The sequence below is a fragment of the Lactuca saligna genome, chromosome 9, assembly GCF_052625555.1.
Source record: "Lactuca saligna cultivar CGN05327 chromosome 9, ASM5262555v1, whole genome shotgun sequence".
In the NCBI taxonomy this organism is placed as follows: domain Eukaryota; kingdom Viridiplantae; phylum Streptophyta; class Magnoliopsida; order Asterales; family Asteraceae; genus Lactuca; species Lactuca saligna.
The window spans coordinates 86237204-86309292 of NC_136425.1; positions in this window are offsets into that span (position 1 = coordinate 86237204).

The following is a 72089-nucleotide window of genomic DNA, read 5'->3' on the forward strand; positions in this document are numbered from 1 at the left end:
CAATTTAGAGGCAATAAGTGTCGAAAACAACTTTTTGACAAAAGATTATTTAGAATAAATAATCTTAACCAAGTTGTATAATATGTCACAAGGTTTCCGTACATATAAAGAACGCCAAAATCCGAGTTATAACGAAGAAGTTATGACCCGTTGAAGTTTCGCGATGGAACCGGCACGATACCGGGAAGCGTAGATAGTGAATTTACGATAGAGCAAGATTTAGCCTTAGCAATCTAAACGAAAGTCGTAGAATATGTTAAACTAAGAACATCGATAAAAAGACCGCCCAAATCTGACTTCGTATGAGGAAGTTATGATTTTTCGAAGTTTCGGATTAGCAGTGTACAAGCCGAAATTCGAATATTAGATCGAGCGGATTTTAGCCAACACGACCTGAACGAGAATCGAAGATCTCGTTAAGAGTAGCATAACGAGAAAAAGATGGGTGAAAACGCACGTCGGATGAAGAAGTTATGAGGATTTAACGGACCAATCCTGTCCCGGCCTATTAATAATACAAAATTTAAAATCGAGTCAAAATTAGCCGACGAAGTCTAAACGAAATTTGTAGAGTACGTTCCCACCTTCGGGTGGATATAAAGAACGTCAAAAACGGAGCTCATATCCAAAAGTTATGATTTTTAGAAGTCGGAAAGTAAAATTGCGATGTCTGTTGCTAAATCAATGATGTGGCTGCATCTGGGTCGTTGCTTGTTGACCAAGGCTTTGCTTTGGATCGTGACACATTGCCCTCGTAGTACACCCCGCGTCCGAAGATGTTACGCCCCGCGTAGCTCCAATCTGATCCATCCGACGGTGCGAGACAGCTGGCTTCGGCTAGCAACTTAATCCGAGGTGTACGCCCAACGTAACCTCGGTACGCCCAGCGTAATCGAGGCTGTTGGTGCCTATAAAAGGGGTCCGAACTCCTCCAAATTCTCACACCAATTTTCTTTCTCTCTCTAAATTACTTTCTCTCTCTAGCCTATTTTAACCCCTAAACCCTAGGAAAAATCCCTTAGCTCCCGAGGGAAGCCCCGAGGCTCCCGGAGTCTTGAGAAAAAGTGTCTTTCGGTTTCGAAACGTTGCTCCAAATAAGTTCCGATTTTTGATAAAATTCGCTGTAAGTGTGCTACGCTTACGCAATTTTTAATATATCTTCCAAATAATTATAGTAATGTTATTAGGTCCTTAAAATAATTATTTGAGCTATTATTATGAGTTATATTGAGTATTATTTAACGCTTATATAATAATAATAATAATAATAATAATAATAATAATAATAATAATAATAGTCAGACTATTAATTTGTCGCGGTTATAGTTAGACTAAACCCTAGTGGTATTGGTACTAGGTTTTATCGAAGGAAAGTTGTTTTGAGAGTATCGAAGCGCTATCCGAGTGCTGAGTCACCACCTTTCAAGTGAGTGCATAGTTACTTTCAGCTTACACATAAATATGAAGTATTTTATATAAATTACGTACTATGTGTGCATATTATCCGAATACTTGTTATATATGCTGGGTGAACGATCTTATACATGTTTTAAATGATTTAAACTGTATATGTATTTTATATCTACAAATATGTTAGGATAAAACATGGGTAGATGAAATAGTTTCTGTGTGACAAAAATAAAATGATGAAGAGGTAATATAGACCATGAGGTAAGGGTGAGAGGTGAACCATGAGGAAGCCTTTCCCAAGAGATGGCCCCGTCATCCAGCAGAGTATGGATGACAACCACAGACTATTCTAGACAGTCCGGTGGACACTAGCAGGCTCGCAACCTGTAGGTGTTTTGAATTGTGTATTCACCAGGTGTACTCTAAAAACCCATCGATTTGTATTGCGAGTAGAGTATCAGAAACGATATCGTCGATAAACGAGATAAAACCCATTGACCTGTATTGCTAGAGGAGTCTCGGAAACGATACTGTCAATAAACGAGATAAACATTGGGAACTATGGATTTAGTGCCCGTTGAGTAAACCTTGGCAACGATGGATTTCGTGCCTATTCCTTAGGATAACCCTTAGGAATAAATAAACGAGGAATAGCTGAATTCTTATAGTAGAATAAAGAAGAAAATGGGGATGGGTAATTGGGTTGATTGCTTAAATATTTAAACATAATAATTTATATTATTGTGGGTTGAAAACCCTATGTACTCACCAGGTTTCCCAACCTGACCCACTCAGTTTATTTACATCACAGGTGTTGATATGACGTCACATTACAATGAGAGATTAAAGAGATGTAGATCACTAGTGTAAATAAATGTAAGTTCCGTTTATACTTATGTTTATGTATTGACGATGACATCCCAAACGTTTTAACATAAATAAAATACGTTTCTTTAAAAATGTTTTGATAACGTATTTATCGTGTTTTTCTGGGAACAAATTCCGTAACATTTTTATGAAAAGAAGTACTCTGATTTTTATAAAGCATAAACAAAACCGGTCTTTTTTGGCCGTGAAAATGAGGATGTCACAGATAGGGGGTAGAAACCCTCTGTCAAATCGGGTATTATGAGGAATCCATGGAAACGATGAGGGGAATGAGGGGTTTTTTCGATGGGAAAGAGAAAGGTATGAAGTGTCGATGAGGGTAGGGCGAGCCACCTGAAAAGATGAAGTTGAGGTGGGTGGTTTCGTTTGGGATAAGAGAGAGAGAGAGAGAGAGAGAGAGAGAGAGAGTGTGTGTGTGAGTGAGTGAGTGAGTGAGTGAATGAGTGAGTGAGTGAGTGAGTGAAAGGGTATGTGATTCTATTTTTTCTTTTTTATAATTATCAAATGTGATGGGATTTTATTATTTATTTTGTTATTATTATTTAAATACTTAAACAAATAAAAAAAACACAAAACTACATTAATATTTATAAAATAAAAATATAACAAATACAAAAAGGAAATTTAAAGGGCAAAACAGTCAATTCAAGTGCTCCATGGACCAAAAATACAAATTTTTCTTAAGTTTAGGACCAAAAATCCAGAAAAACTTTGATTTTGGACCTTCTGTGAAAGTTAAAAACTTTTTGGACCCCATCCAAAGACTTTTGCAAACCACAATGACCAAATTTGTAGTTTTTTCAATAGAATTATAATGATTTGGTGCGATATTCCATATTGAAAGACCTCACGGGTTCAAATTTGATACATGTATGATCAAAACATTGTTATTGTCTTATGATTGATCTTTCATGTGGGCTATGAGATAGATAACATAGAATGTTCAGATGATAATGTTTACCATTTTTTGAATTAACAGATATATTTTTTTATAATACACAATAACTCGAGAAATATATTAAATTTCATAGTCATGAGGGTTTTTTGGTGATTAGAAGTTACGACAACTTGTTAGTATGCGGGAGGTCATGTGTTTGAAACCAACTACTTCCGTGTTTATAACTTTCAAACGAAGTCCATGGAATATTTTAGACCCCATGATCATTGCAATTTTTTTGGTAGATAGATTCCAACACAAATGCTTAATACCTAGTACTGTTATGATGTAATGATAGATTTGGGTATTGATAAGTTTATTTATATTTGTAATAGGGAAATCTTCAGAAAAGTCCCAATATTTACGGAAAAGTTACACTTTAGTCCCAAGATTTTTTTTTTGAACGAAAAAGTCCTGAAAACCGGCAAAAATTTGCAGTTTGACCCTTTTTGACCGGTTGAAACCGGTACCAAACTAATTTGGGACTATTTCGTAAACTAATCCAAAATATTGGGATTTTTCAGTAAACAAAAAATATTAGGACTTTTCTGTAAACAAAAATATTAGGGCTTTTCTATAAACAAAACCTTAATTATTATTATTGTTATTATAATTATTATTATTATTATTATTATTATTATTATTATTATTATCATCATCATCATCATCATCATCATCATCATCATCATCATCATCATCATTATTATTATTATTATTATTATTATTATTATTATTATTATTATTATTATTATTATTATTATTAAAAATATAAATAAGAATACTTTTTTTTGAACTTGTTATTATTAATATTGTTACTAATACATATAAATGTATTTAAATGAAAAAATAATATTAATGACATTGTTTAAGGGTGGAGGTGGAGGAGATGTTGCTGCCTTTAACATTGAAATCATGCATGTTTGCTTGTATATTTTTACTTTTTATATGGCCATTTCACATTTGTTGTTATTGTTTTCAATTAAAAATAATAATACTTAACAATTTAAAAGAAGTTGCATATTTGTAAAATTCTCTATAAATAGTTTAAGTTAGAAGGATTTCTCACTTTGTATATAAAAATGTTTACAGTACAAGGATTATTTTCCAAATCCAACAGATCCACTACAAATATCTACATAGGTAGCCCATATCAAAATTCAAAAATATTAATTACAATATCTTGTTCAATAAAAAGTAATAGGACATGTTTTTTGGATTAATACTTTTGAATTTTGAATAATACTTTTGAATTATTCCTATTACTTTTTGTTAAACAAAATATTGTAATTAATACTTTCGAATTTTAATATAGGTTACTTATGTAGATGTTTGTAGTGGATTTGTTGGATTTGGAAAGTAATTCTTCAACCTTAAACAATTTTATATACAAAATGAGAAACTCTACTACCTTAAACTATTAATATGCAACTTCTTTCAAATTGTTAAATATTAATATTCTGAATTGAAAACAATAATAACAAATATGAAATGACCATATACAAAGTAAAAATATACAAGTAGACATTCACGATTTCAATACTAAAAACATCACCATCTCCTCCACCTCCACCCTTAAACAATGTTATTAATAATATTTTTTTCATTTAATGCATTTATATGTATTAGTAATAATATTAAAAATAACAAGTTCAAAAAATAGTATTCTTATTTATATTTTTAATAATAATAATAATAATAATAATAATAATAATAATAATAATAATAATAATAACAATAATAATAATTAAGGTTTTGTTTATAGAAAAGTCCTAATATTTTTGTTTACAGAAAAGTCCTAATATTTTTTGTTTACTGAAAAATCCCAATATTTTGGATTAGTTTACGAAATAGTCCCAAATTAGTTTGGTACCGGTTTCAACCGGTCAAAAAGGGTCAAACTGCAAATTTTTGCCGGTTTTCAGGACTTTTTCGTTCAAAAAAAAAAATCTTGGGACTAAAGTGTAACTTTTCCGTAAATATTGGGACTTTTCTGAAGATTTCCCATAAAATAATCTAGAAATGTGAACCAAAATGTTAGGTTCACTAAACTTATATGCACATCCTATGAATACAAATCTGGTTAACTTGAAAAGTTTAAATGTTTCAATCGTAAATGAAACATTACGAAAAACTGCTTTATAAGACATTATTAAACACATGTTTCAACTTTTTTTTGAATCGGAAAATATAGAATTATATAAAAATAGAGCCCCAACAAGTTGCTAAGGAAAAGTACATCAAAGAAGGAAATCATAACAAAAACTGAAGAAATAAAAAAACACGATTACAACCCGATAAAAGGGTTTAGACACCAATCTGACCACCGAATCGAATCACATTTTCCTTTATATTTGACCCAAATGAATACAGTCGATATAATGATATCCATCAATTTCCTCGGTTGCAGCCTTTTGTTATTGAACACTATCATTTCGTAACTTCCAAATATTCCACATAATTCCATAGAAAATTCCCAGCAATTTCCTTTTTTCTTTGGACAATTCCCTCAATTTGATGCATAATCGAGTGTATCATAAACTCTGGAAAAGTTTGCTGGCTGAATGTTGCACCATTTTAAAATCCATTTCATTATCGTTTTTGCATAAGAGCATTGAATGAGCATATGATCTGATGTTTCTTATACCTCTCCACAATGATAACACATTATGGTGGATACATTGACACCTCGTTTCAATAAAGCGATAGATATCGGAATGCGCTCATATTTTGCTCGCCATATAAAAGTCGACGCCTTGATTGATTAGAGAATTTAATGCTTGTAAACATTTCAAGGACTTGAAAATTATATTTCAATTCTTTATCTTTTCTCTCCATGTTTATATTAGACTTATGTCTATATGATGTGCATTATTAAATTATACAATTAAAACATTATTGAGTGAATGATAATATATGTAGGAATTTAATGTAACACAAATAAATAACTTTTTTAGGGGAACTCCTAACGAGGGTTCCAAGCAAGCTTTTGCATACTCATTAATCATCCGTTATAAACATAAGACTATATCTCGCATCCTAAAGTCATTAAAGATGAACATCTATGATGACATGGACAAATAACTTATGTTATTATCAATATAAACATGTGGATTTGAGAGTTTTTGAAGATTTCCACTTATTGTTTTTTTGTAAAATGTGTTTTATATTAAAACCTTGTTTAGCCTATATTCGTATTTAAAAAGACAATATCGTTTTTTTTTCTTATTACATATTAGTTAATGATTGATCGATAATAATAAATTTTTAATTAATGTAAAAGCATAGATGTTTTTAAATCATAATCTATAATGAAAAATGCATTCCATAAATCTAAATCGTGTATAACTATTCAAATATTTAGAAGTTAGGTTAGTAATATCCGTAGTCGATGGACTTTGATTAATCGATGTTGTAAACAAATTAATGTTTTTTCTATTATCCGAGTATAAATTATTTAATTTTATCCTCTGTTTAGACTTATCATGTAATATGATAACAATAGAATGATATTCAGGAAAAAACAATGAACGTAAAATGATACAAAATAAGATAACGATTGAAATAGTATATTATAAGTACATGTTAGGTAAGGGCAACATGTTTCAAAATCTACTATAATAAATGAATGTTTTTTTGCCACATATTCTCTTCTCATTCATTTGAACACATGATATTTTTCTAGAATTTTTAAATTCTTTATTTTCCACTTGTCATTTTATTGTATTTTTCATTTTATTAAATTAAAATTCCACATTTAATGTGTAAGGTAATATATATATATATATATATATATATATATATATATATATATATATATATATATATATATATAAGTATTCATTAGAAAAAGTTTATATATGTAATGTATTCAATACATTAAAATCTCATTAATTTTAATAATTCAAATTTTTTTTAATTTTTCTTATAAATTCAAACTTTTCAAATTATTAAAATTTTATATTTATTTTTTTTAATTAAACCCATGTAATACATGGGTCTCACACCTAGTAAAATAAAATAAAATAAGGTATATTCCTATAAACAACTTGTTACACAAAAGCACATGTACGCCATATAATGTTTATTATTTTTTTCTATACATAAATAAAAGTTTCCACAAAGTAGAATGAAAGGATATGTTTTTTATTTATTGTAAAATCCATATTCGAAATTGTAAAAAAAAAATTAAAAAGATATTTTATAACTAAGAGTGCTATAAATGACAGTTTTCACAAAATAGAATATTACAAAAGAAATTTTAATTTTTTTTTGCTTTCAATGCTCGAAATCCTCAAAAATATGTTATTTACAAAGTAGGATGTTATAAATGATAATTTCTAGAAAGTAGAAAAATGGATCTTTTTTCTTTTGAAGTGAAATTGAGTTAAAAAAAAAACGGTTATTTTCAGTTAAAACCAATTCGATTATGTTATAATAGAAAAAACTGGGTAAAAACCCGTTCGCAATTTTTTTAAAACCTATATCAAACAATCGATTCGAAATTTTTTATTGTTTAAAAAAATGGATTTTCTAATATGTGTCCTAAGGGCACATATAAGAAGTATTAATTATTAAAAATATTATCATAATTAAATTCAAAATATATTTATTATGGAGATTATTAATGAATTTCATATTTAATTATGGTAATATTCGTTATACTTAATGTATTTTACATTTTATTATGGTAATATTTGTCTTTAATTAATACTCTTTTATATATATATATATATATATATATATATATATATATATATATATATATATATATATATATATATATATATATATATATATATATATATGCTTTTAGGACACATATTAGAAAATTCCTTAAAAAAATTGTTTTGTTTGTGCACATCTAGCTCTTTATACCAGACGATACTCTTTATAATTCCCATAAGGGGAACTCATTATGTAGCCATTTGGCAAAAATAATTTTAAAATAAACAAATATTTCACAATTTGAAAATCATAACCAATATAAAAGAAAAGGTGGATTTTGAGTGAAATATAAATCTTAATGATGAGATAAGTTGCCAAAAAACCAAACATGGTGCGTTTATGTATTTAAATATCTATAACTTCAGTTTTAATTATTTAATAGGATGTTTTGATAAATTAAATTATAACTTATTAGCTTATTTGCCGTAAGAATAAGCAATAAACAAGTTGGAGATGCTTATTAAAATCAATTTATGTAGCTTATCCTTACCACAATAAGCTCATATTTAAAGATTCTTATTCAGATACTTAAATTTAGCTTATTGTGTTGAGAATAAGTAATAAGCAATAAACACCCTCTTTTTTCCTTATCCAAACACTCCTAAGAAAGGAAAAAGGAAACGAACTTATTAATTACCTTGCCCTATTCTTTTTTGTTTTTTATAAAATTCTTACAAAAAAACCAATCTCATAAACACTAACAAAATATCCATATGTAACACCAATATACATAAAAATAGTATGCCTTGATAAACAAATCAATAAAAGTACATTGCTATTTTTTACTTTGTGAATTATAACATCCAACTTTCCTTATCTGTGTATCTTTTTCTTTTTCCTATTCCTTATCTCATTCCATATCCATGTCACTATATTGCATACTCTGTAAACATAATCTAACGATCCAAAAGTATTAATTAGCTAAAATTGGGTAAAAAAAACTCTACATATAATGGCCAAATATAGAAAAATTCAAGGTGTTATAGTAAGTGGATATATATTTTTAAATTAAAGTCAGTACAATGTGTTCTCCCTAATGAACACAAATAAAAATGTATTAATAAGCTCACGACCAACATCTTTAGTAATCCTTAGTAAACTTTTAATGATATACACGTCTATAATTTAAATTAAGAATAAATTGAAACCTTTTGGTAATTTTTTTATCCTATATAAGCATAATTTTGATCAATCCCTCCCATAACATCAGATGTAATTGTCTACGATATTTAGAATAACAATCATTGGGGTATTATCACCAAGAAACCCAACCTGTGGATTTAAATAACAAACCAAATAGACTTGAACGAAATATAGTAAAAGATAAAAAAAATGGAGAAAAACTTTATTAATAAGTGATATATTTTTGAAGAACATTGTCGTAATATGAATAAATGAAAGAGCGATGCTATAATATACAAACCAATGAGAGTACATTATTATTTTTTGTAGTTAACTATTATACAAAAATTAAAACTTTATCAAAATTCTAACCTCAATCGATGCTAACAAACCTAATCGAGTAGCCAATAATCCAATATGATGCCAAAAACTACAACATATCCTTAAAACCCTCCTGTAAAGACAAAAACATGTTGTTACTAATTTAGAGGGCACCAATATTCCACCCCTTTTAACCAACTATATAAAAACGTATTGGTATAACATGATCTACATGTCATATCAATAAGATAATTCAACAAAACTATGAAAACAAATGAAACAATTTTTGAAAGTTAACAAAACAAGAACATTTAATGAGGAATTACCATCCAATAATATCTTCTTCTAGATTAAACCTTATGGTGAGATGATAATATATTGTGATGATAATCTATATCTCAAGCAACCTGTACAGATAAAAAAAAGTGTCACATGATGCGTTCTAAAAAAAATCATTTAATATGAAACTAATGGAGTTTTTCAATTAAGTGAAATATTGTTAAAAATACTTCTAAAAACTCAACAAAAGCATCTAAAACCTAAGAAAATAAAAAATTTGACTCTACTTTATTTAATGATAGAAACAAAGGAAATGTAGGTTTCTTTGTGACATTTTGTCAAACACCCGGTGCGTACTAAAGTCAAGAAACCTAGGAACATTTTGCATCATTTGTATATGCACTGTATTACCTAAAAAGAACCGAGTAAAGACATTGTAAAACTGTTTTACATAACTTCCAAATCTATGAATTCAAGAACCTACATGCATGAAAAGTGAAAGCATCATATACCTGGTGGGATACACACTATCAATCATCATAATCATTGCTCTGATAAAATATTCCTTGAAATTGATGGTTTCGTCACCGACAAGCACATTATCTATGATAAAAATGACAATATTACAACAGATAAAAATGAGTGAGGTTAGAAGACAATCGTGATAGAGATTAGATATAAGGTTTTAAGAGGGTTATAATTTAAGAGATATAAAATGAATAAGATGAAGAAACAGAATTGATCGAGAGGATGAAAAGGATTAGGGTTTAAGAAGGATAAATGGAGAAAACACAAATGAAAAGAATTACCTGATGATGAAATCAAAAGAAACAAGAGTAAAACATGCAAATACCCATAAAAAATTAGTAACTTTTCACAAATCATACATCTTTTTTGTCTTATTTGAATTCGAAAAAACCTAATTGATATCTACTATGGTGGTTATGGAATTCAAATCCTATAAATATACTGAGATTACCTTCATGACTTCGTGAGATATGATGATCATCACAAAAAGTTCGCTCACATAATCCCTTGGTAACTGCTAAAGATGGAAACATAGGTTCAAAAAATCAAATGGATTTGAAATAATGAAAACCGAAAATATGATTTATAGGACATGATGGCGATTGAAGCAATGAGGTACTAGGCGGGAAATTATGGAGTAAAATGTTGGATGAGTGACACGTGGTAAGAAGGTAGATTAAAAGGGTGAGATATGACACATTAGAGAGGTTTTTATTAAGAAGAGGGATATATGTTTAAACATTATGATAAAAAAAACTTCATTATTTGTATTATGAAGATTCTGTTAATATCATCATATATGCACTTTAATTAAACTTTCTAAGTAAGAACTTAAAACTATTAATTAATTATTTTAAATAGTTTATTAATTAATTTAATATAATTAAAATGAAAATTTTATAATTTGAAATTTGAAATGGAGAATCAATAGATTTACAAGTGACATGATATTAATTAGAAGACCTAACATGATGACATATAGCAAAAAAAACTACTCAGTTATTAGTATATAGAGATAGAGATCATAATTTTTTATAGTTTTTCATATTGAATTTTTGATAATACATGGGTTTTTATTAAATTAAATATAATAACCGATTTAAATTATCTAAATATGTACAGTTTTTTTATTAAAACATTAATCTTAGCTAACGTTCATTTGTACCATTTCACTTTCAGATTTTACGTTCAAACAAATCAAACTTTCAGGGTTTTTTTTTTTTTTTTTTTTGAAAAAAAATAATTATAATAATGGTTTGCTTTTTAATTTATTTTTACATATACACTCATATTTGAATCCCACTTTATGTACAGCATGAACCAAAATTTTCACATTTCATTTTGTTTTACTTAGAGAGGCTGCTATTAATCTAGGCTTCAAAGTTGAAACAAAAACATTATGATACTAATCAAAATGAAAAATATATTAGGAGTAACAAATATTTTGCATCAAATCACCCACATAAAACTAAGGTGTTGTTTGTTTTTTTCTAAAAAACATATTTTGACCCTTTATTGTTGCGTCGCGCAGCACACACGCAACACATAACCATTCACATCTATTTGTTTTTCAGAAGATTTCTGACTTAAAAACTGATGCACGTGTGCTCCGTAGCGCATCACTAGATCTTTTGCTTCAAACATCTTCACACATTAATTTAACTTATTGTAACAGTCTGCAGACGTTAAAAAACAAACATATTTTTTATTATATGTTACAGCCGTTTAGTCCACCTCTTCTGCTATAGAGGATTGTAGAAGTGATCCGCCGACATCAAACATTTCTGCTTCGAAAAAACAAACAACACCTAAATATTCTCTCTTCATAAGCTTTCGTTTACACATTTAAATAAGAGACAATATCATGTATTTATATGTACAAACCATTAATTTAAAAACCTTGAGTTGTAGTAGTTAAATATTAAAATTACTAATAATTATAAGAAATTTGAATTTTTTTTTTTTTTTTTGAAATTTAAAATGTTATTGGACTTTCGAATGTTTTGAAGGAAAAGTATCTCTATAATATATAAATATAGAATAGACTAGGCGACATCAACTTGTTGCACATGATTCAATAACAATATGGGAAAAATATTTTTATGTAATATAACTATTTCATTGTCATTAAAATTGAAATTATATATCTTATATATGATTATTTTAAATAAATGATACGATAATTACATATTTAAATCAATCATCATAATTGCCTCTACCTGCTAATTATGTATGACAATAAAAAAAATATTTTAGATTTATATAATTTTTTTAAACTATTATTATAGTTAATCAGTTTATATAGACATATTTTAGGATCATATTATCTCAATGGTTAATTATTTAAAAAAAAACAACTAGTTTGAAAAAAATGTTATTATAAAAATATATTTTTTGGTCATGTTTTTTTGTTACATTGTTACTTTGATGTTTATAATCGCTATCTATCTTGTTGAATTAAATAATAAAAAACGATATCTAACAATTTTTTTTGTTTGTAACTTGTATCTTAGACATTAATAATTAATGTTTTAAAACTTAAAGGGTATTAATAATTAAATAATTAAATATTGAAAATACTAAATTAATTTTGTTGAATTTTGTAAATGAAAACAAAATCAACTCTTACCACCATGTATCACTTTTCTCTTGAAGATCTACAAGAGACACTAACATTCATTGGTTATAAAGTCAACGAATGGCTTCGTATCTTGAAAATTGTTCTCGATAATGATAAGAAATTATACATTCTTAGAGGTTTCATTCCTTAACAATATACACTAACCAGTAAATATGAACATGATGGTTATTGGAAGCATTAGTTTGATGTTGATGATGTATCTAACATCATACAGGGAACATTGATCCCTTGAATCTGTAATCCCTATCTTCAACCAAAGACTTTCAAAGGTTGACAAGTATAGTTGTAGCCCTAAATAGGTTCATCTCTAAGGCATCTGAAGGATGCAAACTTTTTATGATGTCTTGAGAAAGAACAAAAAGTTTGCAAGCACATCCGATCATGAAAAGACATTTCAAGAGCTGAAGAATTTCCTATCTTCGGCCTCCTTGCTAGCTAAACCCAAAGATGGTGGACCTTTGTTCCTATACTTCACCCTATCCAAGAATATAGCAAGCACAGTCTTGGTCAAGGAAAAAGATGGTGCTCAACATCATGTATATTATGTAAGTAAAAGTTTATTGGATGTTGAAACCAGGTGCTCACATCTTGAAAAACTAATCATATCTCTTGTTTATGCTTCAACTAAATTACATCATTATTTTGAAACTCATCCTATTTGTGTAAAAACTTACTATCCAATTAAGAATGTGATGAGGAAACCTGAGATATTTGAAAGAATGGCCAAATGGTACATACAGTTAAGTACATATGCTATAAGATATGAACCAAGATCTACTATAAAATCACAAGCATTGACAGAATTTGTGGCTCATTTCAGTTTGGACCTTTAACATGAAGCCAAAAAAGAATTTAAGTAGATTCAAGGTACATAAGAACCAAAGAAATGGAACCTCTTTACAGATAGAGTTTCTAATTCTAAAGGATTAGGTCTCACATTGGTAATAAAATCGCCACAAGGGGACATTATACCTCACGTAGTAAGTTGTGATTTTCAAGCAACCTACAATGAAGCAGAATATGAAGCACTAATCTTGGGTTTACAAATCACTCAAGATCATGGGATCAAAAACCTTCATGTAGATGCGGATTCATTATTAGTTACTAACCAATTTAATGGAGTCTATGTGGTAAAAAATAAAAGATTGGCTTCCTATTTGAAGATAGTAAAAAAATTTGGCATCCAAGATCCAAGATTTTGACATAAAACATGTACCTAAGGAGGATAACACTAAAAAATTACCAAGTTACAAGATAGTAAAAAGTTGACATCTATGGATATAAAGAACGCTCAAGACTCCGTATGAGAAAATTATGATTTATCTAAATTTCGCATTTAAATTGATACGACAAGATGTGTCATAAAAAGTGAACTGGAAATATGTTGTTTTCAAGCATAAGTGATGTAAACGGAAGTCATAATCATCATCAATAGGAACTCATCGATATAAAGAACGCCAAAATATGACTTCGTATGAGGAAGTTATGATTTTTCAAAATTTCAAGTGTTATGTAGTAAAGTAATGTATGACACAAAAATCGAAATTAAAGTCAGTTGATTATTAGCGAAAACAATGTAAACGATAGTTTAAGATCTTTTAAATACAAATTCATCGATATAAAGACAATCGAGAACGGAACTCGTATGTGAAGTATATAAGCGAAACTTTCTCCCTAAGTTTTGAAACACAAGAAACTTAAATAAAATTTTAGATTTCTAAAATTTAAATAAAATGAGAATTTTTTGGCGGAGTATAAATAAAGGTTATAGTACTCGTCGATACAAAGTTCAGATATAAAGACACTCGAAATGGAATTCGTATGAGGAAGTTATCAATTTTACAACATTATTTATAATATAAACCTCTTCGAACCGAAACACAAAAAATAAAGTGAAAATTAGCCAACAGAGTCTAAATGAAAATTGTACTACGTATTGATAACTACGTGTGGATATGAAGACCATAGATAACGGAGTCCGTATGTGAAAGTTAGATGATTGACACGTGGCATGATCTCATGTCACCCTTTTGTATAAGGCTTTCAACTAGATGCTGACACGTGTCATAAGGAGAGGATGTCAACCAAAGAAAACGGAGTCCTTATAAATAGCCTCTTTTTTTTTTTTATCACATTTCTTTGTTCAATCTTCTGCCTTTCTCTCTCAAAATTTCTCAAGGCCCCGAGGCCTAACCCTAGTGGTTTTTAAGTGTTAGTAGCAAAGCTCTAGTGCTTCAAAGAGCCTCAAGAAATGGAGCTTTTGGTTTCGAAGTTCTACCCGCAAATATGAAAACCAATCACATCCCCGAAATGATCCCTGATGGGTATCCGTTTACAAAACACTATTAGGTGTGCGGGTATCCCAACGGGGAAATGGTGATCCCCGTTTAATATTAAAATTAAGAATAACTTTGATGCAATAAGAATACGAAACCATTAGACTTAGTGATACATGTATAAATTCATATCCATAATAATTTTGATAACATATAAGACCATTAAGAGAGACATACTTGTTGTCATACATAAGTGGTTACTTGTGGCAAAAAAAAAAAAAAAAAAAAAAAATTAAGACACTAGCATTCATAAATCACAATGTCACTATTTCTCTAAGTACTATGAATAAAAAACATGGCAAAACACTAACACTACAAATAAAACAAGAAGCTATCTTAAGAAATTATCTTCAAATTGTTCACAACAAGGAAAATAACTCAAGGATATATATATATATATATATATATATATATATATATATATATATATATATATATATATATATATATATATATATATATATATATATATATATATATATATATATATAACAATTGAGAATTCTCCGTTATTCATTATTACTAGGAGTTAGGTTCGACTCATAATGATAAAAACTTATCATATTGAAGGATAATATGAAAAGTTTAGTAAAAAATAAAGTAATCTAAAGTTAAAATGATTAGTGTATTTGGAAACTACACAACCTAATGATACCAAAATATAAATGTCGAGAAAATCTAACTCTGATTGGAAGAATTATGATTTGTGACGAATAGAAACCAATCACATTAATAACGTTATTGACGTCAAAAATAGCAAAAAATGAATGGTTGAGTTTCGGCTAACACTACAAAAAGAAAATTTGTAGTAAAGCATGAGATAAGAACTTGGGAAGAAAGAAGGGAAAAAATGGAAGTCGTATGAAGGAGATACGATTTTTGTAAAATATCAAAAAATGTAGTTAAAAATGAAAGTTAAAATTAGAAGATGCAACCTAAAGGAAAGTTATAGTTCTAGGAAAGAGTTACACAAACATATAAAGAGGGTAAGAAACAAAGTTCATATGAATTTTTAAAAAGAACTTAAGGGTGCGCATCAATGTGCGCGCCATGCCCGTCACACACATCTGACCCCAAATTTGCAGAGATTTGGAAACATGGATCACCAGAAGGGTGACACGTGACAAGATTTGGATGGTTCACGAAGCACGTTCACGATGCACAGGAGAGTGCCCGACATGAACCATCATTATAAATAGATGTGCTTGTTTCCTGGTTTTCATCTCAAATTAACCTGCAAACTCTCTCTCTCTCTCTCTCTCTCTCTATATATATATATATATATATATATACACACACACACACACACACACACACACACGCACACATATACACACTTCAATACCCTCTCGATGGCAAGAAACACCAGTTGCAACAAGTTCGGGCACTCATTCATACGCTATTAAAGCGATTTCATGACCCCTATTTTACTGTTTTAAAATATTTTCGAGTGTGGGGGAGGAATACATGCTTAACAAATGATTTTGTCAAAATATTTACTTTATACATATTAAGTCATTTTTTATAAGCAAAAATGCCTTATGATAATATAATTGTAAATACTATGTCAAGATTTATGGTATGATCTGTTAGAACAAAGTTCTTTCAGGATCGTATGATTCTAAGCAAAATATAAATATGAACGTAATTAAGAACACAAGTATTGCACTGAATATGTCAAATGATTAATGCAAAATACACCAGAAGAGCTCGATAAAGAACTTCAATCTGTAGAGGTATATATCAGGGTTACAAGAATCAACGTGAACGACTATTCTATACGCATACATGCATGCATATATTTATAACAAAACCCTAACAACTTATCTAGATAAAAGGAAACTATTCTAGATTACTACGGATGGACAAGCCCAATCCGATTACAAATAAAAAATCCCAAGACGCAACACTAAAATACTCAACAATCTCCCCCTTTGCGTCTTTGGAGCAGAAACCCTATTCTCTTTTCACAGCAGTGGGCTTTTTCACCGTTTCAAATATCCTCGGTATAATGGCCAGAATATGTTGTCTAAACGTTATATACCACCGAAGCATATCTGTGAAGTTCTTTTTGTCTACTGGTAAGTTCTGCTTGCATCAATGAATGATGTTGATTATATGCTCCAGATAGTCAGTTGAAAACAGATGCTTGTCAACCAATGCAAACATAAACTTATGCCTTTCACCCTTAGTAAACATGACAATCAAGTTGGTTGAATCAATCTGCCCCAACTTCATTTTATTTACATCACCGGGCTTAGACGTTGGCTTAATTGTCGGTTTCTTATTCATCACTCTTGCTATCTCCTGATCCATAGTGGCAAGCTCATGGACATAGGAGGCCAACATTCTTATAAGATGTTTCAGAATCGGCTCATACTCTCTTTGATTTGAGAGCAGAATGTTGTATAGCAAAATCCAATTATGTGGATTAAGATTGGGAAGATCTGCCAGAGAGATGAAATATGCCGTGTTCGCAGTACCACAGTTGATCTTGAAGTTTACATTCATAAATCTCCCAGCAGGTGATGATTTTAGTACCTTGACTCTTGTAATCTTCTGTGCACTCCAAGTCAAGTACTGCGGTTGATCATTCTTCAAATAAAAATCAACTAACTCCCTGTCAACCTTCTGATTGGGAAAAGGAACCTCAGTAGTGACTTCAAAGCAATGAAAAGTAAATGCTCTTTTTGTAATTGGCATGTCAAACTGCGAGTCCTTTGAATTCTCACATTCAAATGAAGCAATCGGTTCCAACCAATACATGGAAGGAAACTCAATCGTCTGAGTAATGAGCGTATCTCTGTCCCACTTTGGAAACAGAGTCTTCTTGCATTGCAAGACATCCTCTTTTTCTTTACTCTTTCTCTCTTTCTCTTCTGCCTCTTTCGCCACCTTCAGAGTTTCATCAAGCTCTCTGTCTCTCTTCTTTCTTTTGAGAGCATCAGCAATAGTCTCTGCAGTATCAGAGTCACTATCTGCTAGAACTTGCTTGCCAGAAACCGAAGCTACATTAACCTTCAGTTCTGTTTTGAATTTACTCTCTTCTCCTCGACTGGCGAAGTGAAGCCTATGTCTTCAGCAGAATCGGCAGTGGGTATCTCCCCCTTGATTGGACTATCGCTTGTTAATTTCGGTTCAGTTTTTTGATTATCAGATGAAGTATCAGATTTTGGGGCGGACTGGGGATTCTCCCCCTCAACAGAAATTTCAGATGGTTTGAACGTGGTAGAATTCTCCCCCTGGAACGTTGAATCGGAGTTTGAAGTACTAGGTGATGATTTATGAGTAGGTGTTTCGGTTTCCATTGTTTTGGCTGCTTCGTCTATTACTTTCTTCAGATTATCTACCTTGTTGTCTGCTACCGTTGCCTCTGAATGTATTGCCTTCTCTGGTTCATCGAACAACCGAATGTATTCATCAAACAAATTGGATATTGGAATCGAGACCTGTCGAGATGCTGGAAATATGTCTCCAGAAGCATCTTCTGATCTTTGAACCTTCTTCATGTAATTGTCGTAAAAGGTGACATAGTAAGTCTCTTCTATTCTTTTGGAACGTTTGTTCAACACTAGGTATGCTTTTGATGACAGAGAGTAACCTAGAAAGATCCCCTCATTGGCTTTAACATCAAACTTATTTCGGTTTTCTTTAGAATTAAAGATAAAGCACCTGGAACCGAATATGTGGAAAAACTTAACGTTTGGTTTCCGATTGTTTAAGATCTCATAAGGAGTTATTGAGAATTGCTTGTTGAGGAAGGACCGATTCTGAGTATAACAGGCAGCAGAAATGGCATCAGCCCAAAAGTATAGAGGTAGAGAGGCATAACTGAGCATGGTTCTAGCTGCTTCACACAACGATCAGTTTCATCTTCCAACAATTCCGTTTTGCTGTGGTGTATAGGGAGCCGAAAAGTTGTGTGTAATCCCCTTATCAGCCAGAAAGTCTTCAAAATCCCTGTTTTTGAATTCCAGCCCATTGTCACTTCTGATGTTTCTCACTGTCTTCTTTAATTGAACTTCCACTTGCTTGATGAACATCTTCAGCTTCGGAGTTGCATCTGATTTCTGTTTAAGAAAGAAAACGCATGTGAAATGTGAAAAATCATCTACAATTACTAGCATGTACTTACTTCCACCGATACTCTCTATTGCAGATGGTCCACACAAATCTATATGTAACAGTTCAAGTGCTTCCACCATCTTGGTATTAATGCTTGTTGGGTGGCTTTTTCTGCTCTGCTTTCCCATTTCGCATGCTGCACATAAATGCTCCTTTTCGAACTTGAGAAGAGGAAGACCTCTAACGTGATCACCAATCACTAATTTGTTGATGTCTTTGAAGTTCAGGTGAGATAGTCGTCGATGCCAAAGCCAACTTTCATCAGTGTTTGCCTTTGATAGCAGACAGATAGCTAGTGTCCCTCGAATAGGATTAAGATTTAGAGGATACATTTCTCCATTTCATGCAGATTTTAGCAGAACTTTCTTGGTTTGCTTTTCTATTATCTCAGATCCTGTATCATCAAATGATACCTTCAATCCTGTGCCCACAACTAATTGTGAGACACTTATGAGGTTGTGCTGCAATCCCTCTACATAAGCCACATTTCTGATAGAGAAGTCTCCATTAGTTATCATCTCATATCCTTTGATTGTTCCATAGGAGTTGTTTCCAAATTTCACAGAACCACCATCTTTCAGAGACCGAAACTCCCTTAATTCCTCCTTTCTTCCTGTTACGTGACGCGAGCAGCCACTGTCTATATACCATGCGTCGTCAAACTGCTCGTCACTGATTACCTGAAAATTCAAGCGGATTTAGGAACCCAAAGTTTCTTGGGTCCTGGTGAGTTTTTCACAGAGAAAGGAATACCAATAGAAGCATCAACAAAATAAGTTCGTTTGAAGAGAGTTGTTTGATCTTTTCTTTTGATGGTAAACACCTTGATTTTTGTTTTATCTTTCTTTAAATCTTAATGTATCTTTATTAGATGGTTTAGTGTTTTTGGTCTAATTCTTAGGTTTAGGGGAGGATCTTTTATGTTCATCTTGAAACCTGGAGGATCCATATCTAGAATTGAGACCGAATTTGGTGTTAGGACTGAATTTGGTGTTAGGACTGAATCTGGTGTTAGTACCGAACTTGGGTCGAGGACCAAAACTTGGTTGAGAACCGAAACTTGGTTGAGGATCGAAACTTGGTTGAGGACCGAAACTTGGTTGATGACTGAAGATGGGTTTAGAACCGAGACTTGTCTTTCGGTTTTGGGATTTGTAATAATAGGAATTAGGACTGAAATCTTCCTTTGACTTTTCCTTTCCTTTATCCATGGATTCTTTCTTAGGAGGCTCATAGTTAGGATTTTGAGAATTCCAATGCCTTTTCCGTTCATTCAGATTCGAGGCATATCGCTGATTTCTGAGTCTTTTCTGTTCAACTAGCTCTTTCTGAGATTTGTGAACATTGAAGCTGGGCTTTGATGTCTCCTTCTTAGTCTTGTCTTCCATTCTGGTTTCGGTGCGATCCTTCGATTGAACTTTCGGTGCTTCCTGTCTCTTGAGTGGTCCTTTCGGTTCTTTTCTTTCAATTGGAACATCAGGTTGCTTTGATGGTTCTTCAGAAACATCTTTCGTTTCGCTTGTGCTGGAAATATCGAAACTGGAAGGTTTATTGATGGGTTCTGGTATGTATTGTCCTTTGACTCTCCATGTGGTTTTCTCAGACAGACCCACAGTCTCATCTACATTGTCAACGGGAGTAGACCAGAAATAGTCTTCGCATCCTTCAACATTATCCTCTTCAACTATTGTCCTAAATTCAGCTGTTTGTCTTTGAGTGACTCCAGTCACATCATAAACTTGTTTTGGTACAGTCTGTACCTTCTGATAGACCAAGGCCTTTTCTTTGAGTTTCGGATTCTGTTCCTTTGGCAGACGAGCAAACTCAACTGAGTTTTCTGAAATAAGAGGTTTTTCGCTCTTGTCTTCATTTTTCACAAACTCAGAACAATCAACAACATCCTCTACTGAGATTTCACTCATCTCACTCTCTGTTTCAAATTCAGAAGAATTATCTATTATTATTTTATTATCCTTGACAATTTTGCCATTGGATTCATCGAATGTTTGTATAGTTTCGGTTTTAATTTTCAGCCTATCATTTTCATCTATGATATCTTTTAACATACTTTTATGTTCCTTAGAATCGATGAAAGTTTCTATCTTATCTAAACCTAGCCTGTATGACATGGATGTTTCTTCAGAGGATACTTGTGATTCACATTCTGCTATAACATCATCTTCCTTAAATTCAAGAAAGGGAAAATCATTTTATGTATTTTCTTTCCAATTTCACAATTAAGATGTAATTGAGCAATATTAGTATAAAGACGCTTAGCAATTAAACAGAAAACATTTCTTTGTTTTAAAAATTTCAAATTGTCTCTTTGCAAATAAATACTCTCATCCTTAGCCCTAACTAACTCTGCTTCCTTCTGCTCGATCCAAATCCTTCTCTCCTCAATTTTTGAAGACACCCTGCCGAGTTGGTCAGTTAGGTTAGAGTTTTCTAGGTGGGTTTGCATGAGGCTACTACTTAGGTTGTTAAATTTAAAGTTTAGTTTATTTAATTCTTCTAGATATTCAGTTTTGGGAATTTTAAGAGATTCAAGGAGAGAATTTACCTTCTTGATCAATCGATCGCAATCGTTGATCTTCTCACTCACTGGCTTGGCTGCAAAACACTTGTTTTCAGTCATGTTCGGTTCTGTGTCTGCACTTTCGGTTGATGGACTAGTAGTGACGATAAAGCATTTTCCACCAGAACCTTCATTCTTTGCCACCAACGCCTTTCCATGAGTGGGTCTTCTAACCTCTTCGTCTTCAGAGTCTGTTGACCAGACTTCTACGCCACTGAACTCATCTTCCCCTGCATTTTCTTGTACAATAAGAGCATTCATCGAGCTGTTCAAAGCCTTTTTCTTCTTGACTTCTTCAAGTTTTTTCATGTAATATGCTTCATCATCTTCACCCTCTCTCTTCTCAGCCATCTTTCTTAACATGCAATCTTTGGTAAAGTGATTCTTGCCGTAACAGTAGTTGCAGTCATATCCAGAGTCTCCTGCAAGCTTGTTTTCCTTTTTCTCTTCCACCTTTTGAGAAGAGACTTTCAGTTCCTCTTTTGCTTTCTCAGAACTGTAACTTCCTTGCCAATTTCGGTTCTTATTGGTGGGAATTTTTCTTCTTGCGAATTTCATTGGATTTGTTATCATTAGAGCATACTCCTCACTTGTAAGATCACATTCTGACATGTCTGACTCTTCATCTTCTTCAACAGCACTTTTTCCTTTAGAGACAAGAGCCAGCGATCCCATACCAGAGACCACTTCGCCTCCTTAGTTACAACGCTTTCATGTGACTTTAGTATCCCAACTAGTTTCGCCAGTGAGTAGGATTTGAACTGTTCATGTGCCTTCACAGTGGAAACCACAGCCATCCATTCTGGTCTGAGCCCGTTCATGAATGTAACTTTCTGTTCGATCAGCTTCCTTTCAATTCCATGCTTGATCATCTTACTTAAAAGATGATTGAATCGATCAAAGGTCTGAATGAGCTTCTCTTCAGGTTTCTATTCAAAAACTCCAAATTCTGACAGCAACAGAGTTTGAATGGAGTGTTCCAGGTCTTCATCAGTTGAGTAGAGTTCCTTTAACCTATCCCATATTTCCTTAGCAGTTGTGCATGAGCCTACAAGACGAAAGGTGTCAGATTGTAAGGCGAATCTTATCATTCGCATGGCTTTAACATTACACAGAATCTTGTCCTTTTCATCTTGTGGCATCTTCTGAACATCTGTCACCAACTTGTTGTAATCTTTCTGTGTCTTGACAATCGTGTTTGTTTCTGAATGCACAAACGGTCCAAGAACAATAGCTTCCCAGATAAGATAGCCATTAACTTCAGATCCAACCACGTAATCTTCAAAGTGATGAGCCCATACTTCGTAGTCTTGAGTGTAGAGTATGGGAAATCTAGTTGTAGATCCGATGCTGTTTGAGATGTTAATAGGGTTTGTATGCGTATCATCGTGAGACATGGTGAACTGCTAGAATCTTACCTGTAAACTTGAGATTAGGGTTTTATCAAAAGCGGAGTAGTCGTCGTTAAGAAGACGACCACTTTGATAAAAGCGGAAACCCTAAATATTTGAGAATACAGAAGAATAGTGTATTGACGAACACAATCTCCTGCTCTGATACCAATTGTTAGAACAAAGTTCTTTCAGGATCGTATGATTCTAAGCAAAATATAAATATGAACGTAATTAAGAACACAAGTATTGCACTGAATATGTTGAATGATTAATGCAAAATACCCCAGAAGAGCTCGATAAAGAACTTCAATATGTAGAGGTATATATCAGGGTTACAAGAATCAATGTGAACGACTATTCTATATGCATACATGCATGCATATATTTATAACAAAACCCTAACAACTTATCTAGATAAAAGGAAACTATTCTAGATAACTACCGATGGACAACCCCAATCCGATTATAAATCAGAAAGCCCAAGACGCAACACTAAAATACTCAACATGATCTATGTCAACATGATATGATGGCCGATAATCTAAGAGTTGGTATTACCGAGATATTATAATGGCCAAAGCCCTAGGAAACTTTAAGTACCTAGGAGTTATGCTAGACAAGATTTATGATATGCACTGTACTTAGTTGTTATGATGCCCAAATATCCAGTTAAAATAACCATAGTTAAAGTATATATATATATATATATATATATATATATATATATATATATATATATATATATATATATATATATATATCATATGATGATATATACCCGGAAGAGGTATATACAAAGATAGTATGATGTGTGTGTGTCTATATATATATATATATATATATATATATATATATATATATATATATGTGGGTAATTATGATAAAGATAAAAGATAAAAACCTATGGTTAATACATTAGTGAGTTTGTTATTCATCCAAAAGCCTTGATTAAATTCGGCATATCCCCAATACCTATAATTGTCAATCTTAAGAGATCTAGAAAGTTACCTATACATCTATACAGGCCCATGAAAACCCCACCTACGATTGCTAGCTATAATCCCAACAAAATACCTTCCATATAAGTTACTATTTGACGTTCGATGAAGCGTTGTGATTAGGGGTACATTTACGATCGTAGCGTTGATTATAAGGGCTCATTTTAATATAGTAAAATTTTCCTTAGATATTAGATTACATTAGGTACACCTAGTATGCTAATTAAAATACGTTAGGATCGTTAAAATCCTGAAAAGATAGTAAATTAAGATTAACAAAAGACAATCCTAATCAAAATACGTTAGGATCGTTAAAATCCTTAAAAGATAGTAAATTAGGGTTAACAAAAGACAATACTAACTATATTACGTTAGGATTGTTAGAACCCCTAAAATGATAGTCATTTAAGATCAATAAAAGATACATTAAAAGATAAAAGACTAGATAACTAATTAAGAAATGTTTTCACTAAAGAAAAGTATTTTGAAAAAGGAATTAAAAATTTCCAAAATATAAAAACTCGTGCACTCACCAACGTTATGTTGACTTTCAAAATGCCTATATTCTCAGGTAAATCGGATTGACACTCTTTATGCTGTCACACTTCTCGGTGTTTCCGCCAAAGGCCGGGTAGAGGGTGTGACAGAGATGGTATTAGAGCATAGGTTTACCTATAGCGAATTAGTATTTCCTTAAGAAAAGCGACTTAGTATTTCTTTAAGAATTACAAATATAGCTTAGGTTAAATACTCCGATTGGGTTTGCCCTCAAACCTATAACTAAAAATTTTATACCATAAAATTTCTTTCTAATAAATTATGAATTGGATAGGTGACTAGGCTGGAATTGTTGTGTTGGGTTGCTAGATTTCAAAACAGTTATATGCCAAAATGGTCCTGCCCACCGAATTTCCGATCTGGTCGATCCATACATGGTCTCGAAGTATAAAATAAATAATGAACCAATAATCACCATTAAACACAAACACATAAAGATAAATATCCAGAAAATTCAATATGAAAAAGTTGAGTCACTCCTAAGCATTGCCCAATTAACTATATTTAGTCTTGTGTAACGTCCCAAAAATACACCCCAGAAATTTTTGTTTTAATATTACTAAAAACCATAACATCAAATATTATATAATAAAACCATGAATCATATGCCACAAAATGCCATAGTAAATGTATCAATTCAAAAGTGAAGTCAATATCATATCAAAATATCTGAATAAAACTCTGTGTGCCATGCCATCAACTCGAGCTCTTCCCATTGCTAGCAGAAGTACCTGAAACCAAAACTGAAACTGTAAGCACAAAGCTTAGTGAGCTCCCCCAAACTACCACATACCATACAATAACACATAAAGCACATATTGGGCCTTACCCACTGCATCGGACCGAAATCCGGAAACTTCATCGGACCGAAGTCCGAAAACTGCATCGGACTGAAGTCCGGAACTAACCAAGACCTTGCCCTCTGCATTAGATCGTAGTCCGGAAACTAAATTAGACCGAAGTCCGGAACTAACCAGGGCCTTGCCCTCTGCGTTGGACCGAAGTCCAGAAACTGACTGAACATAGCATAACATAATCATAACTACTAGCATAAACCATATACGACATACTATATCGGACCGAAATTCGGAACACATAACACAAAGACATGCTTGAATCACAAAGACCTTAAGCACAGTGAACTACTGCATCCGACCGAACTCCAGAATTACTGCTGAATAAACGGGCCGACATTGTGGCCGTAGACCCGTTCCTACTGGAAGGAAGACTCACCTCGTAACGCTGGCTACTAAGATGCTAAATCTGAAACTGGCTGACTGCTGATCCGGAACTCTCCGGCTACAAATCCCAAAAACACTAGATCAGGTATTGATAACTGCCCTCAAGGTAAAATGACTATTTTACCCGTAGTCAAAGTCAACTTCCTGGTCAAAGTCAACTTTTAGTTGACCGGACTCGCCGAGTCCCCCCATTACTAGATCTGAGCTCTAACTCATCGAGTCCATTCCCACTCACTGATTCACCCTAAAATCTCAAACGAGTAAAAAATCGGGGACTCACAACTTGACTCATCGATTCTGAAGAACAACTCACCGAGTCCCAAGCATGCTATTACTATACAGTTTTGCTCGATTCCAGTGCATCCAATTCATAGATCTGGGTTCCCAGGATTGGTTTCACATGTAAAGTTTCTAACTTTACGTGCATGTATGCTCATAAGAAGCTCAAATACCCAATAATGAGCTAAAAGAGGAGATCTAGGTTTGGAATGGGGATTTAGCTCAATAACGGTGGCAACCTTGAGCTTATGGAGTTCTGAAATGCTTAGATCTGAAGCCCATTCATCTTAACTACTCTTAAATCGACATCAATGTCTAGAAAATGGCTCAAGAACAACATTAACAAGCTTTTAAGGAGATCTACATGATAAAAAGGAAAGATTCGAGCTTTATACCTCCATAGGAACTGGAATGGCACAAGAAACTCGGATCTTCTTTGCTCTTCTTGAAAACCTCTCTTCTCACTTCTTCCTCTAACTCCAAAATGCACCAAAATCCTTCACAAGGTGAGAAATACTCCAAGAATGCTTAAAGGAAAGCTAGGATTTAGTAAGGGACATTCTGAGGGTGATGGAGGTTGATTTTGGGCGCATAGAGTTGTTTAAATATGATGCAAAACCTTGAAATTAGGGTTTCATCCAGACTGGAAAACTCGCCGAGTCCAAGAATATGAACTCATCGAGTCGCCCACTTAAAACCCGTGCAAATCCCGTCTCTACTCGACAAGTCGGGCTACTAACTCGTCGAGTACCCCTTAAGAAATGAAAATTACTTTATTTAAATCACATACCAGAAATGGGGCGTTACAACTCTCCCCCACTTATCTTAGACTTCGTCCTCGAAGTCTACTACTGTTGAATCTGAAAATAACTTTGGATAATGCTCCATCATCTCCTCCTCGGTCTCCTACGTCCACTTTGAACCCTTTCGGTATTGCCACTACCCTTTCACTAACTGAACCACCTTGTTCCTCAAGGTCTTCGTATTCCAATCTAAGATCGCAATTGGTCTCACGATATAATTCAGGCTGTTATCAACCTGAATATCCTCCAAGGGTACAACTGGTGACTCATCCACCAAACACTTCCTCAACTGGGAAACATGGAAAGTGTTGTGGATTTGGCTAAGCTCTGCTGGGAGATCCAATAGGTAAGGAACCCAACCCACCCGGGCTAAAACCCAAAAAGGACCAATAAACCTGGGGCCCAGCTTGCCCCGCCTCCGGAACCATGATAACACCCTTCCAGGGTGATACCTTTAGGAGGACCATATCGCCCACCTGAAACTCCAAGTTCGAACGCCTCCTATCGACATACTATTTTGTCGAATCTGTGTAGTCTATAGTCTGCTACGGACCTGCTGGATCAACTTTGTGTTCTTGAGTACCACCTCAGTGCTACCGATGACCCGCCGACTGACCTTGCCCCAACAAATCGGGGTCTTACACTTCCTCCCGTAGAGGATCTCGAAATGAGGGCGGTCAATACTAGGGTGATAACTTTTGTTATACGAAAATTACGCTAATGGAAGATACGTATCCCAACTGTCACCGAAATCTAGGACACATACCCGAAGCATGTCTGCGAGTGTCTGAATTATCCTCTTGCTCTGCCCATCCTTCTGGGGTGGAAAATGGTACTGAAGTGAAGACGAGTCTCCATCTCGCCATGAAACCGCTTCCAAAACCTGGAAGTGAACCGGATGTCTCGATCTGATACTACTGATACATGCAATCCATGCAGTGCCACTACCCTACGTACATAAATATCAGCTAGCTTCTCAGCCGATATACTCTCCTGGATCAGTATGAAATGAGCATTCTTGGTCAGCCGATCCACTATGACCCAAATCGAGTCAACTCCACGTGGGGTCGTAGGAAGCTTAGTCATGAAATCCATAGTGATATCCTCCCATTTCCACTCGGGAATGTCTAATGGTTGCATCTTGCCGTGGGCTCTCTGGTGCTCTGTCTTGACCTTCCTGCAGGTCAGACATCTCTCCACATACCAAGCTACGTCCCGTTTCATGCAGGGCCACCAATAATTAGGTCGAAAATCTTTATACATCTTCGTTGCCCCTGGGTTGATGGAGAAATGATACTTATGAGCCTCGTCCATCAACACCTGCCATACTCCGCCCCAGTACGGTACCCATACTCTCCCATGAAGGTTCAATAATCCTTAATTGTCATAGTCAAAGGAAGCTACTTGGCCCACAATCCTCTCACACTTTTGCCTCTCTTCCTTCAGGCCCTCAACCTGTGCATCTCTAATCTGCTCCAACAAGGGAGTAATCACTGTCATCCTTAAACAAATATCCCTGATCGGGGCTGCTACCGCCTTGCGGCTCATGGTGTCAGTCACTACGTTGGCCTTACCTGGATGATAAAGGATCTCACAATCATAATCCTTTACCATGTCTAACCATCTGCGCTGCCTTATGTTCAAATTCGGCTGATCCGTGAGGTACCTCAGACTCTTGTGATCTATGTAAATGGTACAATGGACCCCATAGAGGAAATGTCTCCAAATCTTGAGGGAAAACACCACTATCCCCAACTCTAAATCGTGCGTTGGATAGTTAGCCTCGTGAGGCTTAAACTGTATAGAGGGATAAGCTATCACATGCCCTTGCTGCATTAACATTGCTCCCATCCCTGTGATTGAAGCATCACAATAGACTACAAAGTCATCCACTTCCTCTGGCAGGGTAAGAATCGATGCCTCACACAATCGCTGTCTGAGGGTCATAAATGCTGCCTGCTGCTTAGGCCCCCCACCAAAACACTACCTACTTCATAGTCAGTCGGGTGCGCGGAACTGCTAACTTAGAGAAATCCTGGATGAATCTCCCGTAGTATCCTGCCAAACCTAGGAAGCTCCGAATCTCAGATGGAGACCTCGGGACCTCCCACTGCATCACAACCTCTAACTTGGCTGGATCTACTAGTATACCCTTCTGGTTGACGAAGTGCCCAAGGAACTACACTTCGCGCAACCAGAACTCAGACTTGGAGAACTTCGCGAAATGTCTCTCCCTCCTCAAAGTCTCTAGCACCTCCCTCAGGTGCTCCTCGTGCTGCTCCTGAGTCTTGGAATAGACCAAGATGTCGTCGATAAACACTATCACATACCAATCCAACATCGGCCTGCATACGCGGTTCATGAGATCTATGAACACGGTTGGAGCATTGGTGAGCCCAAACGGCATCACCACAAATTCATAATGACCATAGCAGGTCCTAAAATCAATCTTCTGCACATCTTCACCTCTGACCCACATCTGATGATACCCGGAGCGCAAATCAATCTTTGAGAACCAAGAAGCTCCCTGAAGCTGATCAAATAAGTCATCTATCCTCAGAAGTGGGTAACAATTCTTCACCGTCACCTTATTCAACTCCCGGTAATCTATGCACATACGGTGCGACCCATCCTTCTTCCTCACAAACAGGAATGAGGCTCTCCAAGGTGAACTACTCAGCCTAATAAAACCCTTGTCTAGCAGCTCCTACAGCTGCGTAGACAACTCCTTCATCTCTGGAGGAGCCAACCGATATGGTGCCTTGTCTATCGGAGCTGCACCAGGAACTAGATCAATCCTGAACTCTACCTGTTTATCTGGAGGGTATCCCACGAAAATCCTCCGGGAATACGTCCAGGTAGTCTCGCACTACCACTACATCATCGACTGTCTCCTTGCCCTTCTCCCGGGCATCTAATACATAGGCGACGAACCCCACACAACCTTGCTGAAAGTAGCGCCTCGCTCTCACTGCTGAACAAAGAATCGGTCCACGTTGTGGCCTCTCACCCTGAATCACTAATTCTCCCCTACTAGGAGTGTGAACCCTCCCTAATTGCAGTTCACAATCAATCACTGCCCCATTAGGACTCAGTCAATCCATGCCTACTAAAACTTTGTTCCCTCGCAGAAGAATAGGAACCAGGTCTACCGAAAATTGCTCATCCAATAACCGAAGCGAACACCCCTTATGCACTCTCGCGACCCTAACGGTCCTGTCATCATCTATCTCAACCTCAAGTGGACAATCCAGCTCCCCCGGAGCTCTGCTAAACCTCTTGCTAAGTGCAACTGAAACAAATGATCGGGTAGCCCCTGAATCAAACAAGACTATAGCTGAAATGTCGTTCACTAAGAACGACCCTATATAAAACATATAACTTGAAGAAACAATTCATAACAAATAAAGAGATGAAAGGAAGATACATAACCATCACCACATCAGGAGTCGATCATGCCTCCTCTGTTTTCATCTAAAAAGCTCTACTCTTCGCCAGTGGCGCCTCGCTCCGGCCCTGACGGCCGTCTGTAATCCTCAGTGTTGCAGGGGAAGGTGCTACCACCTTCCCTGCTGTTGTCAAAATCGGAAACTGGGACTTTTTATGTCCCCTCTAATTGAAATGGAAGCATATCAAATCAGATGTTGTGGTGGTGCTAGTAGCTATACAATCTCTACTCATATGCCCGGTCCGACCGTACTTGTAGCAACCGGCACTACCTGCCTTGCACGACCCATCGTGCAATCTCCCACACTTGCCACACTGACTGCGGCTCTGTTTTCCTCTGGATCTATGATCAGATACCTTGGGCTTTTCGCCCGAACTCCCTGTGCCAGATGCCGCCTCTGGCTTCTTCTTCTTCTCCATCTCTAAATCAATTTCTCTCTCACGAGCCCTAACAATCATGTCATCTAGTTTTTTACAGCTGGATTGGCTCACAAACTGGCGGATATCACTCCGCAACATCTCATGGTAACGGGCCTTCTTCATTTCCTCATCAGCTGCGTACTGAGGAACAAGAAGAGCCCTCTCCCTAAACATGGCGGTAATCTCCGCCACTGTCTCTATAGTCTGGGTGAGATCCTGAAACTCGCTGGCGAACTGTTGCACCTCAATAACCAGTGCAAACTTGGCTCTTAACCTGGTAGTAAAATTAGCCCAAGTCATCGCATCAAGTGTTGCATCATCCCCGATGACATGCCCGATGTCCACCCAACAATCGCTTACCCTGTCCTTCAGAAGACAGGATGCTAGTCTAATGTTGTCCCCATTGGGACATCTGCTAGTGCGGAATGCATTGACGACATCTGCCAACCATCTAGTAGTTGCAATGGGGTCTCGTGCTCCATGGTAGTCAGGAGCACCACAAGCTCTGAACTCCCTGAAAGTGAGTGTGCGCGACCCCATCATGGTCGCCACCTCAGCAAGGAATGTGCTCAACCTCACATCCATCAGCTCCATAATACCCTCCTTGATCGAACCAAAGATCACAGGGGTCTGCTCAAGTATGATACGAGTGATCTTTGAAGAGAAAAAACTCCCTCGTCTGCTCGTCCAAATGCTCGGTCCTCGAGCCTGATCCCGATCCCTCACCGACACCTGAACTGCCGCCTGCTGGTCTAGGGCGTAAAACCACCATTCTGAAAACACATCATATCAAACGTCAGAAGCACTGATATATCTCAAGGGATCACTAGTACTACTGGTTTCCTGGTCTCTCCTCGGCGTTCCTTGATTCAAGTACGGATCCTCTTCTTTAAGTAGTACGGGCCCATAATACCTTCCACATTTATACGTACTTTCCTCAAGAACTGCCTTGACTCCACCAAGTCACTACTACTACTACTGATCTCTGCTACTCTCATCCTAGGTTTACCCTAGGGAAATCTCCGACCCAAACCAGTCCTCAGTTGTCGAAGGCCTCCTTGTAATGCCAATTAGCTATCACTTGAATACCGTCACATGTGACAAGGCTCAGATAATCCTTCGAGTAAAAGACTTGTCCCCACAACGGTTATACTCAGATAAGAGCTGCACAATGGGTCCAAATCCAACACTATGAGATTATTCAACCATGATCACATGTGACGTGACGTATTCACCTAATGGCTAACTCTCATCACCCAGAGTCCTACAAAGCACAAAGCAAGTAGCATTCGGACACAGGAACTACTCAAGTAAATCTATTCTAATAACGAGAAACTGTACTAGCATTCAATCGTAAGCTCATACTATCAGGCATAACCTAAACAGGCTATCCTACTACTGTCTACTCAAAACTAGCATGCAATTATTATAAAGCTGAAACACACATAGCAGGCACATAAGGCATCATTCCTAGATTCTTAGTCCTATTCTAGCATGTTGTTCTACTGAAACTCAAATTGATAATGATAACATAAACTTGTATGTGTAATTTGGGAGTACTTACTTGAGCTCGGCTGATCGCATGCACCACACCCTTTTGTCTTTTTAAGAAAAACTTTCTAAGTTCCTTTACAAAAATTCTTTTTGAAAATGTTTCTCTTTTGAATATCTTTTGACCATTTCCTTAGTTTGAGTTCATACACACTCAAAAGCATGCCCGAATCTCTCAAACCAAGGCTCTAATACGGACTTGTAACGTCCCAAAAATACAACCAAAATTTTTTTTGTTTTAATATTACTAAAAACCATAACATCAAATGTTATATAATAAAACCATGAATTATATGTCTCAAAATGCCATAGTAAACGTATCAATTCAAAACTGAAGTCAATATCATATCAAAATATCTGAATAAAACTCCCAGGGTAAAACTGCAATTGTGGTGTGTGCCATGCCATCAACCCGGGCTCTTCCCCTTGCTAGTGGAAGTAACTGAAACCAAAACTGAAACTGTAAGCACAAAGCTTAGTGAGCTCCCGCAAACTACCACATACAATACAATAACACATTAAGCAAATACTGGGCCTTGCCCGCTACATCGGACCGAAATCTGGAAACTGCATCGGACCAAAGTCTGGAAACTGCATCAGACTGAAGTTCGGAACTAACCAGGCCCTTGCCCTCTGCATCAGACCAAAGTCCGAAACTAACCAGGGCCTTGCCCTCTGTATCATACCGTATTCCAAAAACTGCATCAAACCGAATTCCGGAACTAACCAGGGCCTTGCCCTCTACATCGGACCGAAGTCTGGAAACTGACTGAACATAGCATAGAATAATCATAACTACTAGCATAAACACATATACGGCATACGGTATTGGACCGAAATCTGGAACACATAACACAAAGACATGCTTGAATCACAAAGACCTTAAGCACAGTGAACTACTGCGTCGAACCGAAGTCCGGAACTACTGCTGACTAAACGGGCCAGCATTGTAGCCGTATACCCGTTCCTACTAGAAGGAAGACTCACCTCGTAACGCTGGCTACTAAGATGCTAAATCTGAAACTGGCTGACTGCTGCTCCGGAACTCTCCGGCTACAAATCCCAGAAACACTAGATCAGGTACTGATAACTGCCCTCAGGATAAAATGACTATTTTACCCCTAGTCAAAGTCAACTTCCTCATCAAAGTCAACTATCAGTTGACCGGACTCACCAATTCAGGGCGTAGACTCGACATGTCCCTCCATTACTAGATTTGAGCTCTATCTTACCGAGTCCATTCCCACTCACTGATTCACCCTAAACTCTCAAACGTGGGAAAAACTAGGGACTCACGACTCGACTCATCGAGTCTGAAGAACAATTCGTCGAGTCCTAAACATGCCATTACTATACAGTCGATTTTGCTCGATTCCAGTGCATCCAATTCATAGATTTGGGTTCCTAGGACTAGTTTCACACGTAAAGTTTCTAATTTACGTGCATGTATGCTTGTAAGAAGCTCAAATACCCAATAATGAGCTAAAAGAGGAGATCTAGGTTTGGAATGGGAATGTAGCTCAATAAAGGTGGCAACCTTGAGCTTAAGGAGTTCTGAAATGCTTAGATCTGAAGCCCATTCATCTTAACTACTCTTAAATCGACATCAATGTTTAGAAAATGGCTCAAGAAAAACACTATCAAGATTTTAAGGAGATCTACATAATAAGAAGAAAATATTCGAGCTTTATACCTCAATGGGAACTGGAATGACACAAGAAACTCAGATCTTCTTTGCTCTTATTGAAAACCCCTCTTCTCTCTTCTTCTTCTAACTCCAAATTGCACCAAAATCCTTCACAATGTGAGAAATACTCCAATAATTCTTAAAGGAAAGCTATGGTCTAGTAAGGGACATTCTGAGGGTGATGGAAGCTGATTTTGGGCGCATAGATAGGGTTTCATCCAGACTGGCGGACTCACCGAGTCCAAGAATATGGACTCGTCGAGTCGCCCACTTAAATCGTGTGCAAATCCCGTCTCTACTCGACGAGTCGGGCTACTGACTCGTTGAGTACCCCTTAAGAAATGAAAATTACTTTATTTAAATCACGTACCAGAAATGGGGTGTTACATCTTGGTTGAATCAATACAACATCTGAATTGGATAAGCAAATGAAACATAAAAACCATAAATATATAAATCCTGAACCAAATAAAATATGTCAGAATGCATCATTAAGCATCAGAATACAAAAATAAAACTCACAAATCTTCTCTCACCTCCCTTCAACTCCGTCTCGGTCTCGTCATCGTCATCATCATCGTTGTCATCTTCATCAGTGTCTCGAGGATGAGTGCCTGAAGGACCAGTACCATTGTAACTAGTGCTCCATGGCTGAGGAGGAGGTGGTACAAAGGGATCCGCACTAGCAAAGGCTGTATGGTCTATCCCCAGAAGACACATCACCCTGATAAGCGAAGCCGTAATCCAACGATGCTCCTCCCATGTAACAACAAGATGATACATCACATCACCAAGAGTAGGCTCCGGAAAATCAAGCTCTACATGCCTAGGTATTTGATGTGTCACAAAGGTAGGCTCATGAATGACCTTCAGCTCCACCTACCAAATCGGCTCCATGATGTTATTCTATGGTATCCTCCAAGGCTACCCTGCCTCCCTTATCAAAACCCAAAGCTTTCCGAGAGTGGTAGTACTCAGCTCCCAGATAGGTATAGGAACCATCACACGGGTGTTAACCCCATAGGATAGGGCTAGCCTAGTAACCAGTGGCCCATGCAAATCCTACTCGATGATGTGATACCTAGAGCCATAATAGGCAGGTAAAGAGCAACGAAGAAAGGAAGGTGAAGACGAACCTCCGTCTGAATAAGGCACCACATATAGAAGAGGTATCTAGAAGGATCCTTGTCACACTCTTGTCTATGAAAAATGGTGGATGCGACCATTCGGTGAAGCAACTGATAGATAGGAGAATGGAAGGCGCTCTCCTTGGACACCCGTGAGACATAGGTCCCCCGAGCATGAGCCCAAAGATGCATTAAGTCATACTCCTGTGGAGGGGTAGTGATACAACTATCCAAAAATGCATAAAAATGAGGGATTAGAGTCTCCACAATAGTATAAATCCCTAGAAGCCACCCCAGCTCGATGAGGTTACATGACTGAGATACGTCTCCCAGGAAAAAAGAAAAAACTTATTGATCAGCCCAGAGCTTCAACTCCGTTTCGAAGCTGAATGCTAAAAATAACTCCTAGTAGATATCCTGATAGATCACCTCCTGAATCCTAATAACTCGTCGACATCCGTGACAGACGAAAAGTTCGATACCGTTATCATCCCGAACTGATCAGGTGAGAAATGGTGCTAATTAAGCAGACAAGCCACTGTCATCTACCACATTCTCAGAAAGAGCTTGTGGAATGTTGATCTTCTTGGACAGAAGGGAAATGAGGTGAGAGTTGAAAGTACCCCGATCAGGAAGGTCATCGGAGAACTATAAGAAAGGATGTGTTAGCCAGTTAGGAGGTAACTGACCAGCAGCCGGTCGACCTCGTCTTGACATATATTTAGCAAATTAAGGCAAGGAAATAGTTGGAATAAACATTAGGATAACTTAAAATAAAACGAGATAAGATATGGCAGACGCGCTAGGTGCGTGCTGCATGTGAGTGCACACCGCACACACACATTTGTGCAACGCGCCCCAAGAACACAAAGAACAGCAAGCATGCCAACATGTTATTTTCTCCAATTTCAACCTATAATTCATTTAGGGATGTTCGGTTAGTCTTGTAGAACACGTATAGGTTTCTCATTTCGTCGAAAATAACATTAAATTCCGATTTTAGTTTAAAATATTCAAAATTTTAAAAACTCAAAATGAGAATTAATAGATGAACTAAACCCAAAATTGAGTATGTATAAAGTAAAATCGATAGTATATGAGGCTATATTACTCATTAATTTCACAATATACAACCAAAATCCTAAATTGATAAAATCCTCTAAAAACCTTAAAAGTTCGAAATTTAGGCCACAATTTGGGTTAGGATTTAGCGTAAAGATTACCTAGTAGTAGATTGATCAAATGTAGTGAACAGATAGAATAAAGGAAGTAGGCGCATCAAGCATTCTTCGAGCGTGTGGATCCCGATAGCGACAAAGCAGAATGAATGTTCAAACGAAGCCAAAAATCGACTTTAATGTTTATTTGTTGTCCGTTCACGACGTGCAGATCATGTACCCAATGTGCACAAGCAAGATTTTTCCTTTCTGACAATTTTCACCCTCTGGATTCCTTAAAATAATAAAAGCCTTTAGGAGACAAAATTTATGACAATGAGAAAGGAACTTCCTTAGGACGATCAGTAGGTTGCTAGGAAAACAACGATAAGTTGCTAGGAAAGCAACAATGACATGATATGATCAGTATGTTGTTAGGGAAACAACAGGAAGTTGCTAGGAAAGTAACAACAACATTATATGATCAATATTTTGTTAGGGAAACAATCGAAAGTTACTAGGAAAGAAACGACATCATGCTATGATTAGTAAGTTGTAAGGGAAACAATGGTAAGTTTCTAGGAAAACAAAAGTAAGTTGCTAGGGAAGCAACAATAGCATGCTATTATTAGAAGGTTACATGGAAGGCAACCAAAAGATGTGATATCAACAAAAATTCAAAAATCCAAATTAGAAAATGATAATAAAAGGGATAAGTGGACAGGTTGCTAAGAGAGAAACTATAAGTCCCCTACAAATAAGAAATAGGATTGACCCTTTAGGTAAAACCCAGTAATCCTCTCATCTGTTGTTTTAGGAAAACAACCCTGCTATACTAACTCTAATTAACCCAACCGCCATCCAAACTATGATTCAACATCACGTCTTTGATGCATTAGGAAATCTTAGAGTGACCATGGAGAAGGAAGCAAAAAGGAAAGTAATCAAGCTTACCAGGATTTTCTTGATAGTAAGCCAGAATCCTTCTATGAAGATGACGGGATAAATGGTCAAATCCATTAGACACCTCAGACTCTTATGGTTCGTGTAAATAGTACAATAAACAACATAGAGGTAATGTCGCAAACTCTTGAAGGAAAAAACCATAGCCTGCAACTCCAAATCATGCGGAGGATAATTCATATCATGAGGCTTCAGCTGCCACGAAGCGCAAGCGATCACATGACCCCTCTACATCTATATTGCACCCAAAACTATGATCGATGTATCACACTATACCACAAAGTCCTCAACACCCTCTAGAAGATTCAGAATCGGCACATCACATAATCCATGCCTCAGAGTCTCAAAATTTCCAGCTTGTAATGCTCGGTTCCTGGTATGTATTTTAATAAAGAATTATTCATTTTTGCAAAAGGACTCGACGAGTTGGAGGCCCTAAACTCGTCGAGTAGGAATGGGGTTTTTGGACACAACACTTGAAGTCTACTCGACGAGTTGAGAAGCATCGAATCGACGAGTAGGGCTGCCATAGTGAAACCCTAATTTTCATGGTTTGCACCCTATTTAAAGACCTTAACACCCCCATTATGGCCTCCCTCATCCCCTCTTATAGTCCAACAAACCCTAATTCGTGATCTTCAGCTTCGTGAGTGTGTGTGAGTGAAAAAGGAGTGATTCTTTGGTGTTTTCTTGAAGCGGTGGAAGCTAGAAGTGCTTCGTTGAAGGAAGGAGCTTTGGATCCAGAAGAAGAACTTCATTTCCAGTTCATTTGAGGTATAAAGTCTATACCTTATCTATTTGTTTACTAGATCTCTTCATGGGGTAGTTTAGGGCCACATGGAGCATAATATGGAACCATTCATGGATGTAAGCACACTTCGGGGTAATAACCTCAGATCCAAAGTCTTTGAGGGACTCCATGGCATAAAGGTTCCAACTTTATGGCCATGGGAGTCTCATGCATCATATGAACCAATTGTTAGGGCTTTTGAGTTAAATAACCCAAGCATGCACGTAAAGTTAGAAACTTTACATGATATATCGACCCTAGGGAACCAGATCTGTGTTTTGGATGCATTAAGCCCGACTAAAAAACGACTGTATGGATTTAGAATATGGGGGACTCAACAAGTTGATCATACGACTCGATGAGTCGGGTCATGGTCCCCCAACCATTTTTCTTACTGAGTAAACTCGATGAATCTAGGAGATGAGTAAGTAAGTTGGACGTATTTTGAGCTTGAAGATTAAAGAACTCGATGAGTCCAAGGAGGAACTTGGCGAGTTATGAAAAAAATGTCCCGACTCTGTATGAAGGAGAACTCAACAAGTTCAAGGAGGAACTCAACGAGTTGTAGGTAAAAGGTCCCAACTATGTTATAAGGATGAACTTGACGAGTAGGTGCGAGACTTCATGGATTTATGGATTATGGAACTTGGCGAGTTGATGAACCAACTCGGTGAGTTGAGTCAACCAGATGTTGACTTGACCATAAGTTAACCTTGACTAGGGTGTTGACCATGACTTTGACTTTGATATGAGTTGACCCTTAAAAGGGTTATGAGTATGGAATGGTAGTTAAAGGGGGATTGTTATGAGTAGGAGTTTGAGCGGAGTTGATCCCAACACCGAGGACAGCTCAACTGCTACACGACATTGAGGTGAGTTACCTTCCAGTAGAAATGGATCGAAGGCACCAATGTTGGCCTACTAGTAAGAGCTATAGTAGAGATGATTGTCTTTGTGATAATTATCTGGTATGTTACTATTTTCTATGCTTATGTACTAGTATGCTATGATGTTATGTGATGGTGGTAGGAGGGGTAGGATAGACCCTAGTACCGGTCAATAGGGACGAAGGGATATGCTAGCACCCGGATGAGCTAGGCAATATATGACTTATATGTTTACGCACTAGGATGCTATGTGGTAAATGTAGAGGGGTGAAATAGTCTCCGGTACCAGTCGAAAGGACCGAAAGGGTAGACCAGCACCCTGATATGCTAGGTAAGTACCGGTCAAAAGGACCGAAGGGTAGGCCAGCACCTTGATATGCTAGGCAAGTAACAGTCAAAAGGACCGAAGGGGTAGGCTAGCACCCTGATATGCTAGACACGTATAGGTCGAAAGGACCGAAGGGGTAGGCCAGCACCATGATATGCTAGGCAAGTTACCAGTTGAAAGAGACCGAATAGGTAGTTACTACCCGGATATGTTAGACAGTATGTGCTATGCATGGTATGTGGTTTGATGTAGGAACACACTAAGCTTTGTGCTTACGATTTTCAGTTTTGGTTTCAGGTACTTCTTCTGCAAAAGAAAACGAGTTGGAACGGTAGCAACGCATCACACACACATGATTTTCTGCATATGAGATTCTTAGGATTTGTATATGGCATTGTTACTATCTTATGACATGATTTGGAGACATATGATCTATGATTTTTATGGAATGAAATAACTTGATGATGTTTTCTATAAATCGACTTATAGTTGTTTAATTTAAAAATGAAATTGTTGGTCTGAATTTTTGGGATGTTACAAGTTGGTATTAGAGCCTTGGTTTGAGGGATTCCGACACACCTTCATGTAACGCCTGTGTTCCCAGGCCTATCATTAATGATGATATAATAGTCTAGGTTAACCTTTGTAACCCGTTTTGAAATAATAGAAGTGTATTATTTGAGCATTATGTGTTTTGTGCTTAATTGCTTAATTATGTGGTTTGATTAATTAAGAATAAAAATAAGCATCGAAATTTAAGTGTAAAAAAAACTTGATATCTTTGGATAATGTTGTAGTAGTTGAAACGAGGTTTCCGAAGATATAAAGAATGCCGAAATCTGAGTTATAATGAAGAAGTTGTGACCTGTCGAAGTTTCGCGACAGAACCGACAACGCTGAATGACGTAAAAAGTGAAATTTACGTTAGAGCAATATTTAGCCTTAGTGATCTAAATGAGAATCGAAGATCTCGTTGTTGGTATCAAAGAGATAAAAAGTTAGGCAAGAACGGACATCAAACGAAGAAGTTATGAATTTATAACGAAATTTTCTGTCCCGGCCTATTAAAAATAAATAATAAAAATATGATCAAAATTAGCCGACGGAGTCTAAACGAAAGTTGTAGAGCGTAGTCTCACCTTCGCGTGGATATAAAGAACGTTGAAAACGGAGTTGGTATGAAGAAGATATGAATTTCCGAAGTTTATTAAATAATTTGTATTTAAATTTAATCTTTAATTCCGGTATTATCCGAGGACAAGTCATCAGACTCATCCGAAGTACGCCCCGCGTACACCGAGGTATGTCGACACTCGCACTCGAGGACTTCGGATACGTAAGCAGTAACAATTTCGGACTAGTACGCTCCGCGTACTCCGATGCTCCAGCCTCCTATAAATAGGATGCGAGGCTGCCGAGTTCTTTTGCTATTTTTCTCCCTTCTCTCTCCCTTTTTGCATCGATTTGCATGCCAGAAATACCCCGAAGCCCCGGTAATATTCCCGAGTCCCGAAGCAAGTCCCGAGATCCCGAAGATCCCGAGAAGTGCGGTTCTCGAGCCGAAGCTCTACCCACGAGAAGTTCGATTTTTGTAGAGATATTCCAGATCTGCTGAGGATTACTACTTCTACAAGCCGTAGTGCTGTCCGATCATCTTCTGATCAAGTGAGTGTGTAGTTACTTTCTTCTAACGCATAATTATGAAGTATTTTATACAAAATACATGTTATGTGTATAATTTTGTTGGTATGTGCATGAATGTATATTCACTCTCTTCAATCTCATAAATCTGATTTGTTTTCTATGAAATACGTGTTATGTGGGTATGCCTCATCTATTATGTGAAATATGTATTGAATGAAAATGCTATACAGGTTTTAAACTATGTATAAAAATATATATTTTTATCTAATAATATGTTGGGTAGAACATGGGTAGATAGTTGGTGTGTAATAAACAAATGAGTGGCCTCGATGTTGTTGTTGTTGACCTAGTTATTCAGCGGAGTATGGATAATGACCACAGACTCCTTCTAGACAGTCTTGTGGAACGCTAGCAGGTTCATAACCTGTAGGTTTTGTGAACGATGTGTTCACCGGTGTACTCTATCCCCCTCATGGTTGCCTTTAGGATATCTATTGTTGAGGAAACCCCTTAGCAGTAATGTCCGTCCCAATGAAAATCCTAGATTAGGTCCCTTGAGATAGATGTTAAAGTGAGGATAACGGGAATGGGTAATCGGGATAGTGATTGGTTGGTGAAATTAAATATAATTTATTTATTGTGGGTTGAAAACCCTATATGCTCACCAGGCTCCCAAGCCTGACCCACTCAGTTTTATTTTTATTACAGGAAGTGGTGCAAGGGTGTAAGATGGATGAATCATCGAGTTGTTTTGTTTACAAGTCTGTATATGTATATATTTGTTGAATGACTTGTAATGTTATCGTTTATGCTTTATGGTCTGTATCGGAACATGACACCCCGAGTTTTAATTATATAATGAAAATGCATCTCTTGATGAAATGCTTTGATAAATATTATTTTATCATGTTTTATTTTGGGAACAACTTCCGCAACCCTTTTAAATCAAAAGGCTTTACTCTGAAATTATTTTAAAAAGTATAAATGAAATCGGTCTTTTCTGGCCGTGATTTTGGGGATGTCACAGTTGGTATCAGAGCATTAGTTTAAGCGAACTAGGAATTTGTAGGATTTATAAACTTAAACTTAGAATGCTAAGTGGATATTGCGAGGTGTGTGTTTGTTAAATTTTAGACACAAGCACTAGTTTATTTTAGGAAATTTGCCTAAAATGCTTTTATGTGCTAAATGTTATATGTTGCCATATATGATATTATTTGTTCGGGTCTACGGTTTGTTGCCAACCGGATCTGAAGGTTTATGTGTTTAGGATTCTAAGCGTATGTATACAATATTAGAACTAGCATGTCATCATTTTGGAGTGATAAGGATGATTTGAAATCTATCATGAATGAAGATCTAAATTTCACCTTATTCGGTGTGTAGATCAAAAATGGTGAGAACAAGGAGTGGCGTTGGAAACGCGGATGAAAATAGGAACCAACTGCCAGTGATTGAGCAAATACCTGTTGTAGCAGTAGCACCAGAACCAATAACAATGGCTGGGGTGCAAGCCATGATTCGGGCTATGTTAGCCGAACAATGGGAGGAGATGCAACAGATGTTGCATAATAATAGGGACGAACCTATCATACCTATTGAGGAACCTGAATTGATTCCCAAGCAATCGGAGGAAGGGAACAATAGTTGCATTATCAGTCAAGTTGGGACTCAAGGAGAACGAAGGAACGATCCGGAAAGGAGAAATAACAAGGATGGGCGAATGTACAAGAACTTCTTGGGCGCTAAGCCGCCAAGTCTTTCTGGGAGCCCAAAGCCTGTTGAGATAATGGATTGGATCTCTGAAATGGAGATGGTATTTGAAATTTGCGACTGTAGCAACAAACAGAAGACCGTCTTTGCAGTTAGACAACTGAAGATTGGAGTCTTAAGTTGGTGGAAGTTGTTGGCAGATACTTTGCCATGAGGGGAAGCCTTGAAAATGTCATGGGAGGAGTTCTTGGAACAGTTAAGGGTGCAATATTGTTTAGAGATAGATCTGATTGATCTGAACAATGAGTTCCAAAACTTGAAGAAGGGGAGGATGAGCGTAGACGACTATGCTACGGCATTCACTGAGAAAATGAAGTTATTTCCGTACCTAGTGCCAACGGAACTCTCCAAGATTGAGAGGTTCACCAATGGACTGCCTGCCGACTTTGGTCCGACAGTTAAGATGGCAACTACTCTAAAAACGGCTGTTCGTGCAACTAAGAATGTGGAGACCCAGCAGAAGGAAAAGGGTCTGGAAAGGATAGAAGTTGGTGAAAAGAGGAAGTTCGATGGAACTTCAGGGTCCATTAAGAAAAACAAGTTCTCGAAGTCTGGTTCAAGGGGAAGTGGAGGCGAAGCGAAGTGGTGCGACAAATGTAAAAAGAAACATCATGGAAAATGTGAGGTAGTGGCCACATGCTACAAGTGTGGAAAGCCAAGTCACTATGCCAATGAATGTGCCCTCACTAAGAAACTTTGTTATGTTTGTGGTGAGGAGGGACACATGTTGAGGGACTGTCCGAAGAAGAAGGAGGCAGCTAGACCCAACATTCCGCCAAAGCCAAAGGCGAGAGCATTCCAGATGACACTGGAAGCTGCTAAAGATGAAGCTGATGTCTCTTCAGGTACCTTTCTCGTTAACAATTTGCCTGCCCAAATTTTATTTGATTTTGGAGCCAACTACTCCTTTATATCGCATGAATTTGGTAGAAAACTAGCTTTGCCTGTTGAAAGACTAGATAATGCCTTATTAGTCGAAGTTGCTAGTGGCAAGTTTGTACCTGTTAGCTATCGTATGAAAAACATCTTAATTGATCTGAATGGGAATAAGTTCCACGATGAATTATTTCCTATCGAACTTAACGGTTTCAACATCGTTTTGGGAATGGATTGGTTTAGCGCCAATGACGCCGATATTTTGTGCAAGAAGAAGATAATGAAAGTGAACCCGCCTGGGAAGGAATCGTTTATGGTGTATGGGGACAAACGCCGAGTGAATTCTGGAATCATTTCCCTAATGAAAGCCAGAAAGTGTTTAACCAAGGGATGTACATCATATTTAGCATTCGTGATTGATGCTAAGAAGGAAAAGAAGGTGATGCAGAGTATTCGTGTGGTGTGTGATTATCCGGAAGTATTTCCCGAAGATCTTCCTGGATTACCACCTGATAGACAAGTGGAGTTCAGAATTGACTTGTTACCAGGAACAACGCCAATTGCAAAAGCACCTTATCGATTAGCACCGACGGAGATGAAGGAATTGATGATGCAAATTCAGGAGTTATTGGACAAAGGTTTCATTAGACCTAGTTCATCACCCTGTGGAGCTCCGGTGTTATTTGTGAAGAAGAAAGATGGAAGTATGAGAATGTGCATTGATTACCGAGAGCTGAATAAGGCAACAATAAAGAATAGATATCCGTTGCCGAGGATTGATGACTTATTCGATCAACTACAAGGTTCAAGTTATCTTTCAAATATCGACCTAAGGTCAGGATATCATCAGGTGAAAGTAAGGGAGCAGGATATCGAGAAGACTGCATTCAGAACGCGATATGGACACTATGAGTTCTTGGTTATGTCGTTTGGATTGACCAATGCTCCAGCAACATTCATGGATTTAATGAACATGGTTTGTAATCCGTTCCTAGATAAATTTGTGATAGTGTTCATAGAGGACATTCTGATTTATTCGAAAAGCCAAGAGGAGCATGGCAGACACTTGCGAGAAGTGTTAGAAGTTCTGAGGAAGGAGAAGTTGTATGCAAAGTTCTCCAAATGTGATTTTTGGATTCGAGAAGTTCAATTCTTGGATCACGTGGTCAACCAAGAAGGGATAATGGTTGATCCAACGAAGATCGAAGCTGTGATGAAGTGGGAACAACCGAAAAGTCCCACAGAGATCTGAAGCTTTTTAGGATTAGCCGGATATTACTGAAGGTTTATCCAAGGTCTTTCTTCGATTGCTAGTCCATTAACAGCTTTGTCCCACAAAGGAGCTATTTATGCTTGGAGTGAGAAGCATAAAGAAGCATTCGAGAAGCTAAAGAAGAAACTATGCGAGGCACCGATACTTTCTCTACCCGATGGAGTTGAAGACTTCACTGTTTATAGCGATGCGTCTGGGGTTGGATTGGGTTGTGTTTTGACCCAAAGAGAAAAGGTGATAGCATATGCATCTCGACAGCTGAAAGAGCATGAAAAGAACTACCCGACTCATGATTTGGAGTTGGTAGCGGTAGTTTTCGCTCTGAAGATATGGAGGCATTACCTCTATGGCATGAAGTGCAAACTTTTCACTGATCACAAGAGTCTCCGATATCTCTTTAATCAGAAGGAATTGAATATGAGGCAACGACGCTGGCTAGAATTACTTAAAGACTACGACTGTGAGGTACTTTACCACCTTGGTAAAGCAAATGTTGTTGCTGATGCTCTCAGTCGGAAAGTCAATCTTGAAAAGAGAAGGCCAAGAGCGTTGAGAATTAAGGTTGTCTCGACTATTTTGGAAAGTATAAAGAAAGCTCAAAGCGAAGCTTCTGAGAAGAATGATCGAAAGGAGGAATGTTTGGGCAAAACGTTGGTGTTCGGTGTAAACAGTCATGGACTGAAGGTGTTCCAATATTGGATTTGGATACCTAAGACAGGAGGAATCAGAGATCTTCTGATGGAAGAAGCTCACAAAACCATGTACTCGATTCATCCCGGTAGCACTAAAATGTATAGGGACCTGAAACCTTACTATTGGTGGCCGACGATGAAGCTTGATGTTGCAAAGTATGTGGCTGAGTGTGTGACTTATGCAAGAGTCAAGATACAACATCAGAAACCGTACGGGAGTTTAGAACCATTGCCTGTGCCTATGGGTAAGTGGGAAGACATTGCTATGGATTTTGTCACTAAACTGCCCAGAACAAAGAATGGTCACGACATGATTTGGGTGGTCGTTGATCGATTCACTAAGAGTGCGCATTTCATTGCAGCCAAGGAGAAATGGTTTATGGAGAAGCTTGCAAATTCTTACGTGAAGGAAATTGTGAGGCTTCACGGTGTTCCGTTAACAATTGTATTGGCTCGTGAAAGCTGTTTCACCTCGAGGTTTTGGAAAAGTCTACAAGAGGAAATGGGTACGAAGTTGTGTTTAAGTACAACTTACCATCCGCAAACTGATGGCCAGAGTGAACGAACGATACAAACGCTTGAAGATATGCTAAGAGCATGTACCTTGGAATTCCTAGGTAACTGGGATGAACATTTACCATTGGTAGAATTTTCCTACAATAATAGTTTCCACTCGAGCATTAAGATGGCACCTTACCAAGCTTTGTATGGACAAAAGTGTCGTACGCCGTCTTGTTGGCTTGAGGCTGAGGAAAAGCAGTTTATGGGACCGGAGATGGTTCATCAAACTGCTGAAAAGTTGAAAATAATTAGGGAAAGAATGTTAGCAGCTCAGGATCGTCAAAAGAGCTATGCTGACAAAAAGCGACGACCGATGACTTTTGAAGTTGGGGATTCGGTTTTGCTTAAAGTATCACCGTGGAAGGGACTTATAAGATTTGGAAAAAGGGGAAAATTAAGTCCAAGGTTTATTGGACCGTTTAAACTTCTTCAGATGATTGGGAACCAAGCTTACAAGCTCGAACTACCAGAAGAACTGAATGGAATTCATAACACTTTTCATGTGTGTTATTTACGGAAGTTCACGGGGGAAGTTCCCGACATGATTCCACTTTCATAGTTGAGAATCGATGAGAACAAAAGGTTGATTGAAGAACTAGAGGCAATTGTTGACCGAAAGACTAAGAAGTTGCGACGCAAGATGATCGAGTTAGTGCTTGTCCGATGGAAACACACGAATGGGCCGAATCTCACCTGGGAGACGGAGAGTGACATGATGGGTCGATATCCGCATTTGTTTGTTGATGTGTGATTCCAGGGACGGAATCATTCTAAGGTGGAGAGAATTGTAACGCCTGTGTTTATGGGCTTGACATTAATGATGATATAATAGTCTAGGTTAACCTTTGTAACCCGTTTTGAAATAATAGAAGTGTGTTATTTGAGTATTATGTGTTTTGTGCTTAATTGCTTAATTATGTGTTTTGATTAATTAAGAATAAAAATAAGCATTAAAATTTAAGTGTAAAATTGTAACAACGCAAATTTTCAAAAAAAATTTTCATTTCAAATAAAGCGTTTTTATTCAAACTAAATATAATTATTCCAAGTTTTATGTCGAAATACAAATCATAAAATTCCCAAGACCTCAAAACATCAATCAGTGTGTACGCATCACGCCGGCGCCTTCCCACGGTCCTCGCTAGTACCTGAAACACATACATAACAATTGTAAGCATAAATGCTTAGCGAGTTCCCCAGTATACAACTTACACATATACGCCTTTCCAGGCCCTGACCTTCCGGTCTACACACAACGCCTTCCAGCCCATAACATAATCGCCTTCCGGCCCATAACATATTGCCTTCCGGCCCATAACATATGGCCTTCCGGCCCATAAAACATACACAGCACATATAACAATTAACTTACCACATATAGCACATATGTCACATATCATATCCGACCTTCCGGTCACACAGTCAAACCCTTCCGGGTACAGTATAGTGAGAAGACTCACCTCGTGAATCTCGTAAGCTAGCAAATCCCGAAATCACTCGTGCTCGATCCGCCGAGCTACAGACTCCCTATAATATCATATATCCCTTATTAACACTTTCATCTTTCAAGACAACTGACCCTAAGAAATCACATGTAGGTCAACTCTGGTCAACGGTCAACTTGACCGGACTCGGCGAGTGCTCTGGCGACTCGGCGAGTCTAGACGTCCTCACCAATTTTCTGATGTTCCCTTTCTACTCGTCGAGTATCCCTCTTGACTCGACGAGTTCCTCGTGGAAGAATCGCGGGGCCACCCCGACTCCACTCGCCGAGTCTGAAGAACAGCTCGACGAGTCCCAGTTATTCTCCAAGCTACTCGCCGAGTCTGTTCATTGGACTCGGCGAGTCCATCCCATGCAGTCGACCAAACTGCTTCCTAAGGTCAGAATTGTTCCGACCATTCATGGGTCTGGTCCTCCTAAACTGGTCCATCACATAATGTCTTCATTTAGGTGCTCATGCTACACCCCAAGACATATAATTTACATTTTGACCTAAGTCATAAGGATTCCAATCCAAAACCTTTATTGATTTCCGAAATGCTCAGGCATGGGACATTCTGGACCTCTAAAGGTCCCAATACAGGGTTCCAATCATTTGGGGACTAAGGTAACATTCAATCTAGCCACAACAAGGGTTCCATAAACCCTAAATCCATATACACATCAACATGGAAGAATGTAATTCGATTTATTACCTGAATAACGTGTTCTCTCTGTGTCCCCAACCCTCAGAACGTGACTTCTCTTGTTGTTCCCTTCACCAAGCCTTCTCTTCCTTGCACAACAACTCTTCCAACTCAACAATGGTCTTCAACCTTGCTCCAGATGCACACAATCGGATTAGGGTTCTTCTCAGAAAGCTAAAACGAACAATGACGGCCTATAAGTCCCTTTTATACGTCTCAAAACTGAACGGCTAGGGTTTTCGCTGAACAGCGCAGACTCGCCGAGTCCATATCTAGACTCGTCGAGTCCAGTCGCGAACCCGCGACCAAGTCTGCGGTCCTACTCGGCGAGTCTGGCTCCAACTCGCCGAGTCCCCTCTTAAAACACCCCAAAAACATGATTATAACAATACCTGAAATTCCGGGCTGTTACAACTCTCCCCCACTAGGACTAGACTTCGCCCTCGAAGTCTCACTCTGCAAATAACTCCGGATGCTGCTCCCGCATCTCACGCTCCGGCTCCCAAGTCATCTCCGATCCTTTCCGGTGTTGCCACTGAACCAACACCAGAGGTACCTCCTTGTTCCTCAGAACCTTGATCTTTCGATCCCTGATGGCCACTGGTCTCTCGGCGTAATTCAGGCTTGCATCCACCTGAATATCCTCTAATGGAACCACTGCCGATTCATCGGCTATACACTTCCTCAACTGCGATACATGAAAAGTATTGTGGATCTGTCCCAACTCTGCTAGCAACTCCAACCGATAGGCTACCCGGCCTACCCTTGCAATCACACGAAATGGACCTATAAACCGGGGCCCCAACTTGCCCCTCTTCCTGAACCGGATCACTCCTTTCCAAGGAGAAACCTTCAGGAGAATGAAGTCGCCAACCTGAAATTCAAGCTCGGACCGACGTCTGTCCGCATAACTCTTCTGTCGGCTCTGGGCGGTCAATAACCTCTGTCTAACCTGCTAAATCTGCTCTGTCGTCTGAAGTATGATCTCTGTACTGCCCATCACTCTCTGTCCCACCTCTCCCCAGCAAATGGGGGTCCGACACCTCCTACCATACAACAACTCAAAAGGTGGCATACCAATGCTCGAATGATGGCTGTTGTTGTAGGAAAACTCTGCCAAGGGTAAATACGCATCCCAGCTACCCCCGAAATCTAACACACATGCTCGAAGCATGTCCTCCAGTGTCTGAATTGTCCGCTCGCTTTGACCGTCTGTCTGGGGATGGTATGCGGTACTAAAATGCAGTTTAGTACCCAGCTCCTCATGGAATTTCTTCCAGAACCTGGAAGTGAAGCGTACATCACGGTCCGAAACAATCGAGATCGGCACTCCATGCCGAGATACTACTTCCCTCACGTATATCTCCGCCAACTTCTCCGCTGATGAACTCTCGCTGATGGCAAGGAAGTGTGCACTCTTCGTCAACCTATCCACAATCACCCAAATTGCATCGACTCCCCTGGCAGTTCTCGGCAATTTGGTGATGAAATCCATAGTAATCTATTCCCACTTCCACTCAGGAATCTCCAAAGGCTGCAACTTGCCATGCGGTCTCTGGTGCTCGGCCTTAACTCTACGGCAGGTCAAGCACCTCTCAACGAACCAGGCGACGTCTCTCTTCATACAGGGCCACCAGTATTCCTTCCTCAAGTCCAAATACATCTTCGTAGCACCAGGATGGATCGAGAATTTCGATCTGTGAGCCTCTTCCATCAAAGTAACACGCGTACCACCCACGAACGGTACCCAAATCCGACCCTGAAACGTCAGAAGTCCTCGTCCATCCTTAACGAACTCTGAAATTAACCCAACGACCCGCTCTTTCTTCTGCATCTCGGATCTCACAGCCTCGGCCTGTGCCCCACGAATAGCATCCAATATCGGAGTCATCACCGTCAGTCTCAGACATACATCTCGCAATGGAGTGCTCTCCGCCCTGCGGCTCAATGCATCGGCTACCACATTAGCCTTGCCCGGGTGGTACAAGATTTCACAGTCATAATCCTTGACCACATCCAACCACCTCCTCTGACGCATATTTAGGGTGGGTTGATCCATCAAATACTTCAAACTCTTATGGTCCGTGTATATCGTACATCGAACCCCATACAGGTAGTGACGCCAAATCTTGAGAGCGAACACTACTGCCCCCAACTCTAAATCATGTGTGGGATATCTCGCCTCATGAGGCTTTAGCTGCCTCGATGCATAAGCTATCACATGACCTCTCTGCATCAACACTGCACCCAGTCCTAAAATCGATGCGTCGCAATATACGACAAAATCTTCCATCCCTTCCGGGAGAGCTAATATCGGGGCTTCGCACAGCCTCTGGCGAAGTGTCTCAAAGGAAGTCTGTTGCTCGGGTCCCCATAAGAATGCAACACCCTTCCGAGTCAATCTGGTGAGCGGCACTACGATCTTGGAGAAGTCCTTAATAAACCTCCGATAGTACCCCGCCAACCCAAGGAAACTCCTGATCTCAGAAGGTGACTTCGGTACCTCCCAACTCATCACAGCCTCAACCTTGGCCGGATCGACCAATATCCCTGCTTGATTAACAACATGTCCAAGGAATTGGACCTCCCGCAACTAGAAGTCACATTTGGAGAACTTTGCATATAGCCTCTCCGACCTCAGTACCTCAAGGACCTCCCGCAAATGTTCCTCATGCTGCTCTCTAGATCGCGAATACACTAGGATGTCGTCGATAAATACAATCACTGACAGATCCAACATCGGCCTGCATACCCTGTTCATGAGGTCCATGAACACAGCCGGGGCATTGGTGAGCCCGAAAGGCATCACCACAAACTCATAATGCCCATATCGCGTCCTAAATGCTGTCTTCTGGACGTCCTCATCCCGCACTCTTACCTGATGGTACCCTGACCTCAGGTCGATCTTGGAAAACCAAGATGCCCCTTGCAACTGATCGAATAAGTCATTGATCCTCGGTAACGGGTAACGGTTCTTGACCGTCACTTTGTTCAACTCCCGGTAATCAATGCACATCCGGTGTGAACCATCCTTCTTCTTGACGAACAGAATAGGTGCTCCCCACGGCGAGCTGCTCGGCCGAATAAATCCCTTCCCCAGCAACTCCTGGAGTTGCGAGGACAACTCTTGCATCTTTGGAGGTGCGAGACGATAAGGCAACTTCACAATAGGCACGGCCCCCGGAATCAGATCGATACCAAACTCCACTTGCCTCGCAGGAGGTACTCCCGACAGCTCCTCGGGAAAAACATCTGGAAACTCACGCACCACTGGGACCTCCTCCACTGACCTCGGTCTCTCGGAAGCCTCCCGCGTATCCATCACATACGCCACAAAACCCTTACATCCCTGCTGTAGACATTGCCTCGCCCTAGCGGCCGAACAAAAAGCTGATCCCGAACGAGTACCCTCACCGTACACCGTAAGAACTCCCCCACTAGGGTCTCGTATAGTCACCAGCTGACGCTCACAGTCGATGACAGCGCTGAATCGGCTCAACCAGTCCATGCCCACGATGACACAGACATCACCCATCGCAATAGGAATCAGGTCAATTGGAAACTCAACCCCGAAAATCTCTAGCACGCATCCCCGAAGAAACTCAACCCCGAAAATCTCTAGCACGCATCTCTAGATCTCGTTGTTGGTATCAAAGCGATAAAAAGTTAGGTGAGAACGGACGTCAAACGAAGAAGTTATGAATTTATAATGAAATTTTCTGTTCCGGCCTATTAAAAATAAATAATAAAAATATAATCAAAATTAGCCGACGGAGTCTAAACGAAAGTTGTAGAGCGTAGTCTCACCTTCACGTGGATATAAAGAACGTTGAAAACGAAGTCGTAGAGCGTAGTTTGATTTTTGTAGAGATCTTCCAGATCTGTTGAGCATTACTACTTCTACAAGCTGTAGTGCTGTCCGATCATCTTCTGATCAAGGGAGCGTGTAGTTACTTTCTTCTAACGCATAATTATGAAGTATTTTATACAAAATACGTGTTATGTGTATAATTCTGTTGTTATGTGCTTGAGTGTATACTCACTCTCTTCAATCTTATAGATCTGATTTGTTTTCTATGAAATACGTGTTATGTGGGTATGCCTCATATGTTATGTGAAATATGTATTGAATGAAAATGCTATACAGGTTTTAAACTATGTATAAAAATTTATATTTTTATCTACTAATATGTTGGGTAGAACATGGGTAGATAGTTGGTGTGTAATAAACAGATGAGAGGCCTCGATGTTGTTGTTGTTAACCTAGTTATTCAGCGGAGTATGGATAACGACCACAGACTCCTTCTAGACAGTCTTGTGGAACGCTAGCAGGTTGATAACCTGTAGGTGTTGTGAACGATGTGTTCACCGGTGTACTCTATCCCCCTCATGGTTGCCTTTAGGATATCTATTGTTGAGGAAACCCCTTAGCAGTAATGTCCGTCCCGATGAAAATCCTAGATTAGGTCCCTTGTGATAGATGTTGTTTTAGGGACGTAAAGTGAGGATAACGGGAATGGGTAATCGGGATAGTGATTGGTTGGTGAAATTAAATATAATTTATTTATTGTGGGTTGAAAACCCTATATGCTCACCAGGCTCCCAAGCCTGACCCACTCAGTTTTATTTTTATTACAGGAAGTGGCGCAAGGGCGTAAGATGGATGAATCATCGAGTTGTTTTGTTTACAAGTCTGTATATGTATATATTTGTTGAATGACTTGTAATGTTATCGTTTATGCTTTATGGTCTGTATCGGAACATGACACCCTGAGTTTTAATTATATAATGAAAATGCATCTCTTGATGAAATGGTTTGATAAATATTATTTTATCATGTTTTGTTTTGGGAACAAATTCTGCAACTCTTTTAAATCAAAAGGATTTACTCTAAAATTATTTTAAAACGCATAAATGAAATCGGTCGTTTCTGGCCGTGATTTTGGGGATGTCACAATTCAAGGGTGTCTAGACTCAAATCGAGGGTTTGAAAGATTTTCACAAGATGATAATTTTTCTAAAAATTAAAATAAAGAGTTTTGAGAAAGGACGAGGTGTGTGATGCGTGCAATCAACCAAGCTCAAGTAAGTTTTCCCCAAGATACCCATACATGTTATGTTATGATATATGATATGATTATGAGAACTACATGCTAGATTTGGGCTAAGGATCTAGGAAGATGCCTTTTATGCCTGCTATATGTGCTTGTTGAATTACATGCTAGAGTTGATTAGTCAGTAATATGATGGCCTAAATAGGATATGCTTGGGTTAGGTACTCGATGCCTGAATGTTGCTTTCTTTATAATTTTAGGAGTTCTAGTTATCGTTAACGAACTAGTAAACGGATACGTTGAGTTACAAATTGTAAGGATGGAATAGTTTTAGAAGGTTAGGTCTAGCCCTATTTCACAACTCTTGTTTGAGTCCAACTGTTGTAGGGTAGGACCTCTCATTCGAAAAATTATCTAGTCTTATTGATATGTAATTGTATTCGCGAACTACTTAGGTAAAGGTAGCAGGGACTTCTTACATAGCTGATGGTGGCAAGTGAGTTAGAGAATTACCTAAGGGTAATCCTAGGATGTGATTAGTGCAGCAACCAGTAGTAGCGAAAGGGACTTGGTGGAGTCAAGGAAATCCTTGAGGAAAGTACGAATAGATGTGGAAGGTAGTATGGGACCGTACTAATTAAAGAAGAGGATCCATACTCAAATCAAGATGGGTTGAGATAGAACCAGGGAACTTGTAGAGTGTGTGAGACCTCTCAAAATTATGTATGACCATGAAGATTATGTGTTTTGTTTCAGAATGGTGATGAGACGTTTTAGAGCTGGAGGTTCAGGGTCGGGATCAGATTCAGGTTTAGGTTCGGGTGTGGGTTCTGAGCCAATTAATAATGGGTTACGCGAGTTCATCGCGTAAGAGATTACGAGAGGCATCCTTGAGGTGACCCTGGTGATTTTCGAGTCGATCAAGGAAAGGATCATCGAGCTGATGGAGGAGCGTCTCAGGGCGTTCGATAGCGACCTGGCATATGGCTACACAAGGACACGTACACTCTTCTTCAATGACTTCAGGGGATATGGTGCGCTAGACTTCAATGGGGTGAAGGACCCCATTGTTTTTCCAGGAAGTGCATTGCAGATATCGAGTCTACACAGTTGACGAGCTTCTGCCCTGAGGGGTCGACGGTCCGGTATGCTGCAGGTTGTTTGAGAAACCGAGCTCGAGATTTGTGGGCGGCGGTTAGTGATTCGTTAGGAGCCCTAGCCATTGAGGCTATGAGTTGGCCGGATTTTGTGACCAAGTTTAGGGCTAAGTTTGCACTATTTGTGGAGATTCAACAGCTAGCGAGGGAGTTTCTTGACATGAGACAAACAACAGAGTCAGTGGCGGAGATTACCGCCAAGTTCAGGGAGAGGGCCTTACTGGTGCCTCAGTACGCGGGGGATGAGGAGGTGCGGAAGACCTGATACTATGACATGTTGAGAGCTGACATCAGGAAACATCTTAGCTACTTAGCATGCCTGACTTTTGAGGACATGATAGTTAGGGCGTGAGAGAGGGAGATTGATATATAGCACATCCGGAAGAGGAAGACAGAGGCTGGGCAGGTTAGTGGGGTTTCAGGGAAGAAACCCAAGGGATCCGAAACTAGCTCGAAGGGCCAGCAAGGCCAGAGGCGTTGTGGGAAATGCGAAAAGACTCATGAGGGAGTTTGTAGACTGGGATCGTCGGGCTGCTATAAGTGCGGCAAGCTTGCGAACTTTGGTAGGGATTGTATTTCCCCTACCCTTACCCTTCATATGTCAGACATAATTTACTTCCATTGCATTCAAAAGGCCCATAAAAAGGCTAATTGACCGAGATTGACATCAGGAGCGACAGTGACGATGCCAGCTCTATCGACCATGCAGATCACGGATGGCCGACAGGGCAAGACGGATGCTCCAGTGGTGAGGAGTTGTGCCTTCCAATTGACCGTCGAGGAGGCGCGTGCCACACCGGATGTGGTGACGTGTATGTTTTCTTCTCCTTAACTCTTATTAAATTTTTTTTATGTTATTTATGTTATATGTTTTATGTGTTTTGTTAGGATCGTTCCATGTTAATGACATTCCAGTACAGGTGTTATGTGACTCGAGGGGCTACCCGATCATTTGTTTCTCTTACTCTTAGCAAGAGGTTTTCTGAGTCATGAGGGATGTTGAATTGTCCTCTAGAGGTCGAGATTGCTGACGACCGATCTGTCTGGACATCATAGCTTTTCAGAGATTGTGTGTTGAGGTTGTATGAAGAGCGCTACCTAGTGGATTTGGTTCCCATTTCATTGTGTGGGAAACAAGGTTATCATTGGCATGGATTAGCCAAGCTCTAATGTGCGCATCAGTTGTTACATGTCAAGACCCCAAGTAGGGGAGATCTGGTGATTTAGGGCAAGAAGCCGCAATGCATACCAACTTTGTGTCCAGCAGCGAGGGCTAGGCATTACTTTCAGTAGGGTTGCGTAGGGTAGGTCACCTATATTATGAATACCCAAGAGGTGGGTAAGGCGATTATAAGTTATGTACCATTGGTGCGAGAGTACCTCGACGTATTTCTAGAGGAGTTTCCCGAGGTACCTTCGGAGAGACATGTGGAGTTCGGGAAGAACCTAGTCCCTGGTGCGGGTTCGATAGCCAAGGCACCATATCAGTTGGCTCCTCCCGAAATGTAGGAGTTGTTTAGACAGTTGCAAGAGCTATTAGACCTAGTCCCTGGAGTTCAGGATCGACCTAGACCTAGTCACTGGGGAACCCCAATCCTATTTGTGAAGAAGAAGGATGGGTCGTATCGGATGTGTGTAGATTACCAAGTTGCTGGACAAGGTGACAGTGAATAACTGTTACCCAATCCCAAGGATTGATGATCTCTTCGACCAACTATAGGGGGAATCATGATTTTCCATGATAGATTTACGTTCGGGCTACTATCAGATGAGGGTCAGAAATGAGCATGTACAGAAGACTGCTTTCTGGAGTCGTTATAGTCACTACGAGTTCGTGGTGATGCCCTTAGGGCTCACCAATGCTCCTACCTCATTCATGGATCTCATGAACTGCGTATACAAACCGATGCTGTATCGGTCTGTGATAGTCTTTATCGGTGACATCTTGGTTTACTCCAAGACACAGGAACAATAAGAGTAGAACTTGTGAGAGGTGTTAGATACCCCGAGGAGGGAGATCTTGTACGCCAAGTTCTCCAAGTGCGAGTTCAAGTTACGCGAGGTGCAGTTTCTTGGGCACATTGTCAACCAGAACGAGATTTTGGTTGACCCGGCCAAATTGGAGGCCGTGATGACATGGGAGATTCCAAAGTCTCCATCTGAGATTCAGAGTTTCCTAGGGTTAGTAGGCTATTACCGGAGATTCATTTAGGACTTCTCCAAGATAGTAGTACCCTTGTGTCAAACCCAAAACCACGAACGGCGGAAACGTTCAGGGGTGGAGGACGTCATGTACAGTATCACAACAGTGTAATATAATAAACAAGCAACAACATCATCCATTGCATTATAAGTAAAGTTTTAATACATATGTGTTTCTTTCATTGTAGTAAGACACCAAAAATATACAATCAAAATAAAAGACGAGACTTGTCTGCTCCGTCTTCTCAAAACCTGGCCTATGTACCTGTCTACTGATGACCTGAGAATACAAGTTATTTTGAAAGCGAGTATCAGCTTTAAAGCTGGTGAATTCATAATTATATAAGTGTTATTGCCTTGTTTGTGAAAATCTGTTATAAAGGCCTTGTAAATCATTAAATGAAAATGTGGAGGTAAGTATGAAATCCCTAGAAAAACCCTTATTTTCTATAAGTATGAAATGTAGTCTTCTACCAAGACCCGAACGTTCTGTACGTATGAAGTGTAGTCTTCTACCAAGACCCAAATGTTCTGTTTGTAAAATGATAGTTTTTCCTTTGTGTTGACTAGTACTAAAAGTGCTTAGTCTAACTCATCGTTTATGTGAATGTATCACAAAATAAAGTAAACAAGAAAAATGTAATACTGTATGTGTTGTTACTGGGTACTAGGACCAACACAACATCACATTAAGCGAAATGTATAACCTAATGAACATCCGAAGATTATCCAATTGTCCTCTGTAGCGGCAGCAAGTGGGTGGAAGGGTTAGTCCCAAATCGATCCTCCTAATATAAGTAATAACCGTAGGCATCCGTAGATGTTCATTACTCACTGTTGCTAATAGATGAGTTCCAGAATGGTTAGTCCCGTACGTATATCCCGAGGTACTGTGGGATAGAGGCCCATCTAGGTATCCCGAGGTACTAGGGATTGGGTCCTGTCTAGATATCCCGAGGTACAGGGGGATATGCAGGAAGATTTAAACAGAAAGTACTAATAAATCATCCTCGCAATTCGAGATACAAGTATTCATGTTAATGTACATAATTAAGTGTATCTACGTAAAGGTACTCATGTAATGCGTTCATGTACATGTGTTCATGTATCATGTAAGTATATGTAAACGTACTCATGTATCATGTAATCAGATGTAAAGGTACTCATGCATCATGTAATCAGATGTAAAGGTACTCATGTATCAGGTAATGTACTGGTATAGACTCATGAATGAACTAACTCTTGTGTGATTCCTTGTAATAGGAATTATGTTTGATATCTCCAAATTATCCGTATGATAACTTACTGGAAGGTCATTGGTCATTCAAGTAGGTTTATATACTCTTACTACTCAAGGGTGTGATAAAACAAATGAAAATTGTAAACTATAACATCAATACATATATAAGAATATAAGTGTACATGCATAGTTTAGTTCAACAATGTAAAATGGTTTCATAAGACATCTTATGGGTTTTGAACAATAATTAATAATGACTTGATGTCATTTTAATATACATTTCAAAGGTAAAACAATAGATAACAATGCGTTTTTAAGATTTAAAACCATTTCATGCATCACATTTTGTAGTATGTGAAATCTGTTAAATGACAAACACAGTTATAAAATACATAACAATGATTTAATAACATGTTTGTTTCTACTTGTATTCCCCCCCTTTAAAGAATTTAAAATCATTTAAAACATTGATTAGGGATATGAACTCACCTGTAGTTGGTGATTGGAATGAACTGAACGGTATAGGATGGCTAGGTGTCAAGCGAGGACTTGTGCACACACTACGATCCTAATGAACATATAATCATACATATATGCACTCAATTAGACTCAAATCACTAATTGATAAAGTTAAGACATCCTAGGCATAATAAACACTTCATATAAGTGTTATAGGCCCTAAGGATTGCATCTAAGCTAATGTGGGACAGGGTATTTGTGTTTAGGGTTTCCAAAGGACCCTATATGAGAGTTTACTCTCCATAAACCATGACACATGGAGTTTACGGTTGTAAACTCTTGAGTTTACGGCCGTAAACACCCAAACATGTGTGTTTGGTGTGTTTTGAAGTCCCAAATGCTTTCTAGAATTATTCTAACTTAGTGGCTAAGTCCTTGGAAGGGTTTAAGGTCTAGAAATGCTCCAATTAGGAGTTTACAGCCTCAAGGCCATTCCCCTTAGAGTTTACGGCCGTAAACTCTAAGTATAGTGGGTTTTTGTTGTTTTCAAGCCTCTTGCATTTTAAGGATATGTTCTAGGCAATTGTTTAAAGCTAATGAGAACCCTAGGCACACTTTGGTGCCATTCTTTTGAGTTTACGGCCCAAGAGCATTCTCTTGGCCGTAAACTCACTTTGATGAGTGATTTTTATGTACTTTGGTTCTTCATTTTTGTGGGAAACAATTCCATGAAGGGGTCTAGGGCTTTAGGTGTCTTGAAAACACCCTTTTGTCCATTTCTATGGAGTTTACGGCCTAAGATACACTTGGGCCGTAAACTTACATTTGTTTGTGTCTTTTGATGTGTTTAAGACCTTACACTTCATGGGAAAATAGTCTAGATAAAATCCTTTAAGTCTTATAGTCCTTAAATCACCATTTTGAGCTTGAAAAGGGAGTTTACGGCCTAAGCAACTCTTGGGCCGTGAACTCCCCAAACTTGGGTGATTTGTGGTTGTTTTCTTGTCCCTAACGTGTATACATAAGCATCTAAGGCCTTATCATAACACAAGTGTTGGTTTTGGTTTCGTTTCGGGAGTTTACCGCCGAAGAACACCTTGGGGTGTAAACTCCTAGATTTCATGTTTTAGCCTTCTAAATCATGTTATAGACACATATAAAGCTTTCTAACATTACTATAAAGAGTTACTCACGTTTTGTTATAAAAACCCGAAGATCCATCAGAGAGAAAATGGCTTTTCTCTAGTCGGAAATGTGAATAATGAATGATTTTGGTTTAGAAATCTATTTATAGTCCTGAGATATTTTGGCAGAAAATATTTTTATTCCTGAAATGATCCCTAATAAAATAGAGTGTTGGAATAACTGTATTGCACAAAACCCTAGTGCACCCACTCTCCTGATATTTCCTGAAGTATAAACCCTGAATTACTCAAACTTACGCAAAAGTCTGAAAATTTACTGTGACTGCTATAACTTCTATTGAAATGATATAGTTCATACAGAATGGAAATTTCGGGTTGTCACATCATCCCCCCGTTAGAAGGAATTTCGTCCCGAAATTAGAATTTAAGCAAATAAGGAATTTACAAATAATTAAGCGAAAAAGTGAGGGTATTTCAGTTTCATCTGATCCTCATGTTCCCAAGTGAATTTCGGTCCACGCTTTGCGTTCCAGCGCACCTTCACTATCGGGATACAGCTCTTCTTTGTTTGTTTGACCTCTCGGTCCATGATCTCTACTGGTTCCTCTACGAAGTTGAGGCTCTCATTGATCTCGATCTCGTCGAGTGGAATAACAAGAGTCTCGTCGGATAGACACTTTTTCAAGTTCGAGACGTGGAAGGTAGGATGTACGTTACTAAGTTCTTGCTGTAGATTGAGCTTGTAAGCTACAGGACCGATTCTCGCAAGAATCTCAAAAGGCCCTATGTATCTTGGATTGAGCTTCCCACGCTTTCCAAAGCGTATCAAGCCCCTCCAGGGTGAGACCTTCAGTAGGACTCGGTCTCCTACCTGGAACTCCAATGGTTTCCTACGCTTGTCAGCGTAGCTATTCTGTCAGTCTCTAGAGGCTTTCAATCTTTCACGAATTTGAACGATCTTCTCTGTTGTTTCCCGAATGATCTCTGGACCTGTGAGTGTGCTTTCGGGAACTCGTCCCTTAGCTAACTGGGTATCACCCACTTCAGTCCAGCACAGAGGGGATCTGCACTTTCGGCCATAGAGGGCCTTGAATGGAGCTGCCTTTATGCTCGTGTGATAACTGTTGTTGTAGGAGAATTCGACTAGGGGTAAATGAGTATCCCAAGCTTTTCCAAAGTCAATCACACAGGCACGCAACATATCTTCTAGGGTTTGGATAGTCCTCTCACTTTGCCCGTCGGTCTGTGGGTGGTAGGCTGTACTCATGTCCATCCTAGTTCCTAGGGAACTTTGTAATGACTGCCAGAACCTCGAAGTGAATCTACTATCTCGGTCCGAGATGATAGATAAAGGAACACCATGCAGCCTTACAATCTCCCTAATGTAAGTTCTGGTAAGTTTCTCCATCTTGTCTGTCTCTTTGATCGGTAGGAAGTGTGCAGACTTGGTCAGTCTATCGACGATGACCCATATGGAATCAAGTCCACACGTCGTCTTGGGCAACTTGGTTATGAAGTCCATAGTGATCCGCTCCCACTTCCATTCTGGTATCTCCGGTTGTTGTAGAAGACCGGAGGGTTTCTGGTATTCGACCTTGACCTTTGCGCAAGTAAGGCATTTACTCACGAAGGTAGAAATATCTGCTTTCATGTTAAGCCACCAGTATAGCTTTTTAAGATCCAGATACATCTTATCTGAACCCGGGTGGACGGAATAACGAGTGTTGTGAGCTTCGGTCATGACCAAGTCTCTGAAGCCACCGTGTTTCGGTGTCCAGATCCGATCCATGAGGTATAAGGCTCCTCCACCCTTGATTTCCAAGTTCTTATCCATCCCTCTAAGGGATCCACCAGCCACATTTTCAGGTTTCAAAGCGTCGAGTTGAGCCTCCTTAATTTGCGTGGACAAGTGTGAATGGATAGTTAGAGTCAAAGATTTGACTCTACGACCAGTATATTCTTTCCGACTTAGGGCGTCGGCTACTACATTGGCTTTACCCAGATGATAACGAATTTCACATTCGTAATCGCTAAGTAGCTCGACCCACCGTCGTTGTCTCATGTTGAGCTCTTTCTGGTCGAAAATGTGTTGTAGACTCTTATGGTCCGTAAAGATCGTTCTTTTTGTACCATATAGGTAATGTCTCCAGATCTTCAGAGCAAACACAACTGCTCCTAGTTCAAGATCGTGGGTTGTGTAGTTAACCTCATGTGTCTTCAGCTGTCTCGAGGCATAGGCGATGACTTTACCTCGCTGCATCAGAACACATCCGAGTCCTTGGTTGGATGCATCGGAATAGACAATGAAATCTTCTATCCCTTCGGGGAGGGATAGTATCGGGGCGGTGCACAAGGCTCGTTTGAGCATTTGGAACGCTCTTTCCTGTTTCTCTTCCCAGTCAAAGGCCACGCCTTTCTGGGTCAGGGTTGTAAGACGTTTCGCTATGCTGGAGAAGTTCTGAATGAACCTGCGATAGTAGCCAGCTAGACCTAGAAATTGACGAATTTCAGTAGGTGTCTTTGGTGCTGACCAGTTCTCGATGGCCTTAATTTTGGAAGGGTCCACGTGTATTCCCTCTTCGCTAACCACATGGCCCAAAAATTCGACTCATCGAATCCAAAATTCACACTTGGAGAACTTCGCGTAGAGCTTCTCCGCTCGCAATGTTTCTAAGATTTTACGGAGATGTTGACTATGTTCCTCCTTACTTCGAGAGTAGATGAGTATGTCATCAATGAAGACTATGACGAACTGATCCAAGTAAGGACGACACACTCTATTCATTAGATCCATGAACACTGCGGGCGCATTAGTTAATCCGAATGGCATCACTACAAACTCGTAGTGCCCATAACGAGTTCGGAAGGTTGTCTTGGGAACATCCTCCTCTAACACTCGTAGTTGGTGATATCCGGATCGCAGATCTATCTTCTAGAAGTAGTTGGCACCTTGAAGTTGATCAAACAAATCGTCAATGCGGGTCAAGGGATAACGATTTTTAATGGTAAGCTTTTTGAGTTCTCTATAGTCGATGCACATGCGAAACGATCCATCTTTCTTCTTGACGAACAAGACCGGTGCTCCCCATGGTGAGAAGCTTGGTCGAATGAATACCTTCTTGAGAAGTTCGTTAAGTTGACTGGAAAGTTCCTGCATCTCGGCCGGTGCCAAACGATAAGGAGATTTGGCTACTGGGGTAGCTCCTGGCACTAAGTCGATTCTGAACTCGACTTGGCGTTGCGGTGGTAAACCGGGAGGTTCTTCTGGGAATATGTCGGGAAAGTCGTGTACTTCTGGGATTTTCTGGATGTCCTTCAGTTCTTGACTGGTATCGACGACGTGTGCTAGGAATGCATGATATTCCTTTCGCAAGCACTTCTGGGGTTGAATGCACGAAATGATACGAAGGCTCGTACTAGGTTTGTCACCGTAGATAATTAAGGTTTCGTTGTTAGGAAGGTTAAGACGAACTGATTTTTCAAAGCACAAGATATCGGCGCAAAGAAGACTCAACCAGTCCATACCGATGATAACGTCGAAACATTTAATTGTGACTGGCATGAGATCTATCTTGAAAGTATGGCCATCTAAAGCTAAGGTACAACCTACGTATATGCAGTTTGTACTCTCTGTTTTCCCGTTAGCCATTTCTACTGTGAATGAGTTATCTAATGCACATGGTTTTTATTTAAGCAGGTGTGCAAACTTGTGACTTACGAAACTTTTCTCGGCTCCACTATCGAAAAGTATGCAAGCATATGAGTTATCGAGGAGGAACGTACCAGTAACTATCGTAGGATCAGCTACTGCTTTGTAACAGCCCAGAATGTCAGGTATTTCTTTAAGTTATTTTTGGGCACATTTAAGAGGGGACTCGGCGAGTAGGTGCATGACTCGCCGAGTAGGGCCATGGTCTTGGACGCAGTCGCAGATACGTGACTGGACTCGACGAGTCCAAATAGGGACTCGGCGAGTCGATGCTGTTTCAGCTGAACCTTAGCCGTTTCATTTCTGATCGTATATAACGATCTTATGGCCGTCATGTCGCGTCTTTTGGCCGATTGAAGATACCCTGGGAGTGTGTGAGCATCTGAAGCAAGAGAGAGGACTTGAGGAGGCTTGAAGAGATTGTTAGACAAGGAGGAGCAAGGTGGTGATCAAAGGAATCGAGTGCTGGAGGTTTGGAGACACAGGGAACACGTTTCCAGGTAACCTTCGGATCGAAATCTGTAACTTTTACGTTGTATGCGAGTTTAGGGTTTAGGAAACCCATTTAAGGATTTGTTAGATTATATTGTTGTTATAAGTGTTTAAAAACCCCTGTAATAGTATATGTGAAAGTCCAGGAAGCCCCATATCTATATACTTCGAAATCATGCGAAATACAGGAGGCAGCGGATTGACTGCATGGCGAGGACTCGCCGAGTCCAATGATCAGACTCGGGGAGTAGCTTGAAGATTCACTAGAACTCGCCGAGTTGTTCTTCAGACTCGGCGAGTAGCTTGAAGGTTCACTAGGACTCGCCGAGTTGTTCTTCAGACTCGGCGAGTAGCTTGAAGATCTACTGGAACTCGTCGAGTCGTTCTTCAGACTCGGCGAGTGGTGTCAGGGTGTCTATACTCGTCGAGTTACCCTTTGCACTCGACGAGTCCGGTCAAGATTGACCGTTGACCTGTATATAACTTAGTAGGGTCAGTTGTCTTGTTTGATAAGATCTTTAACAAAGGATGTGGTATTATAGGGAACCTGCGGATTAGCGGATCGTGTGCGAGTAGCTCGAAGGGTTTATAGCTTGCATACTACGAGGTGAGTCTTCTCACTATACTTCACCCGGAAGGGTTTGACTGTGAGACCGGAAGGTCGTATGTGTTATATTCATGCTATGTCTAGAGAGGTAGATGCTTTATATGTGATGTATGCTTATATGTGATGTATGCTTATACGGGCTGGAAGGCGAGACTTTATGTGATAGAAAGGACGGTATGATGTATGACTTATGTGTTATGTGTATTATGTTACATGTGTTATGTTTTATACTTTCATGGGCCGGAAGGCAAAATACTATGGGCCGGAAGGCAATTTAATACGGGCCGGAAGGCGATATATATTATGGGCCGGAAGGCGATTATGTTACGGGCCGGAAGGCAATGTTATGTGGACCGAAAGGTCCGGGCCGGAAGGCGTATGTGGGTAAGTCGTATACTGGGGAACTCACTAAGCATTTATGCTTACTAGTTGTGTTTATGTTTTTCAGGTACTAGTGATGACCGTGGAAAGGCGCCGGCGTGACACGTACACACTGCCACTGTTGAAGATCCTGGAGATTATTTATTTATATTTTTGGAAATAAACTTGGAATAAACCCTTTGTCGAATAATGATGTTTTGTTTTAAATAAAAAAAAATTGTTTGAAAATTTTGAGTTGTTACAATTGGTATCAGAGCCTTGGTTTGAGGGATTCGGGTGTACTTTTGGGTGCAACTGAACTCAGACCGGGGATTTGAGGAAAAACTTTTTTCTTAAAAATAATAAGGACATAGCATTTTATAAAGGGTAAGGCGGTAAAAACAAGGGTGGAACAGTGTGTACGAGCAGCCAGCGTCCGAACGGTAAAGATCCCCAGAATACCTTACGATGTTATGTTATGCACTGAGTTATGAATTGTTATGCATGCTAGAAGACTAGGTATACATGATAGGACTAGAATTGCCTGTTTTGTGATGCCTTAGTCTAGGGAGATTGCTTATATGAGATATTTGGTAGCGTGCAAGTAGATAGTGCATACTAGAGGTAGAGTACTCATTATTCGGGATTTGGGGAGGAAGATTTGGGACGAATACTGATACGGTGTGGTCGGTAGTATTGGGCCCGTACTATCGAAGGCACCGGATCAGTGGAAGACTCAAATAAGAATCCCTGGAAATCGGAGACTGGGTAGGGCGCGTATCGAGTACAATTGTACTTGGTGGAGTCTCTGATGATTTTATGTTGTATTTCAGAGACATCATGGTTATCACACGCAATGGGGCGAGTTCGAGCGGTGCGAGTGACGAAGAGATTCGTCAGATTATTCAGGAAGAGGTATCTGCGGCGGTCCGGGCTGAGATCCCGGAGATGTTTGGGTCTATTAAGACCACGTTGATGGAGGAGTTTGAGGAGCGGTACGCCGCACTTACTGAAGCTGCAGTTGCTGCCGCTACCGCAGCGGTGGCTGCTGCCAGGCCGCAAGGGGGTGATTCATTACTATTCAGGGAATTCAGCAACACGAAACCCCCTGAATTTGATGGGACGCAGGATCCGATTGCAGCTATGAGGTGGATCGCCGACATCGAGGGGTGTTTCTATACTTGCTCATGCCCGGAGCACTTGAGGGTACGGTTCGCCTTGAACCAGCTCCGTCTGGGAGCGAAGGATTGGTGGAAGTTCGTGACAGCGAACTTCACTCAGGCAGAGATTTCGGCGGTGACATGGGAGAGGTTTACGGAGATGTTCAGGGATGAGTACGTTCCCCCGGTAGAGAGGGAGCGATTGATTCAGGAGTTCTTGACCCTTAAGCAGGGTACTGATTCCGTGGCAGTGATCACACGGAAGTTTCATGAGAGGGCAATGTTCTGCCCCGAGCTGGTATCTACGGAGCAGTCGCGGATGAGCCGCTATTTGGGGGTTTTGAAGAGGGAGATTCGGGAGTTTGTGTCAAACTCCACCTATCGTACTTTCACTGAGCTTCAGGCGAACGCCAGGAAGCGCGAGATTGAGTTAGAGACTCAAGCGAGGGAGGAGGCTGAGTCTCGGCAGGTGGATCGACGGCCGGCCCAGTCTCAGCCGGCAGCCAAGCGGACTAAGTTCGCTGATTCGAGGATGGGAGGTTCGAAGGGCCGCACTTGCACGAAGTGCAGCAAGAGTCACGAGGGGGCGTGTCGAGCTGGTGGTTGCTACAAGTGTGGCAAGGAGGGACATATTGCCAGGGATTGCCCTAAGGGGTTTATGGTTTGCTTTCACTGCAACCAGACAGGCCATCGGAAGGCCGAGTGCCCGCAACTTCGTCAGGGAGCTACACCTACTACCCGGACTACTAAGACCCGACCGGCGAAGGTCGAGGCCCCGAGGGCTCGCGGGAGAGCCTTTCAGCTGACTGCGGAGGAGGTCCGCGCTGCGCCCGATGTTGTGGCAGGTATGTTATCATTCACGTATTTAATTAAAGGTCGAAATGTTATGCTTATGTTAATGTATGTGTAGGTACTTTCCTTGTGAACTCTATGCCTGCTCTAGTATTATTTGATTCGGGTGCGAGTAGATCGTTTGTATCGTTAGCTTTTAGCCAGCACATCGGCATTAGCCGTGAGCCGTTAAGTCGGCCTTTGAGCGTTTCTATTGCGGCTGAGAGGGTGATTTGTGCTACGGAGGTTCTTAGGGGATGTGTGCTAGAGATCTTCGGGGTCGCGTTTCCGATTGATCTCATTCCTATTGCGATGGGTGATGTCTGTGTCATCGTAGGCATGGACTGGTTGAGCCGATTCAGCGCTGTCATCGACTGCGAGCGTCAGCTGGTGACTATACGAGACCCTAGTGGGGAAGTTCTTACGGTATACGGCGAGGGTACCCGTTCGAGATCAGCTTTTTGTTCAGCCGCTAGGGCGAGGCAATGCCTACAGCGGGGATGTAACGGTTTTGTGGCGTATGTGATGGATACGCGGGAGAGTTCCGAGAGACCGAAGACATTGAAGGAGGTTCCAGTGGTGCGCGAGTTTCCAGATGTTTTTCCCGAGGATTTGCCGGGAATACCTCCTGCGAGGCAAGTGGAGTTTGGTATCGATCTAGTTCTAGGGGCTGCGCCTATTGCGAAGGTGCCTTATCGTCTTGCACCTCCAGAGATGCAAGAATTGTCCTCGCAACTTCAAGAGTTGTTAGGGAAGGGATTTATTCGGCCGAGTAGCTCGCCGTGGGGAGCACCGATTCTGTTCGTCAAGAAGAAGGATGGTTCACACCGGATGTGTATCGATTACCGGGAGTTGAACAAGGTGACAGTTAAGAACCGCTATCCGTTACCGAGGATCGATGATCTATTTGATCAGTTGCAAGGGGCATCTTGGTTTTCCAAGATTGACTTGAGATCAGGGTACCATCAGGTAAGAGTGCGGAATGAGGACGTCCAGAAGACAGCCTTTAGGTCGCGGTATGGGCATTACGAGTTCGTGGTGATGCCTTTTGGGCTCACCAATGCCCCAGCAGTGTTCATGGATCTCATGAACAGGGTATGCAGGCCGATGCTGGATCGGTCTGTGATTGTGTTCATCGACGACATTCTGGTGTATTCGCGGTCTAGGGAGCAGCATGAGGGACATTTGAGGGAGGTCCTTGAGGTACTGAGGTCGGAGAAGCTATATGCAAAATTCTCCAAATGCGACTTCTGGTTACGGGAAGTTCAATTTCTGGGGCACGTTGTAAATCAGGCAGGGATATTGGTCGATCCGGCCAAGGTGGAAGCGGTGATGAGTTGGGAGGCACCGAAGTCACCTTCAGAGATCAGGAGTTTCCTTGGTTTGGCGGGGTACTATCGAAGGTTCATTAGGGACTTCTCCAAGATCGCGGTGCCACTTACCAAATTGACCTGAAAGGGTGTTACATTCTCATGGGGACCCGAGCAGCAGACTTCCTTCGAGACACTTCGTCAGAGACTGTGCGAAGCACCAGTATTAGCTCTTCCGGAAGGGATGGAGGACTTTGTCATAGGTGATAGCCTATGCATCGAGGCAGTTGAAGCCTCACGAAGCGAGATATCCCACACATGACTTAGAGTTGGGGGCAGTAGTGTTCGCCCTCAAAATTTGGCGTCACTACCTGTACGGGGTTCGTTGTACCATATACACGGACCATAAGAGTTTGAAGTATTTGATGGATCAACCCAACCTAAACATGCGTCAGAGGAGATGGTTAGATGTGGTTAAGGATTATGACTGTGAGATCCTATACCACCCAGGCAAGGCTAATGTGGTAGCTGATGCATTGAGTCGTAAGGCGGAGAGTACTCCATTGCGGGACGTATGTTTGAGGTTGACGGTGATGACTCCGGTATTAGATGCTATTCGTGGGGCACAGGCCGAGGTTGTGAAGTCGGGGATGCAGAAACAGGAGCGGGTCGTCGGGTTGATTTCAGAGTTCGTTACGGATGGGCGGGGACTTCTGACATTTCAGGGTCGGATCTGGGTGCCATTTGTGGGCGGTACGCGTGTTACTTTGATGGAGGAGGCACATAGATCGAAATTCTCGATCCATCCCGGTGCTACGAAAATGTATCTGGATTTGAAAAAGGAGTACTGGTGGCCTTGCATGAAGAGAGACGTTGCCTGGTTCGTTGAGAGGTGTTTGACCTGCCGTAAAGTTAAGGCCGAGCACCAGAGACCGCACGGTAAGTTGCAACCCTTGGAGATCCCTGAGTGGAAGTGGGATCAGATCACGATGGATTTCATCACCAAATTGCCGAAAACTGCCAGGGGAGTCGATGCGATTTGGGTGATTGTGGATAGGCTAACAAAGAGTGCACACTTCCTTGCCATTAGTGAAAGTTCATCAGCAGAGAAGTTGGCAGAGTTGTACGTAAGAGAGATAGTATCTCGGCATGGAGTGCCGACCTCGATTGTTTCGGATCGCGATGTACGTTTCACTTCCAGGTTCTGGAAGAAATTCCATGAGGAGTTGGGTACTAAGCTGCATTTTAGTACCGCATACCATCCCCAGACCGACGGTCAGAGTGAACGGACGATTCAGACATTGGAAGACATGCTTAGAGCGTGTGTGTTAGACTTCGGGGGTAGCTGGGATGCGCATCTGCCGTTGCTGAGTTTTCCTACAACAACAGCCATCATTCGAGCATTGGTATGCCACCTTTTGAGTTGTTGTATGGTAGGAGGTGTCGGACTCCCATTTGCTGGGGAGAAGTGGGACAGAGAGTGATGGGCAGTACAGAAATTGTACTTCAGACGACCGAGCAGATTCAGCGTGTGAGGCAGAGGTTATTGACCGCCCAGAGCCGACAGAAGAGTTATGCGGTCAGACGCCGATCCGAGCTCGAATTTCAGGTCGGCGACTTCGTTCTCCTAAAGGTTTCTCCTTGGAAAGGGGTAATTCGGTTCAGGAAGAGGGGCAAATTGAGGCCCCGGTTCATAGGTCCATTTCGGGTAATTGCAAGGGTAGGTCGGGTAGCTTATCGGTTGGAGTTGCCAGTAGAGCTGAGTCAGATTCACAATACCTTCCACGTGTCGCAGTTGAGGAAGTGTATAGCCGATGAGGCAGCAGTGGTTCCGTTAGAAGATATTCAGGTGGATGCGAGCATGAATTACGCCGAGAGACCAGTAGCTATCAGGGATCGGAAGATCAAGGTTCTACGGAACAAGGAGATACCTCTGGTGTTGGTTCAGTGGCAACATCGGAAAGGATCGGAGATGACTTGGGAGCCGGAAAGAGAAATGCGGGAGCAACATCCGGAGTTATTCGCAGAATGAGAGACTTCGAGGGCGAAGTCTAGTTCTAGTGGGGGAGAGTTGTAACAGCCCGAAATTTCAGGTATTTCTTTAAGTTATTTTTGGGCACATTTAAGAGGGGACTCGGCGAGTAGGTGCATGACTCGCCGAGTAGGGCCATGGTCTTGGACGCAGTCGCAGATACGCGACTGGACTCGACGAGTCCAAATAGGGACTCGGCGATTCGACGCTGTTTCAGCTGAACCCTAGCCGTTTCATTTCTGATCGTATATAACGATCTTATGGCCGTCATGTCGCGTCTTTTGGCCGATTGAAGATACCCTGGGATTGTGTGAGCATCTGAAGCAAGAAAGAGGACTTGAGGAGGCTTGAAGAGATTGTTAGACAAGGAGGAGCAAGGTGGTGATCAAAGGAATCGAGTGCTGGAGGTTTGGAGACACAGGGAACACGTTTCCAGGTAACCTTCGGATCGAAATCTGTAACTTTTACGTTGTATGCGAGTTTAGGGTTTAGGAAACCCATTTAAGGATTTGTTAGATTATATTGTTGTTATAAGTGTTTAAAAACCCCTGTAATAGTATATGTGAAAGTCCAGGAAGCCCCATATCTATATACTTCGAAATCATGCGAAATACAGGAGGCAGCGGATTGACTGCATGGCGAGGACTCGCCGAGTCCAATGATCAGACGCGGCGAGTAGCTTGAAGATTCACTAGAACTCGCCGAGTTGTTCTTCAGACTCGGCGAGTAGCTTGAAGGTTCACTAGGACTCGCCGAGTTGTTCTTCAGACTCGGCGAGTAGCTTGAAGATCTACTGGAACTCGTCGAGTCGTTCTTCAGACTCGGTGAGTGGTGTCAGGGTGTCTATACTCGTCGAGTTACCCTTTGCACTCGACGAGTCCGGTCAAGATTGACCGTTGACCTGTATATAACTTAGTAGGGTCAGTTGTCTTGTTTGATAAGATCTTTAACAAAGGATGTGGTATTATAGGGAACCTGCGGATTAGCGGATCGTGTGCGAGTAGCTCGAAGGGTTTATAGCTTGCATACTACGAGGTGAGTCTTCTCACTATACTTCACCCGGAAGGGTTTGACTGTGAGACCGGAAGGTCGTATGTGTTATATTCATGCTATGTCTAGAGAGGTAGATGCTTTATATGTGATGTATGCTTATATGTGATGTATGCTTATACGGGCCGGAAGGCGAGACTTTATGTGATAGAAAGGACGGTATGATGTATGACTTATGTGTTATGTGTATTATGTTACATGTGTTATGTTTTATACTTTCATGGGCCGGAAGGCAAAATACTATGGGCCGGAAGGCAATTTAATACGGGCCGGAAGGCGATATATATTATGGGCCGGAAGGCGATTATGTTACGGGCCGGAAGGCAATGTTATGTGGACCGAAAGGTCCGGGCCGGAAGGCGTATGTGGGTAAGTCGTATACTGGGGAACTCACTAAGCATTTATGCTTACTAGTTGTGTTTATGTTTTTCAGGTACTAGTGATGACCGTGGAAAGACGCCGGCGTGACACGTACACACCGCCACTGTTGAAGATCCTGGAGATTATTTATTTATATTTTTGGAAATAAACTTGGAATAAACCCTTTGTCGAATAATGATGTTTTGTTTTAAATAAAAAAAAATTGTTTGAAAAATTTGAGTTGTTACATGCTTCCTCGTGGCCTAGGGCCATAACTCTTCCTACTCCGCCAGCCATCCCCGCTTTAGGGCAGTTCCTCTTGTAATGGCCCACATCGCCACAACCGTAGTAGGCTTGGCCCATACCGGCATTAGGGACCTGGGCGGCTTGAGC